This window comes from Scophthalmus maximus, chromosome 3, assembly GCF_022379125.1.
Source record: "Scophthalmus maximus strain ysfricsl-2021 chromosome 3, ASM2237912v1, whole genome shotgun sequence".
NCBI lineage: Eukaryota > Metazoa > Chordata > Actinopteri > Pleuronectiformes > Scophthalmidae > Scophthalmus > Scophthalmus maximus.
In genome coordinates, this window is record NC_061517.1 from 7,420,875 (window position 1) to 7,492,572 (window position 71,698).

The following is a 71,698-nucleotide window of genomic DNA, read 5'->3' on the forward strand; positions in this document are numbered from 1 at the left end:
TGAGTCGGTGGTTTGATCAGCTGCTGTCCACATGTCAAAGACGTGTGTGTGTGTGTGTGTGTGTCTAAATGCAGCCGTTTACCAAAGTAAAAGTCAGACTAGGCTGGAGAATAAACAATAGAGAGTCAACAGAATAGTTTACAAAATAATGAACAAAATACAACATATGACAGAACAGAAACGATCTTCAGTTTCCATCAATGACGTTTCGGGAGGAAAGCAGAGAAGTCAAAGAGAAGACGAAGACGCAGAGGAGGGAGGGTCAGAGGAAAGGCTTTTTGTGGACGTATCGATCGTAAGAGGAGACAAATTCTGACTCTGTGTGTGTGTGTGTGTCCTCATTTATAATTCAGTGGCCCGATGCAGTGAGGGGGATGAGGGGTGGTGGGGAGGACAGAAAATTTTAAAACGGGAGAAAGACGAAGGAGACGAACACACACACACACACACACACAAACAATTCCCGTGTGTGTGTGTGTGTGTGTGGTGTCTATATATAGGCAGCAGTGCTGAGTGGACTGACATTTCCCAGACAAAACAGGGAACTCCCAGACGTCCTCAGAGTTCACCGAGTCAGAGGCTGGAAGCGACCGACCCACAGGTTCAACTGTGAGGGCGAAATCACCAAAAAACAAAATCACTTTTCTAAACCTTCACTCTCTCACACACTCTTACATGTTCAGGTTTGGAGGTGGAGGTGTTCATATAAGTGACCGGGACTTAATAACACAATATATGAGAAGAGTTGCGAGGAGGTTTCGTTCCGGCCGGGAGCTCTGACGAACAGACGACCGCTGAACTCGTCGGAGCAGCCTCCTCCACCTTCAAACTGCTCTGACCTCCCTCACCGAGTCCCTGCCGTCGGGTCACGACTCATCCAAAACCTCGTCCCTCCGTCCCTGTCCTTCCTGGAGCAGTCCCTCGGAGCTGCGGCGCCTGAACATGCTCACCCGGGGACGTCCTGAAGAACCAGACGCAGTCCCCGTGCTGCTATGACTGCTGTCGTTGGCCAAACTTAAATAATTGATGATCGTGGTGTTGCGTTAATGACCTGCGTCTTTCAAAATGCCCTCGTGTTCAATGTGTTACAGTCATGCTGACGTCCGTTAGATTATCAGTTGATCCATGCAGGATTTTTTTTAAAGGACAGCAGAATTTTTTTGCACTAAAATAGTTTTTCAATTAAGTTTTTTTCACCATGTTTAAAAAACTGTTTTTTTTTAAATTTTAACTGTCACAGAAAAAGACAATCTTGCCTACGTCACAGTGATTTACACTGTATGGCACTATTCCCACTGTACATCCAACTCACCTCCTGTTTTCACCCCTGTCCTCTTGTTTGTATGTGTGATTGTCAGCAGGATTGTGCAAGAAGCACTGAACAGATTTCCATGGGACAAGAAAGAACCCATTCAATCTTGGCATGGATCTGGACAAAGGGGAAGATTTTCTTTTTGTTTGTTTTTGGGGGGTTTTTTTACGGGAAAAAATTCATGGATCTTGGTGAAAAAAGAAGAATCTGATCTCGAATCTGATGAGTAACTTTGATACAACTTGATAGAAGTCAAGGGGACTGCTGCTCCTTCGTGGAGGTATGAGATCTACTGCGTTCTTTCAGCAGTAAGGACACATACAGGAGAGCAAAGTGCATCTGTCATGGTGATTTGTCTGTTGTCCACATGTCTCAGTAATTCTCAAGTGGTTGTCATTCAACGTCTTTCGTTGTGTGTGTTCGTGTTCCACCCCAAAGTCCTCCAACTCATACGACAAACTGTCTCGCATATGTTTCATGCTCAAATCGACGTTTCTTAAATCAGCGTCTCTACCGGTGACGCAAATACTTCTCGCCTCAGAGCACTGTGGGGTTTCTTTGATTTACCGATAGTTTGTAAGGGTGAGGGTCGTGCTTAGGGTGACATGGCAGAGAATCAGCAGGATTACGTTACAGGGTCTAAGCAAATCCATTGAAATACACAAACTTGACGGACTTACCAGGTCCACGGTACGTCTACGAATGAATTCATTTTTGTAAGAAGCGTCACTTTTATGGGCTGTTGCTGCTGCGACCGGCATTATTAGTCTGGTGTAGAACTCTGCTTCATGCTGCTGCAGCGTCCCCTCATTGCAAAACTGTAAACTGCAGTTCACACGTGTCGACATGAATTTGGAATTTTGTAGGGAGACTAATGTTTGGTGTTCTCCTCGAACCTCCTGCTCAGGTTTCCTCCAACATAGACCAGTCCCTCCCCGTCATCAGTCATAAGTTCAAAACTCATCTCATCAGCAAACACTCCGCGGCGCCGCCCCGTCGTCCCTGTTGAATCACAATCCCTAATATTGTCCTCGCCGACTCGGTCCGATAGTCTGGACTAAAGTCTCCGGAGAGAAAAACTCATAAACTCACCGACGGTGTTGATGTGTATAATGTAATGATGATGTATGAAGTGAAGCCTGTTTCACCCAGGACATTAAAAAGCAGCAGTGACTACGAAAACATCGCCACTAACACACTTATCAAAACCCACCAACATTATTTTCCTCTTTTTCAGCTCGCTCCGTCCTTTGTGCATCCGACAGGACAGAGAACTGAAATCAGTCAGATGGATCAGTTCTCTCTTTAGTCAGATATTACAGCCTGCGGTGGCTCCGTGCGTCTCTGCAGTGGAGCCGAACACTGGCTTCAACGTAGCACGTCGCCAGCGGCTAAGTGTTTGTTTCATGTATAATTCACAAGCGTTCCCATCTCGATGAATGATTCATGCCGAGGTGTAAATAGTCGTGCAGAGGTTAGCCCTGGATTAGCGTGGCGGTGCCGGGCCACACCTGAGTGCCAGGTGTCGAGCGGCCGGCGCTGCTTCACATTCAGGGGAACCAGGTTGTACAACCAACACAACCCCGTGTTCAAGGGCAAATGCATCTTTCTACATTTACTTAACTTGTTTCATGTGTTGTTATGTTTCAGCGTGATGCTTAAATCCATCCATCCATCAATCGTCTCCCACTTCATCCATTTAAGGGGGGGGGGGGGGCTGGAGCCAATCCCAGCTAACATTGGGCGAGAGGCGGGGTTCACCCTGGACAGGTCGCCAGCCTATCGCAGGGCCACATACAGAGACAGACAACCATTCACTCTCACATTCACACCTACAGTCAATTTAGAGTCTTCAATTTACCTAACCCCATTCTGCTAACCCCATTATGCTAAAATCAAACCAATTAATTTCCCCGTCATCACTCTACACTCAACATCCCATAGTGACAGAACAAAAACAGACAGTTTGAAATGTTTGGCCAATTTAAATGAAAGGGAAAAACTGGAAATTACTTCAAATTGACAGAAGTTTTCCAAAACTTGGATGGTTCCATTGAAACTTATCTCCGTCCAAACTGAGCAGCGAGGGGAGAAGGGCCTTGGTCACGGGGGCGAGCATGAGCCTGATGGTCACCGTGTCTGAGCTCCGGAGATCCAGGGTAGAGACGGGGACAACCGTCACTGCGGCGCTCCACCAATCTGGACTTTAGTGTCGGGACTGACACCTGTCCTCAGAGAAAGACTCATGAAACAAACCTAAAGGACTCTGAGCCTGAGAAGGAAACCAGAGTCTGTGGTCTAATGGACAAAAGATTTAAAGGAGTCAGCGATGCTGGAGAAAGATTTTTGATATTGGAACCCAACAGACAAACAGTGGTTCTTCAGAGGCTCCGCCCCCCCAATTCATGGACGCGCATTGCCAAGGCGACGGACGACCCTGGACTAGTATCTGACTGAAAGATGGCAGAATCCACAGCAAACCCATTTCAACTCGTGAACTCGAGAGTAACAACGTCACAAACACCAGCATGCCGGGGTTCATGTGGTTTCTTCTTCTGAACCCTGTGAACACGACCCCAGCGGGAGGCAAAAGAACCGGGCTACGCACAGGCTACATTCTCCAGGCAGTAGATACATACAGCAGGTTCTCGGAGAAACACAATCATCCAGACAGAACGAATTTTAGTTCACCGAGTCAGCACGAAACACAAGGTCTTACAGGGTGATGAGGTGAATCCAGAGGGGAGCAGGCAGAAATCCAACATCCACAGAGAATCGGTCCAAAAGTCTGAACACGTATTCACAGACGAGAAGAATCCGACGTTCGGTAACTGACAAAACGTCCTGGAAACTGAGATCCACTGAGGACTGACTGACTGACTGACTGACTGACTGCGAGACACAGGCGCAACAGAAAACTGGCGGGAAAAGCTAGCAAAGACAGGAACACACAGGTACGGTGCTTTCAAAATAAAATAGGAAGTAATCGCACAAGACACACAGGTACAGTGCTTTCAAAATAAAACAGGAATTAAAAAAGTAGCTACAATGTGACAGGATTCATTCTGCAGGATTTACTGTAGAAACACTTTCACTGGCACAGATCAGTGGAACTAACTTTATATTCATTTTTGAAAGGAACATGGCGTACGTGTATTATTGTATTCAGGATACAGAATCATGAGGCATATTTACCACTGAATATCATGGAGGTGCACAACATCAGGTCTCATTAAGTGAAATCAGATTCACTGTTTTATGCTGATGCTAGTTTTGTTTGTTTTTCCTAAACTTTTAAGCGTGGATATTATCACAAGCAAAAGCTATTGATTAAGGCACAGGCTTGTTTTAATATACAGGAAGAAGACAGAAAGATTCAGTTACTCCAGTTCCCAACGGACTTGTCATTCATCCCACTCGAGGCCCGGTCCCCAATATATTTCAGATTCAATGGGAGTGTACAATGGGAGGAAGTGGAGAACGCGTCGTCCATCTTCATACAGTCATAGAGTCCGCGGTACAAGATGAAAAATATACCAGCTGTTTTGGACTTGTGCGACTCTGTAGGATGATTCTGTTTCAAATAAATGATAAGAACCCCGGCCCTCCATAACGGAGACCAGCAGCTTCATGACATAACTTACAGCAGAGCTGCAGGGCGACACGAAACTCTGCGGCAGGATAGATGGAGGGCGAACAACTTCAGTGTGTTCCCCCGATAACATTGAGACCTGATATCCATCCACTGTTAACTCTCTCTCTCTCTCTCTCTTTCTGGGTCTGCCTGTGTCTCTCTCTCAGAGGCAGACGATGTTAGCTGAGGGTGGAGCAGTGACCCAGAGTTTATAATTTAACACTCATGCATGATAGATGAGACACTCACAGAATGAGCCAAATTCAGGCAGAAAGTTCTGCATTTTAAGGCTGAAAGAGGGAGTGGAGAGGGAGGGGGGAGAGAAGGGGGGGAGGAGGGAGGTAAAAAGATATGGACTAAGAGAGGGAGAAAAGAGAGAGAGAGTATATTGACTGAGAGAAGCAGAAAAACACAGTAAGTGGAAAAGGAGGAGGAGGTAGAGGAGTTTTACTATGCACAGGTCTATATTTATGTATTTAAAAGCAGGAGGAAGAGAAGGAGAGAGGGAGAGAGGGAGAGAGGAAGGAAGAGGAGGATTTGTAGAATGGAGGAATCAGGAGAGATGCAGACGATGAAGTGGGAGGAAGATGGAGAAGGACGGGAGGAAGTGAGCGTCCGAGGGAGGAAGGGAAGAGAAGGAGGAAAGGCCTGGATCGATGGAGGGAAGGAGGGAATCAAAAAGAGGGAGAGAAGATAGGAGGAGGTTCAGTCCAGGAGAAACAGGAAGTGAGGAGGGAAGGGAACGACGGAGGAGTCCTCTGAGGCAGACACTAAAGGCTACTAAAATTCAACTGTTGGGAGTCTGGAAGTCTCCACCCCTCTGGGACAGACAGGCTGCAGACAGCAAACACACCCAGAAAACAAAAACCCTGTCAGCGCAGAGAGGAGGCGAGTGGAGGGAGAAGGATGAAGACATGATGCTGTTAAAGCAACACAAAGTCATTATGATGGTACAAACTTATAACGGGGAGATTGGCGTCTCTGTCATTGCCAAGGCGCCCCCTGGAAAGCTCATATTGCACGAACATGTACCTCTGGTGAAGCGTGCAGGAACACCTTTAGGACATGTTTCACGACAAACGTCCTGCGTTCACTGTAAGAGAAGGCGAGCTCGGCATTCTCGGGACATCATGGCAGAGCCGGCAAAGAAACCGAAGCGGAAAAGAGAAAGTGGCCGAGTAAGAAACCAGACAAGAGGGGAATATGTGGATTTTACTATTTGGCAAGAACTAAAAGCAAAGTGACAACCATTGGTTTGAGCACTGCTGTTTTGAAGCATTTTAATGAGCGCCATATTGTTTTTTTGAAAACAGAAGTATCCATATTTGGTGGAGCGGCAGGTGGGGCTGACTGAGAGCAGGTGGAGGCATGTCAACCTCCACCTGTGACCTGCTCCCATTGGACAGTACAAGCTGTCAATCACGCTGTATCCACGCCCTTTGCTAGTCATTCCAGAAAGTTCCACGTTGGTTTCACTTTCCTGACCCACTGTCAACGTCCATTTTAATATACATTTTATGGTTGCCTTCAATTTACAGTACTTAAATCAACTCATGCAGGTAAACAGATGCACAACCTCACACACTTGCTGACATGCAACTGCACCTAAACACACACATACACACACACACACACACACAAACACATACACGCAGAAGGTCTGCGGGTGGTCGAGTTAAATGAGAAAGAGCGAGTAGGCATTTGCTTCTCACGCAATCCTGCAACATACACACACACACACACACACACAAACACTCCTTGTGCTGCACTGTCTCTAACACACACTCATTCATATTCACTCATCACTCATTCATTCAGGCTCTGTCTCCTCAGGGAGACACACGCCCCATTCACACCTGGTGTTCACAGGTCAGGTGATCTGATCTGAGTTCAGGTTTGAACACATTGAGGACTCAACTCATCAACTGAGGTCCGATCGCTCCGGTCCAGACCGGTCTGAGAGCTGGTCTGGGACATGCGTCCACATTCTTTTATCAGTGTGAAGGTCCTCTGACCTGCTACGGCTTAATCACGGACGGACACACGCAATTTGGAGCCAGAGTCTGTGCAGTAGTGATACATACATAACACAAACAGAACATAAAGACTTGAACATACTTCAGTGTGATAAGAACTACCTCAAATGACAGAAACCATATTTGGAAACATATTTTTAACGTGTACTTTGATGTTTTTAGTTTGGTCCATGGCCCATCTGCTAACATGGAGGGGGCGGGGTTTATGACTTATACTGCAGCCGGCCACCAGGGGGCGATCGAGCTGATTTGGCTTCACTTTTGGGAGCTGTCCTATTGTCCATCTTTATTTTAGTTCGGCATGGTGGGCTGATGATGACTCAGCCCACCATTTTGATTGTGTTGCATCGTGCGACTCTGTCCAGTCTGTCACTGCTGCATGGTCCAGCTCCAGGTGATGAAATCAAACAGTTCAGTTAGAAGATTGAAAAATGTTCCATGTTCCTCTACATGACTGAAGCTCTTGTGTCGAGCCGTTTACAAGACGCATGACAGATGATGTGAGGAACGTCTCTGTGATTTCAAGTCTTTACTGAGGAGCCATTTCACTTAAAGATTTGATTTGATATATTTAGCCCAAATCCATCCTTCAGCCGTCCCCTCCGACATGTTACAAAAAGGGCGAGGTGTTGTGTGATTGTGTGTGTGTGTGTGTGTGTGTGTGTGTTACTCTTACTACAGGATATAATTGGGTGGATTTTTTTCCAGAAGGAAACCGTTTTTCCACCGCAGGCAAATAGAAAAACTATGGCACCAGGCAGAGAAGGTGAAAGTACATAGTTCTTTGCAACAACTGTGGGAGTCAGTGGAAGCCAACAATAAAACCAATAGTCAAATAAAAGAAAAAATCCTGAAGACAGAGATCAGTTGTGCCAAAGTCACCTACAGAGGGGAAATAAATAGGTAAGGTCTGAGGAAGAAAAACAGAGACGACTGCAGTCGCGTCCTACAGTTTCCTAATGACAATACAGCTCAGGCTGTGGTGTGTCAGAGGTCACAACACTATCAGGTTTAGAAACAAAGTCAATATCGGAACATCAGGATCTAGGGTTCACACACACACACACAAACACACACACACACACACACACACACACACACACAGAGGGAGGCAGATATAATCTTGATCATGTTTGTTCTATAATTAAACTGTCGTCCTCAGGATCAGACCGCAGCTGCATGAGACGCACAACCGCTTCCTTCCTGTCTGAGCAGCTACTGTCACGCGCACACACACACACACACACACACACACACACAGACACACACACATTGAGGGAAAAGCATGAAATTAAAAGATGGATGTAAAATATGCAATGACATCCTCTGTAACAACCAATTAGATGATGGGATGTGACAGTCTGTGCTGTTTAATTCAGATGTTGTTTTGTTTCTTTAAATAGAGAAAATGAATCAAATCAGGTCAGTGATCTTTAACAGGAAGTTTCTTACTACTACAATGTCTTTGCTGTGAGTGGAATAGTTAAGAAATATAAGAAAAAAAGATTATACTATTTACGTTTTTACTGAACAATAAACAACATATAATTCGGGCTATAATATCTAACTGGGATTTTTTTCTGTACAGCATTGTGATTTAAATTAAGATTTTTAAAGCAGTTTCAAGTTTATTCAAATGGCGGCAGGAAGTCGCCACTTTCTCCCAGTCACAGTGAATTAATCCTCACGTTCAACAGCCATGTCGTCCGGTAACCATTTAACTTTCTGCTAACAGCTAACTGCTGTTGTCTGACCAATAGAAAATAAATAAAGGTGGACCAAAACTAAATAAAACTACGTGTTGAATAAATGTTACCAAAGATGTATATGTATATTTTGAGATTAAAAGTCTCTTTCTGGTTCTAGTTTCTGAAGTGTCTCAGATATTCTTTTGCTTTTACTAAATCATCTTATTGTTGATAAAGCAAATCTGAAAAAGTCACTTTCAGTTCTATGATTGTTATAATGGATTATTTTAAAGATTGAGTTCTTGTAGTCTTCTCACAAAGACATGAAGTTTCACAGCAGAGTAGAGAGCCGCTGGTTTTCATCTGGGTTTGTGCTGCTGTTGAATTTCACTGTGTTGCCCTGAGAGGTGTCGGTGTCGCACGTGTTCAAACAGAGGGAAAGGGTGAGGACGCCGGGGCCCGTCTGTCTGTCGTTCCCGTCGTCCTCTCAGTCTGTCGCCCTGTTTGTGGAAACTTAACTGGCCTGTTGAAACCCGACGCTGCCGGCAGTTCCACCTGTCTGCCCTCCTGATCCTCCCTTTGTATCAGACTGTCACACACCACAGCAACATGATCACACGTGCGTGTGTGTGTTTGTGCGTGTGTGTGTGTGTGTGTGTTTGTGTGTGTGTGTGTGCGTGTGTGTGTGTGTGTGTTAGCCTCACCTGTCCATCTGTCCTCCCCTCACTATCTACCTGTTCATCTACCTGTTCAGGCCAACTGTTTGTTCCTGATCACACATGATCCCGTTGGTCTTTTGTTTTAACGAGTAGATCTGAGATCAGAATTTTCTCCCTTGATTATTAGGGACTAATCAATTCAAATGGAAATGAACTTTCTGCTGCAGTAACTGAGTAACTTAAGGCGTATAATCCATCCTGAACAACATTTAACACATAACGTTACATTATATTTATACCCAAATAGTCATGTGACATAAGGAGTGTTGTAAATGTAAAACTTGATAGGTGATGAAACATAAAGTTAAGATTTGGAGAATAATGTATACTGTTTTTTAAAATCTTTTTTAGTAACATTTTATAGTATTGTCCAGGTGTTGTTGCCGGTATGGAGCGACGGCCTGCTCTGCTGACTTCAGTTAGTTTTACTTCAATTACTGCTCATTAATTGAGTCATCACTCTGTGTGACCACTCGTCTTGTTTCAGCCGTGGATCTGTCGGCGAGGCGTTCAGGGCCAGCGTTTCATTATGGTCAGTGTGCATCTGTCAGTCGACCTGTCGTCCTTATCTACCTGTGGATCGGTCAGTGTCTCCGAGTCTTGGCCTCGTCCCCAGAGTCGTGTCTGTCGGCTCTACGCTCACGGCGTTTTGTTTTACTAAATGTTTTCCGGCTTCGGCGTAAACCAGGGCCTCCTGCTGCGGAGACGAGCGGGCCGACGATCAATTCATCCGTCAAATCTCTTTTGGATTGATCGTGGAAAGACAGAAGTGACAGCGTGAGTGTGTGAAAGAAAAATGTCTTACGAGTCTGACCTTATTATCAAAGGTCAGTGTAGAAGACCTTCAGGTTTATTGGCCTTTAATACATCAGGTGTCTGTATATCAGTATCAGATCAGACCATAGACTGAAACGATGACCCAACGAAAACCTTTTCTTTCGATCACGTCATCCCGTTTTTTTTGGGGGGGGGGTTTTTTGAGTGTGTGCCAGCAGGAGAGAAATGAGTTAAATCAGAGGAACCTGATCCTGCTACAATAATGAGGCCTCATTAGAACCAATCAGATCACATAGCCAGGACAAAGGGAGGGAGGGAGGGAGGGGTGAGAGAGGTAGACAGAGAACAGAGTTATGTGACCTGGTCGTCAGGTCAGTCTGGCTCTGACGTCTGAACACACAACAAAAGAGATGACAAAACACACACACACACACACACACACACACACACACACACACACACACTACAATACAAACTCTTGCTTTTCAAGTATTAACCCAAATTAACAACGTCATTCAACCTATACGATGAACTCTGTCGTATGTGGTAAAAAAAATGACCTTTTCCTTGACCACCTTCCTTTTTGTCAGTGGTTCCCAGAGTAGAGGTTAGAACCCCCAGAGGGGGTCGCCAGATTGTTTTCCACAAGTCAAATCACATTTAAAAAGGAACAGAAATGAAATATTTTAGCCATAATTGTTAATTAAAAAAATCAGGAATCAGGTCCAGCAAGTTCAAGAATAAATCTGAACTGTAGATAAGTAAAAAAGATCTAGACGTAATTTTTAAAAACAGTTCCTCTGGTATACTGAGCTGGGAAACTTTTACAGTAAAATGTCAAGAATTATAAATAGAGTTCTGGTGTGTTTGTTAAACACGAGGAAGATTCTCCATTCAGCCATATTTCAGGCCAATGGTGCAACGACGCAGTCAATGCTCCGCTCAACAGATTGTTGGGTTTCCTTTTTTTTTCGGTACATGAAATTCCATATGACCACTCCGACTCAGTACCTGTGCCTGCGGGGGGAGAGGTAACACAGTGTTGTTTTGAATAAATAAATCCCAAGCATGAATGAGCGTGATCAACTCTGCAGCAGAGCTGCGCTCCAACATTATTCATGAAGCCAAAAGACGTCAGTAAATATTCTATACGCCGCATTTGCCCACACGCAGGGTCACGACTCCAGCAGCACATGTGGATCTGACAGCTGATGAATAATAGAGCAGAGGGATAACACGCACAAAACCTGCTCCTCTACAGTTTCACATCTTCTCCTGGTTTCATTTATTTATCATCTTACCTCAGTTTGATTATAAACAGGCTGTAAACTCAGTTTACGACCACTGAGTCGCAGACGTCTCAGGGAAATTTCAGCCTACGTGCTGCCATTGAGTGTAAATCATCTGGATCGCCCCCTAGTGGCTGGTGACTGTAATGGGTCATAAACCCCGCCCCCTCCATGTAAGCAGATGGGACATGGACCATGCTAAAAAAAATCTATTGATATGTTAAATAAATGTCTCCAAACATCAAATAGAAATGAGCTGAGGCGTCATGAGTGGCAGCTGAGACTGACTCATGATTGGCCGAGCGCATGTATAGGCGGGACCTCAACACCAAAAGAGCAGGATGGCGATGCCCCTATCTGAGATATTTTAGCCTAATTTTTGTACAATGGGAGGAAGTGGATACACAATGATGGTGAGAGTTTCGGACTCGCTTCCGCAACAGAGTCACATCATGATGAACAGCCGAGTTGATCTGCAGCAGATGCATAATTCATAATAATGTCTAAAGTCTACGTCCTACACTGCTTCACAGTTCTTTGCGGAGAAAGTGTTGGAGCGACTGAACAACAACAACAACAACAACATGAAAAGAGACTGAATAACAATGAGAAGAGAGAGAATCTAGTTAAAAGAAATAAGGGAACAAGCTGATGGAGTCAAGACAGAAAAAGAAGCGGCAGAAAGAAAGGAAGACAGAGACATAAAGGAGTGGAGGTGTAATCAGACCCCAGGCTGTTCCTTCTCAATTACAGCCTCCTACGCCGCTCAGTGTGTCTATATAAAGACATGTACATCTCTCACTCGACACGTGTGTGAGGAAGAATGTTTGTGTTGTTGTTCGTGTGTGTGTGTGTGTGTGTGTGTTGGTGTGTGTGTCTTGCCGCAGTGCCACATCTCTCTCCTCCCACTCTGAAGCTAAAAGCAAATGCAGCGGCTCTCATTACACACACTGAGAGTCCAATCAATACTCTGAGGCCTCTGGGGCCCACGCGGCTCTGTGTGTGTGTGTGTGTGTGTGTGTGTGTGTGGTGTGAATGAACACTCAGCTATAACTTAAGTCTGCTTAAGGCAGCGAGTGCGGAGTTTGGCTTCAGTGAAACAAACAGAAAACAACAAAACAAAACAACACAGCGATGCGTTTACTGTCCCCAGTGAAAGAATACGATCCGTCCTCACCTGGGATGCATCTACAGTTCTCTCTGTTGATGTGCTCACTGTAGTATTTAGAAGTGTGTTCACTGTTTGCACTTGAATTTTTCTTTAAATTATGCCTTTGCACCACGATGTGTTTACTGTCTCTTCAGAAGTCCGTCTACTCTAGTCTTCTCAGTGTGATACGTTCACTGACCTCTCTGGTGAGGCCTTGACCGTCAATTCAGTTATGTGTCAACTGTCTTCTCCCTGCTGTGTTTTATGTCTTCCCAGATTTTCGTCTGTGCCCTTTCTGGTGATGCCTTCACTGTCTTCTTTGGTGAGGCCTTTACTGCGGTCCTCCCCCGTGCAGCAGTTTGCAGTCCTATGATGCATTCACTGTCCTACTTGTTGATGTGTTTAATGCTCTCGCTGGTGTTGTCAGACATGTCATTGGTTTCTGTTGTGAAGACAAAGTGACGTGTCTGTCATCTCTCACGCACGCACGCATACACACATACACACATACACACACTCAGTCTATATTTAGTCGACTGCTGCAGAAGAAAACTCGTGAATTTTTCAAACTCTGTAACTCGACTTCCACCTCTTCTCTCTCTCTCCTTCTCTGTCAGGGAGTTGGGATTGCCTTGGTAACCCTCTGGTTTCCCGGGCGATTGGAGAGCCCCCCGCTACATCATCATCGTCTCCTGGCACATGTATCTGTACTTCTGTTCTTGTGAGGACGCTCATTGACGCGTCCATAATCTTAATATCTATACCTGTAATGTGTAAATGAACAGGAAGTGAAGGTCACTCGTCCTGAAAACATTTTCAAATTCATTAAATATGAAAGAGCTTTTTGTTCCATTATGTTTTAATTTTGGGAAACGCTGCAGATAAATCCGACAACACGATAACAGTGAACATAGAGGAGATTGAGATCAGAACAAAGACGTGTAACGAGATATTTCAAAATATATGAATCACTAAACTTAAAGGGAAAAGGATTTTAGGAGTTGTTTAACAGGCTGAAATAAAACACTGGGCTACTCCACCAATCAGGCATCTTCAGTGCTGCAAGCCCCGCCCCAAAGGTTCCTGTTTCCGAAGTTCCCGGGGTGGAAATGCAGCTTCTGTACATCATGTAAGTTAGCCCTCAGAGGTCACACGCGCTCACTGTGTTAACAATGTATGAAGGTCGAAGCAGAAGACGACATCGTCGCTGACCCCTCTCTCTCTCTCTCTCTCTCTCTCAGACGTCTTCACAGAGCGAACAGGACCACATCATGTGAGGACAAATTTTTACTAAGGTCATGGGGACAAAAGTTTACTGCACATGGATACGGAAACAAATTGAAAAAACCCAGAATGCTCAACTTGAAGAACCTCACGCGTTCCTCGATCTGTCTCTCTCTCTGTGTCTGTCTGTCTGTCTCTCTGTGTCTGTCTGTCTCTCTCTGTGTCTGTCTGTCTGTCTCTCTCTCTGTGTCTGTCTGTCTCTCTCTCTGTGTCTGTCTGTCTGTCTCTCTGTGTCTGTCTGTCTCTCTCTGTGTCTGTCTGTCTGTCTCTCTCTGTGTCTGTCTGTCTCTCTCTCTGTGTCTGTCTGTCTGTCTCTCTGTGTCTCTCTCTCTGTGTCTGTCTCTTTCGGTCTGTCTCTCTCTGTGTCTGTCTGTCTGTCTGTCTGTCTCTCTCTGTGTCTGTTTGTCTCTCTGTCTCTCTCTGTGTCTGTCCCTCTGTGTCTCTCTCTGTGTCTGTCTGTCTCTCTCTGTGTCTGTCTGTCTCTCTCTGTGTCTGTCTGTCTCTCTCTGTGTTTGTCTGTCTGTCTCTCTCTGTGTCTGTCTGTCTCTCTCTGTGTCTGTCTGTCTGTCTCTCTGTGTGTCTGTCTCTCTCTCCTCGTTTGTCAGTGAGTTTTAATCACAGTAACTAAACTACAGTAGCAGTTTCACACGAGGTTAAAGTAACAAAATAAAAATGTGAATTTGGAATTAACCCTCTGATCGGTTCTTTGACGTCTCTGATTCTCTGCCCTCCTCGTCCCCCCAGCATCACCTCTTTCTGCTCCTCCTGTCTGCTACAGTTACAACGCCTCTCTTCTCATTTCAATTCTTCCCTTCCTTCCTTTCACCCCCCCACCCCCCTGTCTCGATTCACCTTCTCCTCTCCTCTGCCCTTTAACCTCCCCTCATCCTTTTCTTTTCCTCCTCTCGATTGTCTCTCAACCCTCCTTTACTCCTCTCGTCTTCTGCCCCCTCTTTTTGACCCCTCCTTTTATTTCTCTGCTCCCCTCTGTCCCCTTTCTCCTTTCCCTCCTCTCACATTTCGTCTTTGTCATCAACACTTTGTTCTTTTCATTCTGAATCACTTGATGATCAAAGTTAGATTTTTCCATCTCTGATTAATTTCAAATAGGCAGGCAGACAGATAGACAGACAGACGGACAGACAGACAGACAGACAGGCAGGCAGACAGGCAGACAGACAGGCAGACAGGTAGACAGCCTCTCTCCCTCTGCGACCCTTTTTAATTAAAAGCAAATTCCCAAAAACTCATCTCTTGCTTCCCTTCAATTAACCCTCGGCCCGGCCAATCAGATGCTATCTCGTTAAGGCGGACCCCGTCAGCAGAGTGTGGTCACCTCTCTAATCTGTCTTCCTCTATGGGACAGGAAGTACCGAACAGCTAATTAGTGCGAGGTGGCGTCTCCCCCGCTGACAGCCCCAAACTCGACCTCCATCGACAGACTTTTCTGCGAGTTTTGTAACAGTGAGGTAACAGAGAGGATTGTGGGACGGATGGAAGAGGTGGAGTCCGTCTTCTTCATGAGAAACAGAGGATGAGTTTCACCGAGCTGAAGTATCGTCGCCTGCAGAGTTCAAAACCAGAAACAAACTTCATTCAACTTTTAGCAGATTTAAAATGGAATATTTTAAATTGGTTATTAAGATTATTTTCCCTTGTCTTCCAACGTGCCCGGAACGAAGACCAATCATCAGAGGAAAAGTGAACAAAGATCTTATTTTTTCCCTCTGCACCATTTGGTGTCCTGCTGTTAAGTGAATTCGAATGTTGACAACATGGAAATTTAGGGATAAAGGTTTTTGTTCAGAGATGAAAAACAGACCAAAAGAACCAAACTAAATTCAACTTTTAGCAGATCGTCTGAATCCGCTGCAACGTTTGAACATCACTGAAAGTGTGTGACCACACTTTAAAGTTTCTCCTCTCTCGTTCAAGAACATTATCCAGGATTTAGACTGAGAGCGTTGGAGAAAGGCTAAGAAAAAGGATTAACTGAGTTACAGCTGAGGTCAAAACTTTCTCCTCTGCGCCATTTGGTGTCCCTGGTTAAATGAACACAAATTCGACAAACAACGCACCAGAGTATTAAAAAAATCTTGTGTGAGACATATCTGTTATAGTTCATTTAATCCAGGGCGGAGATATAAATGAGGGACATCTTAAAAGCTTTATTAAATTTTTGGGGGGGAATATTTTCACCTTCAGAGAAAATAAAAATGACCATGATGAAGAACCAAAGTTCATGCAGCTTTTAGCAAATGATATGACTGAATCTCCTGGTTGTACACACGGACACACGCACAGTTCTTCAGGACGCAGCTCATTCCCAACGAGGAAAATATCTGATTATTTGAAAATCATTATACAAACGTGATGGATGGAACAAGACAGGACGAATACAAGGAATTGGAACACAAAAACAGAATTAGAGAACAAAATGAAGTGGCTAATTTATCTTTTCGAGTTTAAACGTTAAGTGAATTATTTTTTCAAGTAGTTTTATATAATTAAGAGCAGCAAAGTTTGTTTCGTCATCACAGCTGCAGATTACACTTTATAACACTTTAAATGATCAACAATAGCAAAGAGACTGAATTATTATTTAATCTCATTATCTTCATATACAAATAATTAGCTGATGTAATTAAGGTGAAAAAAACAGACACGTTAACTTCTCAGACGATATTTTATGGTTTTTCCTTGTTGTTAGAATAATTAGCGTTGTCATCGTCACAAGTCTCATAAATAGCTCAGCTGATTCTTCATACAGTTAGAATGTGACAGCGTGTACAGTATATACAGATTTAAACAGTTACAAACAAAACAACTGGCCGAGTCACTGCCCAGAACAAAGACCATTCACACCAAGTCAAAGCTGTGAAGACTCGGACCCAGAGAGAACGAAAACGATTCAGTGTTTTCAGTGCAGCTCAACCAGTTTCTGATACTACATCAAATATTAAAATCAAACATATTCACTGTCCAATTTAAAAAAATAATATTTCCAGTTCATTTCCATGAATCAAACCTATAATAATGTGTGTGAAGTTTGGTCTCAACATAAAGTGATTGCTTCTTCCGAACGAGTGGAGCTGCACTGTGAACGAGTCGTTTTCAGAACGAGTCTCCATCTGACTGAAGATGAGCTCTCCTGCAGAGACGCACAGGTCATAATGCTACGACACATCACAACGCCCAGGACATAGTCTGACGTAGTCAAATGCCATGCAGCAAACATAAAAACAAAACAAAAAAGAAAAACAGAAGAAAAGCAGACGGAAAGTGTTTGTCACTTTCAAAGTTCAGTTTGGTGTTGTTTTTTTTAACAAAATCACAGAAAGCTGACGTAGATTTAAAGATAGAGTCAAAATGACAAGTTATTTCAAGCAGAAAGTAGACCTAGCCGACGGGGGACTAACTTTCACTTTTTTTTTTAACTGCACCATTTGGTGTCCCCGGTTGAGGATGGAAATAGTCACAAAAAGTTACCAGTGCAAGATAGATTACAGGTCATGTAATTCAAGGCATAAGACACGACCCTGGAGATAAAAGGCTGAGCATTAAAAAAAAAAAAATAATACAATAAACCAAAAACCAAAGAAAAGCAGAGACACAGAGATCATTACGTTTTCATGAAGCCATTTTGCATCACGGACACAAGCCACAAAGAAAAACTGAACAATACCGCTCACCATCTTCTTTATTTTTATAGCAGCATCTTTGAAGCTGAATGATCCTCTTTTGGTTCTGTTCCCACATTCAAAGTATGACATGATTTTATCTCACTTTTTAAGATCCAACTTTTATAAATTTCTTCCAATTTTGATATTTAAAAAAAAAAGTTTCATCTAATTTAATCGGTTAATTCATAAAACCGTCTTTGAATAAAAATCCCTCATCATACAAGAGATAGGAAACAATTCATGAGCCATTTTGCATCCCAGAGTGTGTGAAGAGTAAAAAAAAAAGAGCCTGACACAAACATAAAAAAACAGTTAACATAAGAGGTCAGTGTGGTTGTGCTCCATGACATAGCCATGGCCTATTAACACACACACCATCTCTCATGGACGTCCCTCTGTTGATGTTTTTCATGGATGGAGCTCCCTAATTATGGAAGTCCATAGACAAATATACATAGACTGTTAATATTTCCTCAGCCCTACATACACGGCAATATACGCATCTATGGAGAAGACTAATCTCTGAATCCTGCCGACAGGCTCTGATTGGCTCGGATGTTCCTCCACGTGGGGAATCACACATGCACCGCTTGAATCTGAGACGTGGGCGGATATTCAGACGTCCAACACCAGACTGATTTTTTTTTTTTTTAGCTTATTGATGTGTCGACTCAGCTGCTGATGACCACAGCTGAAGCTTCACACTGAGGACGATCCAGGATCTGTCTCGGAAACAAGTGTGTGTAAATGTCAAACGGTTCATTAACGACAGAATGGCCTTCAGTGTTTGAAGTCAGAGAATAATATTTTATCGACACCTCGAGATACAGCAACCTTGAGCGACGGCCGTGTGTGTGTGTGTGTGTGTGTGTGTGTGTGTAACGCTGGGTGCTTTGCTGTAGCCCAGGGCATAGTCACATGTAAACCAACAGACAAACAGCTGAACCATATAGAGTCCATGAAAAAAGCTCCTGTTACTCTCAGCCTCATCTCATGTTCTTCAGCAGCAGCTGCCCTTTGCTCTGTTGAGCGTCACCTGACCCGAACATGAAACATCAGTCGCGTTGATAAAACTAATCAGTCTCCATCACATCTAAGCAAAAAACGCATCTGCTGTTGAAGCTAAGGAGGAGATACATTAGAAAGCTCAGAAAAACAACAAAGAGCGACGCCCTTTGCATGTCAAACTGCTGTTTCTGAGATGAAGGACAAAACTTAAGCTACAGTTCCAGTTTCAGACACTCCAAAACATAGCCAGACCCCAGTGTTGTTGACAGGAAGCCCCAGTATATAGCCAGATTACGAGAGAGTTACTGCACATAGAAACCAATAAAGTAATTCAATCAGTTGAGACACCAGGCTGGTGTATTTTCCAGGACATAGGCAGGACCCAACAGACATCAGACAGAAACCAAGATTTACAGTCAGGGACAATGTGGTTTCCAAGTTATAGCCAGGACTTGACAGAGTGGTGCAGTCTAATTACAGTACATTCAACAGCAACATAAAAGAGCAGAGCCCAAAGTTTCATGTTTCCATTCCCTCAGTTTCTTTAGTTTCTTACTGTTTCCTCATGTCTTTGGAATACAATACAATGCATTTAGTCATAACCCAGCAGGCAGACTGAAGTGTTGACATCCGAATAGATCCAGACAGTAGTCCAAGCCCACAGCAGGTCTTAGGCTCCCAAAAGGGAAAGAAAGAAATGCCGGTTCCAGGTTTAAGTCTGAGCCAAGAGTAGGAGTAGTGAGAGGGAAGGAAACGGACGGGTTGGACTCAGGTGATACTCTCATCCCGACCCAGCTGCACCGCCTCCAGGACCGTTATCTTTACTGAGACGGACTAATTCCTGGGACAAAACCTCCAGGTCCTGCAGAGACACACAGGGGTTTTTTAATCACAGAGTTTGTTCTGGACTTTTGGAAACATCAACATTTCCAATCTGTTTTTTAGAATGTATATTTGTTTATAGTCCATACCACTACAGTTCAACAGTTGTTTTATCAGTCAAATCACTCGATGTTCACGGTTTACGGAATATTTTTAGTCTAAAACATGTCAGAAAAACAGAAAATTTTTAATTTTAATGATTTCATTCCCAGAATCTAAAAACGCCCCTAATATTTGGTTAGTTACATAAAATAATCAGTGAAAAAAACCTTAATATTTAAATATTAAACTCATATAATCGTGTTAGAGATCAGAGCATACTGGAAATCTTTGTTTTTTTTGATAAATCACAAAAATATTGGGAAAACTCATCACATTTTCTTGGTTGAATGTATTCGTTTGGTTTGAACAATGAGCCACAATCCTCCGTTTAAACACCTGAGATGTGATTATTTGGCCAGAACCAGGACGAACATGTCTAAGTTTTAATATTCAGACCTTGTATAACTTCATATAACATGATGGATGATTACAATAATGACCGTGGTGTCGGTTGTGAGCGTGCGTTACCTTCTGCATGTGCATGTTCTTCGTCAGCTGCTCCTCCAACATGTTCTGCAGCTTCTTGTTCATCTCCCTCAGATTCTCGTCTCCTGGCTTCACCAGGTCCCTGAGGACGGAGCCCAGACCACCTCTGTCTCCCTGAAAGCCTCCGTGACCTGCGAAGGCACCGCCCGACACGTCTGAGGGGGACGAGGAAACAAAGAGTTAGTGACAAACCGCAGCTCCGCCAGAATCAATCGAAGGCCTTCTCAGCCCTGTGACAGTAAAGCTGCAGCTGATTCTCTTTAACACCCTTTATGGTTGTTTTTAAAGCCGCTCGGAGACTTTTTAAAGACTCTTCACACCGTTAACGCTGCACAACAAACACACAAAACATTTACAAAGTGCTGCGCGGACGCGACAAAAAAGCAACACGGTGCGGTGGGAGGGAAGAAGGAGAAAAACACCAATCGGCCTCTTTATCGTCCTCGTGGGCTCATGTCGTTTACAGCCACACGTCAGTTCAACTGACAAACAGCCTTTAACCGAGTGAGACGTCCGATTACAACTGTTCAGCTCCGAGTGCGGGTCACACCGGATTTAAAAATGGGTCTCCACACGTGCAGCTTCTACAGTGAAATAAGTAAAACAACTAGAATGTCTCTCAGTAAAGCTCATAACCCTCCACCTTGAATTCAATCAAGCCTTATGTAGCTCAGCCAAGAAATCAATGCAGATCATGAAGAAGAATGAGGGGTTGATCGAGGACAAAGCAACTGAAACCACTTGATCTCAGCTACATTAGTGGAAATGTCATGTTTGTGTTTGTACAGCGACTGAAAAAGACCTAACCCCGTATGAAGCCACATTTAAATCCACTAGATATAAAAAAAATTGGGGGGGGGGGTTAACATTAAATCTCACACACTCAGACACCAGCCACCTAAAATGTTTTCATCAAGACCCATGAATTATTTCCTGGCAAATCTGTGAAAATATATATCTTTTTTTTTAAACGCCCTGTCTCTTGATGCTAAAGAAAGTGATTAAAAAACTTTCCTGGATCTGCCCCTTTGTCCAGATCCACACCAACAATTAATGTTTTCTTTCTTGGCCCATGTCCCATCCTTCCACCAAGTTTCATGGAAATCTGATCTGTAGTTTTTGCGTAATCCTGCTGATATGCAAACAAATGGAGAAGGAAAATATAACCTCCTTCTAATAAAGTGATCAAATAATTAATCAATAATGAAACACTCATCCGTCGTTGCCCTGAGATAAAGAGTCTGAGACACAAATGTGCACTGGTTTGTGTTGAATGATCCACGTTCGAGCAGCAGAGTTAATGTTCTGCTCTTAATGATTTCGACGTGAGAAAATATTTGTTATTAACCAGTGAGACTTCACCAAGATGATGAATCGGATGTTCGCTGTCCGCTGACAGTAAACGGTGTCTGCTGGTGAACAGTGATGCTGAACGTGAAGTCTGCTGAAACAGCAGAGAGGATTTAATTTATCTGCTTCATATCTAGAGGGAGGATTGTTCAGGCTTTTGCACCAGAGAGCGAGGAAGACAAGATTTTTTAACAAAGAGGAGGAGTAAGAGAAAACAATGACGAATACAACTGATGAGGTGCTGAGGTGCCCTGAAGCAAGGCACCAACACTCCAACTGCTCCACAGACAGTGTTGCCTGGCAACCCCACAGCAGGTTGCAATGACTGTCACACACGAGTCCGAACTACATGTCAGTGAACACTTGATGTACTGTGTGTAAGAGTGTGTATATCTGAGCCTCGCACGCACGCACGCACCCACGCACGCACGCACGCACGCACGCACACACAGAGTCAAGTCTGCAGCGGCTCTCAGTTTTACTGCCCATTAGATTTACCATTATTACAGTGTTAATGGGAGAGCGAGAGAGAGCGAGAGAGAGTTAAACCAGTCAAACATGAAATTGAAAACAGCAGGAGAAAAAAAAACAGGACAGAGAGGATGAGGGAGGAGGAGAGGAGAGAGAAGGGATGGAGGAGAGAGGAGAAGAGAGAGGAGGTGAGAAAGGAGAGAGGAGAGGAGAGGAGGGAAAGAGGAGATGAGGCGGGATGGAGGAGAGGGATGGTGAGGAGGGATGGAGGAGGAGGAAGAGAGAAGGTGAGAAGGGATGGGGGAGAGAGGAGGAATGGAGGAGAGACGAGGGTTGGAGGAGAGAAGAGAGAGGAGGTGAGGCGGGATGGAGGAGAGGGGAGGTGAGGAGGGATGGAGGAGGAGGGAGAGAGGAGGTGAGAAGGGATGGGGGAGGGAGGAAAGGAGGCGAGGAGGAATGGAGGAGAGATGAGGGTTGGAGGAGAGAAGAGAGAGGAGGTGAGGAGGGATGGAGGAGGAGGGAGAGAGGAGGTGAGGCGGGATGGAGGAGAGGGGAGGTGAGGAGGGATGGAGGAGGAGGGAGAGAGGAGGTGAGGCGGGATGGAGGAGGAGCGAGAGAGGAGGTGAGAAGGGATGGAGAACTGTTTGTTTGTTCAATCGACGACAGGAAGTCATTGGTTTGTCACAGTGAATAAATCCTCAAAACGCTAATTGCTAACAGCTAACTATCGTTGTCCCACAACCGCTTTATCCATTAAGGGTCGCCGGGAGGCTGGAGCCGATCCCAGCTGACATTGGGCGAGAGGCGGGGGTTCACCCTGGACAGGTCGCCAGCCTATCACAGGGCCAACACACAGAGACAAACTACCTTTCACCCTCACATTCACACCGACGGTTAATTTAGAGTTACCAACTAACATAACCCCAATCTTCATGACTTGGGTCTGTGGGAGGAAACTCCAGACAGAAAGGACCTGTTTGGTTTGAAACCGGGATGCAAACCCATATATATATTGGTGTTCACGTATCATGATAGTATGGATGCAGGAGACGAGCGCCTCGTCCCAGCTGTGGTTTAAATGAAGGTGTGAACCAGAGAAAACAGCAGCAGTTTTTTTAATTTATGAAGTTTACATACATTATGTCGTTTTTTAATGAGGGTGTCTGCCGGGAGGTTATTTACAGAGGAGGAGGAGAAAGTTTAACTGAAGAATAAATACTGATGGTTATTAAAAACAGTAAAGCAGCTAAATATAGCAGCAGTGTGCATGAGAGAGAGAGAAAGAAAGACGCAGAGTTCAAACAGATTAAAGAGAGAGAGAATAAATCTGATTTAAGAACCATTATAACAAAGAAGACATTTCCCACCCTGACGTCCACATTCCACTGTTTCAGTAAAATAACCAACAGTGATAGATTGATCAGTATTGATGTTAAAGTGCTGGTCACGCGGTTTGTTCCTCCCTGTACAGATTAGCCTGTATAGGTAACTGGAGCGGTGGATTAAAGTGGCTGTAAGGAAGTGTCACTGTCAGATGAACGAAGCGCTGAGTCAGCTGACTCACTTTATTTTACCTCAGAACACCGGGGTCCACCGACTCCGCTCACTTCTGAACAAAAACCCTCATATTAATTGTCTTGTCTAAAAAAAAAAAATCCCAAACTATCTTCCTCAGTCTGACGAACAAAGATCATCAGATCAATTTCAACCTGAAAGTGACCGAAGCTTTTTTTTTTTTTTAACTAGAACCACATAACGCGCACTGGCTGCATCCAAAATTCCTTAGCAACGTGCTATTTAGCACACTGACACAGTATGTGAAATTTTTGCCAGAATTCAGGTACCAGCGCTGGCACTATATTTAAACAGTACAAGGACATCTTATCTATGGCAAGCCGAAACAATCTGAGAGCAGCTGAAGTCGCTCTTGAGGTGTCATAGTCGCGGGGAGAGGACGAAAATACTCAAAGCTAAATACACTACAGAGACCGGAGACAGGCAGACTGTCATGGGATGCCAAACACTCTGAACCTGTTGATCTGTGAAGCGAAACCGGAAGTCTCCTCAATATTGAGCTCTTATAATAAATACTTCTGCTTAAGACATCCACGGTTTCCATCTTCCTGATTAAGAATCGACTCCATCAATTATTCCATTTTACAGTTGAACCTTAAAAAAGTGTCAGACGTTATACATGAAGTTTGTTTTCTATATTTTGAAGATAAACACAACACAGGGACACGTCTTTGTCCATACTACTGTGAGTTTGTGTGTGTGTGTGTGTGTGTGTTACCAATGCGGCTGTCCATCACATATGTCTCTATGATGGCGCTCTTCCTGCAGATGTCCTCAGCCATCGAAGAACAGCTCACCTCCAGATGTTTCACCTGAAAATGGAGATTTAAAAAAACAACGTTGTTTTCCAATGACAGAACAATTGATGAGCTCTCGATCAAAATATACAGATCAATTCATTTTTGGATTAACCATCTGTCAATTAAGTCTCTTACATGTAAGAAAAGGTGAAATGCTGATCAGAAGTTTAAAAAGTGAAAGAGCTATTTATTCTTCAAAAGCTGAAAGAACTTCTTCAGTATGAAGAGCTAGTGATCATGGATCCTCTTACCGCCCTGAACTCAGAGTGAAACACTGCAGAGGACAAACTGAACGTCTGCTTGACATTTTGGGCTTTTTAAAAAAAATCGTTTATAAAGGAGTGCAGCCACTCAGGGATGGGTGTCGGTCATGGTAACAGAGGGTTCCCTCACCTTCTCCTCCAGCATCCATTTCTCCTGCTGAACCTCAGCGAGACGCTGGAACAACTCCCCAACCTCGTCGTCGGATAAGTCTGCGGGACGCTGAGACTGGGGACTTCCTCCTCCGGACTGAGAGAGACACAAACAAGAGAGACAATGTCACTGAATATCAACAGACAGACAGACACAGGTTGTTAAACATTGTGTTGTCGTGACACAAGAATTATGACCTCGATACAACAGAAAAGATATGCATTTATGTTTTACATTAAAATTAAAAAAAATCCTTATCAAAATTCTATATATTTGGTTGTATTTGCATTTTGAAAGGGGCTTTAAACGCAGCTCTTTCTCACTCGCACTCATCACTCCCTTCTTGTGTCATGTGATGCTGCCTGTTGCTAATGACGACCGAACCACCAGAGTAAACTGACCAGACGGTGGACTGTGCTTAGTTTCAAGTTTTGACAGTTACATAAACCATCCTGTCAGCTCTATTTACAGTGTCTCTATCAATAGGAAAACACACGTATGCACGCACGCACGCACGCACGCGTCACAGTGATGACACAGTAAAGGATTTAAAATAGCAGCGGAGAAACTTCAAAGACTCTTAAGTGAGAAAATAAATGAATAAAAAAATGTACATTTATTATCTGATACAGTGACAGAGTCAAGCCTATCATCTCCATGTGAGCCAGGGCCGTGTTAACAGCTTGGAGGAGGTAAAGGACGACAGCAGGGATGAGACCCTGTTGACAGCAGTCAAGACTCGGGTTGTAACATTAACAGGAGGCCACACTGTTGCTCTGCGCTGTGTTCAATGACAATTTCAAAACTAGAATCACCTCCTCGTGGCTGCCGATACAAGCGCTCAACTAATCGTGCCTCGTCTGCTTAGACCTGCTGAGTCTGGCTCCAAATGACGTAACTAGTACAAGATGGCGGCAGCCGTGTCTTGAGAAATGTGGGCTTCATTGTTGTACAACTGGAGGAAGTGGGGGTAGATTTCAAATCATTTCTGCACCAAGATAAGCGAAAATAAAGCCCATTTTCAAAAATCATGAGTCATCCTTTAACACAATGCAAAAGACAAGTAAAACATGAAGAGTCTTTCCAGTTCTTTCAGCACTCTGAACTAAGCTCCGGTCTGACTGCGTGTCTCCACCCACCTTGTTCTGATTGGTCGGCTGAGGCTCCTTCATCATGTCTCTATAGGAGAAGGAGGAGACAGAGGATGAGTCTCCGGTCTGCTGAGTCCGACTGGGACTGTTGATCTCCGACAGGACCAGCTCCTCCAGACCTGAGAGACGGAGGATGAAGAGCGTGGTCAATGTTATGGGAAATCATGAAAATACAAACTGTACACACAACTGCTGCTGATGTCATTAATGCCATCTCTGTTGGCTGCTCAATGCTGTGATGTCTCATCCACAGGTTCTGAAGATACAGTATTTTACTGTCTCTAATGTCTTTTTGACATGAGATAATTACTGGTAGAAGTACTCTATCTATAACTAATGATCTATACAATCTCTGGTCTGTCCCATACAACATTAAGTCAGTGAAGTGTCCCTTTAAAACAGTCGGTCCTTTAAGCCAGGTCTGTTAATAACTGTTAACAGTTCTGAACTATACTTTTCAAATGGGTCCTTTAAAATGGGACAGGTCTCAATTGATTGTCTTAAGGGGATGTTTCATTGCCTTAAAGGGATGGTCCTGTCTCTGTCACCCCTTATACTGGATTTACCACATCGTGGTTAATGTTCAGTCCTCTGTACTGAGGCAATTTTGATGGGATTGTCCACAACCTTAGAGGGACGGTCACACAGATATTTTTTGAGGGATGATACGCGATATCAAAAGGAATGTTGCTGTTCTAGATGGTTTGGGACAGTCTATGAGTGGAATGTGTGGCTGTCCCTTTAAGGGTGCGGGCTGTCCCTTTAAGGTTGTGGACTGTCCCTTTTGGGCAGAGAGCTGTCTGTTTATGCTGACAGAGCATCCCATTAAGGCAGCAAATTGTCGACTTAAGATAATGGACTCTCCCTTTAAGCAAGTGGACTGTGGCCATCCCAGTGAGGCGGAGGACCGTCTGTCCCTGTATGTCAATGAATCGTCCCTTAAGGCAGTGAGCCATCCCTTTAAGGCAGGTGCTGGGAGCGGGCAGAGAGATAAGTAGGCTACTTTAAAATGTCTGATTCTCAGGTTTGTGCAGAAAGAGCCTTTCAAACATTAATCACTGCTCATAGATTATACATGATGCTGAGGACTGCCCTGCGCGGAGTGTGTGTGTGTGTTCATAGAAATGAGTAAAACAGCATGTGAAAGACTGTTGAAGATAAGACAAAATAAAGAAAAATAAATTTAACGGAGAAACAGAAAGTGAGTGACTCCAGGTGTGTGTGTGTGTGTGTGTGTGTGTGTGTGTGTGTGTGTGTGTGTGTGTGTGTGTGTGTGTGTGTGTGTGTGTGTGTGTGTGTGTGTGTGTGTGTTGCCAGCAGACGCCAGTGTGTCCACCTCAGCTCTGGGAATCAGAGCACTGCATTAAATATTGAACAGAAGGTTCCGGGCTGAGCCAGAAGCTCCTGACGCAGGGTAAGCAGGCCGCTGATTATCGGATTATCGTTGTGTCAGATTTAAACACTGCCGTTTATTTTCAGAGTCACTTCAGGTTCTGCTTCATTGACAGTGGACACAGATCAATAAGTTGCTGGAAAACACTGTTGTGTCTGTGACAAGACCTAAACATTTGTCATTTGATGTTTTAGAGTCCGGACATCAGGTTTGTTTCAGGTGTGATCAGGTGTATCAGGTGTTTCAGGTGTGATCAGGTTTGTTTCAGGTGTGATCAGGTGTATCAGGTGTGATCAGGTTTGTTTCAGGTGTGATCAGGTGTGATCAGGTGTATCAGGTTTGTTTCAGGTGTGATCAGGTGTGATCAGGTTTGTTTCAGGTTTATCAGGTTTGTTTCAGGTGTGATCAGGCTGGTTTCAGGTGTGATCAGGTGTTTCAGGTTTATCAAGTTTGTTTCAGGTGTGATCAGGTTTGTTTCAGGTGTGATCAAGTTTGTTTCAGATGTGATCAGGTGTTTCAGGTTTATCAGGTTTGTTTCAGGTGTGATCAGGTTGGTTTCAGCTGTGATCAGGTTGGTTTCAGCTGTGATCAGGTTGGTTTCAGGTGTGATCAGGTTGGTTTCAGCTGTGATCAGGTTGGTTTCAGCTGTGATCAGGTTGGTTTCAGCTGTGTTCAGGTGTTTCAGGTGTAATCAGGTTTGTTTCAGGTGTAATCAGGTTTGTTTCAGGTGTGATCAACTGTTTTTTGTACCTGTTCTGGTCTTGCTGTTGGTTAATATCTCCTGGAGTCTCTCCTGCAGTTTGTCTGCTCGCTTCCTCTCCAGCTGCAGCTGCCGCTTCAAGTCCTTCAGCTGCGCACACACACAGACACACACACATACACACAGAAAGAGTCAGGGATTTACATTCTAATTATCATTTTCCATGCATGGCTGCTCTTAAATTACTCTTCACATTATATTCTTTTTTCTCGTCTGTTCAAATCCTCCTGTCTGTTTGTCCATCAGTCCACGCTCAGTCCCTCCATCTGTTTGTCTTTGGTAAGATCAGTCTGATATGTGTTTAACTCACCGCAGCACTTCCCTTCTTCTCTAAGATCCTCTGACCGTCCACAGTGTCCTTGATCTCCTGCAGAGACGAAAACATTAACACTTCACCACGTCTGTAAAATCTATCTATCTGGAATCATTCTATCTGGAACAGATTTCCATGAAACTTGGTGGATATGGACCAAAAATTTTGGTGTTGATCTGGACAAAGTAGCAGATCCAGGAATATTTTTTAGCACTCACTTTAACATTGTGAGATGGGACGTTTTTGCTTTTTTTTAATAGCACATAGCACTTTCTAACAACTGTTAATACAATAAAATATTATTCCAGTTTAAGTCTGAGTTCCATCCGTCCACACAGGATGAAAAAGAATTGTTTTAAATGGGGCTGGAAGAAATAGACAATTCATGACAGAATGAAATTAATGACTTAAGTGTGAGACGCAGTGTGGAAATTAATGGAAACCAATTTAAGCCTGAAGTTAAAAAAAAGGACTTGATGTTTCACAACAAGAACAAACTGGAGGATGTGGTGCATTTGTTGAGGACTATTATCAGCTGCAGATTAATTCACATTTGGTTCTGTAGTGAGCATGTGTGGGGGACGAAGTCTCCATCCACTGTTGCTATGGTTACGCCTGGCGTCCACACTACTCTGAAGTTTTCCAGCCATTAAAACTAAGACTTGTGGAAACGCCACTGGTCCAGTTTTAGTTTAAAAACTCCAGGGTTGTGTTTTAGTCTTACTTTAGTTTATGGTGATGATGGTGACGATGTCACTGATGGAGGTCTACTGCTCAGTCAGAGACGTCAGGACTTTGATACAGTTTGATGAAGAGAAGAAAAAACATCAGCTGTTACCTGTTTGAGTTTTCCAATGGTGTCACCGTGTTCCTCCCTCTGTTTCTCCACCTCCACCAGCTGCTGCTTCAGTCCCTCCATCTCCAACTGCTTCTCCTGCAGGACAGAGACACAGAGACAGAAGGACAGAGACACAGAGAACGTAAAGACGACATGGTGAAACCATGTGTTCATCAGTCTGCAAACTTTTCCTCTATCAATTGCTCTGCTCTCCTGGTGAAGGAAAGTCAACTAAATATTTAAACACGCTCCATCTCAGGCTCCAGTGATAGCCCCTCATCCTTAATCCATCTGACCCGGGGATTAATTTACAAAAAAAACTGCATTTAATTCTCTAATCCTCTGCTGCTAATTAATACGACTAAAAATCTACATTTACACACTCTCAGGCTGCAGCCTCCCTCCTGACCGAGAGGAACACATGTAATCTGAGGCAACGCACACACACAATACAGAGTCAGACAGGTGAGCGGTGGAGCCTAAACCAGAAAAATTCTGTTTTGATAATGAAACTTTTCAGCATCAGTCACGTTTTGTTAAACGTGTTTCTAAATCTAAGGGCTTTTTAATAATAACATAATAGAATTATATCATTATAAATAACTTCAAAGTATGAAGGTTTAATAGAAAACAAGGAGGGTGATATGGCCTAGAAGTATTTATCATAATTTTTATCTTTATATGACATTGTTTTTATATGACAAAATATAACAATAACCCCTAGAGATATAACTGGTTGAATGAATGTGACCTGGATAAGCAGCAGTTGGATGGATATATTAACCAATTAAAAATTATAAATTTATTGAACTAGACTGGTTCATTGTGAACTAATAAGCCTCCTCCTGCAGCTCAGTCCACGACAGTGATGCCACCTTTAGTTTAGAGAAGTGGAACGTCTGCAGCCGCACACAGAAACATTTAGAGACAGCATCACTGCCCACACCAGGAAGAAGACGAGACATTTAGGCGTTTATGAACCAAATGTAAAAACGAAGGTTTTTAAAACCTTCTAAGGCTTTTTGCAGAGCCTCAAGACTTTTTATGACCCGCAGATACACATTTATCTGAGATGTTGTGTTTGATTCGTAAGCGTTCAGTCACAGGAAAACGACATGACTAGTGAAATTCAAACCCATGACAGGCAGTGTGCTTGTGCTAGTGCTTGATCTGCTCGCTAATTAGACTTCTTCCGTCATTAATTAACTTTTCCTATTAAGTTTCCACGGTCTGCCATCAGTACAAGGCTGTTATCAAGCAGATAACACACACAGGAAGAGAAAGAGAGCAATCAGTGATGTCGGTCTCATGGGAAACGGTTTCTCCCTGAAGGATTCCACAGGACCACAAGGGGACGAGTCAGCCTGGTAATCTGATTGGCTGAAAGGACTCGCTACATCCACGCTGACATGTCCCAAGATGCAGAGCAGGTTTGCTTTATAGGCTGTTTTTTACTTTTATATTAAAATAACTTTTATTGGTATTTTTAATGCGTCTCAAAAAACAAAACTTTTTTTACGTTGTCGGTTAACGATTCAAAATGAACAGCCGTACATCAGAGATTGATGTGATTTTCAGTCAGTTGTTGATCAGTCCAACACATGTTCTCAAGTTTAACGAAGCCAGCATAAGAGAAAGAATGTGACGAGAGGAGTAGAGTGATGTCTGTGAAGAATCTCAGCAATGGGAACAACGACCCGACGGTGACGTGAACGCGCGGACAGATTATCCACAGCAGACGGTCAGCGTTAACACGAACCTCCTCCACTCTGATCCGTTCTTAACACCTTAACCTCCCCGTTACCATGGAGAAAACTACACTTTCATTAGACACACATTCAATTAGAGCTGGATCCAATCAACACACACATACCTACATAGACTGCATGTATAAACACTCACACTCATATATTTACAAAGATGATTTCTGAAACATCATACCGTGCGGGTGTGTGCGCGTGTGTGTGTATACCTCCAGCTGAAGTGTGTGTTCTTTCTGCAACCGCTTGATCTCTTCCTGATGTTCCAGTGAGTTCTTCTCTATGTTCTCCTGCTCTCACACACAAACACACACAAACAGGTCAGTGACCAAGAGCTGAACATACACTGTCACATAAACAATTATTTCAACAAGCTAGGAGAACGCATACCTCCGCCAAGGCCCAACAGTCTCCTCATATTCAATCAAGCTGCACCAAATCACACACACTCATAGACATGAGTCCCATAAATATGCCTGATTTTTTTTTTTTTTATCAACACCCATGAATTATTACCTCTGCCACGAAGGTTATGTTTTCACAGCAGGATTACACAAAAACAAAGAAGGATTGCCTTACATTTTCACTAATTTCCCAAGGAATTATTCATAGATCTTGAAGAAAACATTTTAGGCATATCCAGGGGACTGATATCTGAGTGAGTGAGATTTGGTGCAGATCCAAATGAACTCAACTTTTCAAACTAAAACAGGGCCAACAGCGTTTCAACAAATCTCCGTTTTAGGTGCTCGAAGAAACTCCACAGTAGTATGGACAGCAAGTGTAACCATAGCAACAGTGATGGGATTTAAAACTAAAATGTATCAGTGTGGACAGTCCCACGCTGACCTCAGCCTCCTTGAGTCGTCTCTCGAACCATCCTTTGGTACCCTCCATGGACTGAACCTGAGCCTGTAACTCCTCCACCTTTGGCTGAAGACTCTCCAGCTCTTTAGCACGAGCCTGAAAACACACAAAAATACAGTTGTATAATAATCATATGGTAGACACAGTATATGATGAGATATGAGGACTGATTTTGTTATTGTGTCTCCAAATATTCGGATTACTTCAGAACAGTGTTTTTTCCTCCTCCTGCCTCCCTTATTTCCTCCTTCTCTTCCTTCTCTTCTTCCTCCTCTCCTCCCCCACTACATCAGCTTTAGCCACCACTCCCTGGTTCTCTTACTTCACACCCAACCCCATCTTCTCTTCTTGGTCCCACTTTACCTTCTCATCCCTTAGCTGCTGTCTGATCTCCTCCTCAGAGCGATTCTTATCTTCGTGGAGTCCTCTGAGCTCCTTCTCATACCGAGCCCTCACCCCGAGAACCTGAGGGGAGGGGAAGGGACACAAAAAAAACAGTTAAATCATTCACAAAAAGTGATGCTTATTTTATTTACACATATTCTGTGTAGATTAACAAAGCAAGCTGAAAAGATTAACGAAGCAAAGGAACAAACTCAGAGGAATCAGGTCAAATTAAGAAACGTAATTTAAACAGAAGAAACACAGGAAGACAATATAGCGAGAAAAAAACACAATAAAGAAGAGAAAGTAGTCATGAAGGCCTGCAGTCAGAGTAAATAGCCGTAGCGGCTTCGATGGTGTCCCACCTCCTTCTCATGCTGCAGTTTGAGGTCTGACAGCGCCTCCTTGTGGTCGGACTTCTCCTGGGTCAGCTGCACGGCCATGTCATCCAACATGGCCTTCCTCTTCTCTGCCGTCTGTTCTCACACACACACACGATTATTGTGATAATTACTGTGTTTGATCTTAAAGGCTTAATATGTTTGTGTATCATAGTGTGCTTTTGTTTGTAATGTAGATGCTGTAAACAGGGATGTTTATTTGGTTTGTGTGTGCATGTGTGTGTGTGTGTGTGTGTACCTTCTTAGCCTCATCCAGCTCTCTCAGGAGTCTGTCCTTCTCTTGTCCTTCTTCTGTTAACTGCTCTAACAACTTCCTGTTTGCAAAACTTGACTCCTGAAAGAGGAAAAGAGAAACAGACACACGACTGAGTGTTGAAGACACCTCAGATCCCTCACGTCAAACATTTTGTAATTTTGTATTAAAATAATAATGTCCTTGTTTATTTTATTATTCGTGCCGTTATTCACACGCTGTCTAAAAAATGTTTCAACATTTAGACTAATTGTTACCTTCGCCAAGGGGGTTTCGTTATAGCCCCGTTTGTTGGATTGTTCACTGAGTTGTTGGTTGTTGTTTTTTTTTTTAACAGGATTACACAAAAACTACTGAACGGATTTTCATGAAACTTGGTGGAAGGATGGGACATGGGTAATGAAAGAACCCATCCAAATTTGTCATGGATCTGAAATGGGGCGGATCCATTAATTCCAGATCCAATCTGTGAAAGTGATGGAACGTCGGCGTTTGAGCGTTGAAGAACTAGTTTCAGAACTAGTTTCAGTTTCAGAACTACAGGTAAGAAAACATGTATCCGACCTCCACTGTGTGTGTGTGTCTGTGTGTGTGTGTGTGTGTTACCTGCAGCTGGGAGTCCAGGTCGTCTCTCTGAGCTAACAGACTCTCCTGTTCAGCTTGCCTCTGCTGCAGCTCGCTTGTCAGCGCCTCCTGCTGCTCACGCAGCAGATTCATCTCTTGTGTTTTCACCGTCTGGATCTACACACGATTCCATTACTTTATTCATACATCTTCAGTTTTAATTACTGAGGGCTGAGACAGTCAATATGGAACCACAGAGAAATACAAACATGAAAATTACATTCTAAAGAGAAGACATGAGCAGATGTAACACAGCAGAGATCAGGTGACAGTAGAAGACATCAGACACAGCCACAATGGAACGGACGAGTAAAAAGCTGTAAAGTGAGGGAAGATAATGATAGATAACAGTGAGCGAATGAAGAGGCCAGTAGATGACGGATAGTGATCATGATTGGAATCTACTGTACAGTAGATGACAGTAGATTCCTATATGTGCAGTCAACACTTAAGCCCAATATGGACTGATTCCTAAAATCAGGATTGACTGAAGTCGTTGGGAGTCATAAACGACAAGAGGAGTTATCAAATCCCTAAGACAAAGAAATATAATTGATTCTTGATATTTTCTATATAAAACCAAATATATAGAACTTGAATATAATAAAAAAAGGATTAAGGAAAGCTGTTGGGTTCTGGATGAGAGTTCTCGTTGAGGTTATTGCTGAGGAATTAGAAAATCAGCAACTCAGTAATGGGTAGTGACTATAGATGCGGTTTGAGTTCCAGAAATGATTAAACGTTCTGTTAAGAGTCTTTAAATCCAGAACCTGGTTAGGTTGGTTTTATCTGTGTTACATTTTTAAAGCTTGAAAACATTTTGAATGTTTACTGTGGGACTGCAGAACAGAGTTAGTGGTTCTATGAAAAGTTAAGTTCTAGGGAGCTAAATTGGCTTCAGACTATTGATTTAAAGGTAAGGTTCTACATAAGGGTTCTAGACAAAGCCTCGAGATGTAATTACCTGTTCAAGAGCGCAGAGGTTAGTCCTCAGAGCATTGTTCTCCTGTGAGACGGATTATAGTTCCATATTGAGTACAGTACTGAATTAAAGGTCTGCATCATTCTGTCAATGTAAAATGGGTTCTACATAGTGTTTCTCTAAGATGGCATCTGCTCCATCATTGAGTACTCTACATAACACCAATTCTCACCAGTCCTCAGAGCTACGTTCTAATGCACAGTTTAAATCTGTATTTAAATTTTCTAAACTTTGTCCGAGACTCTGTACTGTTCACCCATATGTCCTTTTCAAGTGCTTGAAGGTCCTAGGGGCTGTTCTTGAACAAAACATAGGTCCGATGTCAGGGTTGCGGTTGAGGACAGGTCAATTCTAGGTGTTCTAAATAAGAGGTTCTGTCTCAGGATTCTATGAGAATTTCTACCACAGATGATTATTAGTTTGAACATCAAGGTAAGTCCTCAAAGGATTGTTCTAAGGTTCACGTCCAAATGTTCTTGAACATTTATATTCTTTACGTATTACTGCTTCTAGAACCATGAGGTGAGTCCACAAAGACAGTGTAGTGTTAGGGTTCTCTAGGTTTATTACCTGTTCTAAAGCTAGGTTAGTCCCCTAGGATAACAATAGTGTTAGTCTTCTATTTAACGTTCTCCAGGTTTATCACTCAGTTCTACTGAACACGGTTTGGGTGTAACGCTGCATATGACGATCTCTAGTTTTTTTTTTTACCTGTTCTAGAGCTGCTAGGTTTGTCCTCAGAGCATCGTTCTCTTGCAGGATGTTGTCCACCTGCTCCTGACTGATTGCACTCTGACTGGCTACCTGCAGCACCAGCGAACAACAGGCAGTGAGCAGCAGAGAGAACAGAACAGAGAGAACGGCAAAGACAAAAGTACCGAAAGGAGAACATTTAAAAACAATACATAAGCAAGGGGGGGAAAAGCACAGGAAGAAAAGAAGGATATAAATACACAGACACAAAAAAACAACCAAATAAACATTAAAAAAAGAGACGACAAAAGGAGTGATGAAGAACAGAGGAGGATAAGAGAAGGAAAAAGCAAGTCAGATAAACAACCACCAAGCTTTTCCACTGCCAAAGTGATATTGGAAAACATATTTGTATTTTTTCTGTCATATAAAGAGCTCGGTAAGAAAAATCAATCTGTATCATCGAGCTGCTTCTGCCTCGCTCTACACAAACATCTCTTTCTTCCACAAAGCGTTTCAGCTCTTGGTGAATATGAATCGATTGTTCAAGATTAATTCACTTTGTCAGAGAAAGGTCTTCATTGAAAAGTGACAGAACAGGGCTGAAGTTCCTTCAGTGGGCAGTTTAAGTCACATTCATCCATCAACCCTTCCCTTGTTTTACACATCTCCTTGCTCCCATGTTTGCCGCTCAGTCAGTCTTGAATCAGTGAGACAGAACTGTAGCTCAATCCATGTTTTTTTTGGTGTGACTGGTGTGTGTGTGTGTGTGTGTGTGTGTGTTAGTTACCTGGTCCTTCAAACTGTGCACAGCCAGTTCATGCTCCCTCTCTTTGCTCTGTAGCTGTTCTCTCAGCTCTGCGGACATCTAAACATGAACACAGATTACTCAGTCTGTTGTTAGCAACAGGAGCAGTAACAGTAGCTGTAGTTAACAAATCTTTAAACCCCACAATATCTCATTTTCTGCGGCTACGTGTCTCTCAATCACAACAATAACTAGAATAAACTTTATTGCGACACCCTCAGTACAGGTCAAAGGTCATTTAAAGTCACACTAAGGAACCAAAGCTGCGTGTTGGTCTGACCTGATTGGCTACCATTAGGTCTGAATGCAGCTTCTGGATGCGGATGTTCGTGGTCTTCAGTTCCTCTTCTTTCCTCTGGTTGATCTCATCAATCTTTGTTCTGCAGAGAAAAAACAAAACATAACTGATCAACTGTAGAAGCAGTATTCTGACCACTCTTACCAAATGTCGTTGTACAGTATTAGTAGAAGTAGTAGTAGTAGTAGTATTTCTGACCTGCTGTCGTTGTACAGAGCCTCCTTTTCTCCCTGCAGACGCTGAAAACTGCACAAAGATATGAACAAACCATCCACTAATGTTTGTATTCACACCCTAAATTAAGTTTAGACTGAAACAGGTAAACTGTGAATTAACACTGAGACACTACTGTTTACTGTTCACGTCAACTTTAACAAGTTCTCCCTCTGGTGGTGATGAACTGCAACTGATTGATCAGTGAACGCCAGTGTAACGTTCAATTGAGATCAAACTGAAGGGGTCTCACCTCTCCTGCTTCTTCTTCAACCTGTCAGACAGCTGGAGGAGAGACAGACAGAGACAAAGATACAGGCAGAGAAACAGGATTCAAATCAGAATTTAAATCTGCTTAAATAAATAACATGCCTTCACTTGGCAGCTAATGGCAACACAAACATCAATGAAACTATTCCAGTGGTTCAATAAATAAATTAATTAATCAATCGGTGATCTATTGAGACAATTACCTTTGTGATCTCTTCCTGCAGTTTAGTGATTTCAGCCTGTTTGGACGCCTGCAGACAGACAAGACGGTCAGACCGTTAGTGAAACCTCAGAGGAAAGTGAGGGACAGGCTCAGTGTTCAGTTTGTTAGGTTCAACTGTACAGTCCAATACCACTGTTGATGCTAACATGATGTTTATAAAGTCCAGAGACTTATTTTAAATATAAATATGTCTCGGCAGGGGTGACCTTTGACTCGGGAAAAGAAGCCCACGAAAGAATTCTGCTCGATGAGAATCTAAGGGTTAATATATGACCTTGAGAGATGTCTCGCTATTAAAGAGCCGCTGACATTTCACCGCAGCTCATCTGCTGCTGTTCATGTTCCTGTCATGAATTAATTAGATTGCTCTCACACACACACACACACACACACACACACACACACACACACACACACACACACACACACACACACACACACACACACACACACACACACACACACACACACACACACACACACACACACACACACACACACACACACACACACACACACGACCATTCCATCTGCCACCACTTTTACTTTATGCTCTGTTTCATGGCGACTGAAGCAGCTTCAGCTTCTTCACATACTGATCAGTCCAATGCTGTTTGTCCAAGTACACGTCAAACAAATGTTTCTATAATTTTAGGTAGTTCTTATCACACTGATGTATGTTCAACTGCTCATATTTCTGTCATCATTGTGTACCTGTTCACAGTCCGAGGTGTTTAATCGTTTTAGGAAGTGTCAGAAACCCCCCACAGTCACTTTTCATAACTTCAGTCACTGAACTTTTCATTTCACAGCTATTTAACTTTGAACAATTATACTGTACAGGAAGTAAACACCTCCCTGCCTCAGTTATGATGCTGTAAACCAGTTAAAATATATGCAGCATGCAGCTATGTTCTCCTGCTCAGTGTGTGAGTGATGTGCGTGTTGAAAGGTTGTGTATCAGGTGTGTGTTCATACCTCGAGGTTGTGGATCTGTTCCTTCAGCAGCCTCTTCTCCTCCTGCTCGGTGTTCAGTGCCATCTCCAGCTCTGGTCCAAAGCAGTGAGTTATTGGACAGAGAGCAGCCGACCAGCCTAGCGCTGCCTGCTTAGCTACAATCTTCTCTACGCTCTTCTCTGACAGGCCTAAAGGGGGCGCCGCACACAGCAGGGGGCAGTCTGTTAGGCCAGACACACACTACACAAGCTCCTCTCTCTACATGGTGTCTGACAGGTTCTCTCTGAGGGGGTTTCGTCTGCTGACGGGACGAGATCAGGGATTCTCTGGCCGCGGTGGTGTTGTACAGGTTTATTAGGGTGCATTCACTGACAGAAAGTTTATCTGAGCTCTGCTATAATTTCAGTGGGGTTGTATGAGTTACTTATGCATAGTTAATATGTTATCTTATTCAGATGGTGATCAGCGATGTCATTTAACAGAGTTTGGAGGAGAAGTGGAAGAAGCGAAAGTCTGAGTCCCACTGTTGCAGAGGAGACCACCGAAAAACGTCTCCTTCGCCACATTTTTAAACGTTACCTAAAAAAACCTTTCGTACTTCCACTTTCCTACAAACTCCGTAAAATGACATGGCTAATCACCATCTCCATAATGTTACATATTAACTATGCATAAGCAACTCATACAAGTTTGTTTAGAAAGTGTTTTGGTGACCGCACTGAATGTGGATCAGGACAAGGGGGCAGATCTAGGAATTTTTTCATCACTTTCTCTAACATTGCGAGATGACGTTTTTTGACATTTACAATAATTCGGGTTCCTGTTTAAATTGGCTCACACATGATCAGTGTATGTGAGTTTAAAACACCTTTAAAATGGAAATGTCTTATTGTGGACATAGAATTAGACAGACCGGATCTGTGAAGTTAGAACTGTTGGAAACATCTTTACTCCACCATCCAATTCAACAACAAAAATAAAAATGATAAATAATAATCTTTTGTTTTTGCAGCTTTGCCAGAAAACATCTGACTCATGGACGAGGGTGAACATCCTCGTTACCCGTCGTTGGCTGATGTTCATTGGCCCAGCAGCTTCTGTTGGGTTCAGCTTGTAGTGTGTGTCTGCCCTGAGCCAGCTAGCTGCACTACGCTTGAATCAACACAGGCTGTAGGTTCACCATAAATTCTCATACAAAAACAAAATACTGGCAAACAGGAGGAAAAAAAAAAATGAATTAAAAACATTGAGGAGAAGTACAATCAACTGCAGTGTGAGGCCAACAGGTGAAAGATGAAGAAAGTACACAGAAGCCATGAGTTGAGAATTTATGCTAACAAGCTCCATAAAGGGCCACACTGGTGTGTTCACATGCTTTGTAATTATTCTTAGTAGTAGTATTATTATGAACTTATTTTCAAAAAACATGATTCACTTTTCAAACATCACAAATAGCACCAGACTGATTCTCCTGTTTATAATATAATTCTCTCAAATGCAAACAACAACTATGAAAACTGGTTATATAATTTAATATTAATGTGGATTAGTGATTTAGAATAATTTGAAAAACTCAATAAATAAGCAACAATATTCAGTGTAGCCTTTTAAAATACATCTGAACAATTTGATTAGTGAAGGCTGGAAGAATATAAGTCAAGCAGCAAAGCTCATTGTGAGTAAACACAAGTTTACATTTCATGTGAAATCCAGATGTTTCACTGACCTGAGGCTTTTTCCATGGTTACAGGTTAAATCAATCCAAATATTTTCAGGAAGACAAATTCTAAACTAATGCAAATGTTAATCCTTCCAACTTTTAAATGAGATATAAAGTAAAATAAATTATTTAATTTCCATCAGACCAGAGAATAACTGAACGTCACATGAATTAGCAGTTTTTCTTTGAAAGGGAAATTCTGTCTTATACGTGAAATAAAGAAACTCACCATGCAGCTGTTTCTCTGTCGGATCCGGCTGAGCCTCCGTCTGCAAACAAACGACGAAAGAAGAAAGTTATAATACATACACACACAGATTCTGCTATGCGCGATCCTGGGTGTTACACTCACTTTTTCCCCACAATGAATATTTGTCTTGATAATATCTTAACAACCATATGTGTTGTGGAAATTTTGAAATCTGGTAACACCGTCGATGTTTAGGGAAATATTTAAAACTGATCTCTTTCGCAAAAGTGAACATGAGTAAAACATAAAATATACTTTGACATAATAAATAAAATTCTCTCAGCTGCAGCTGTCAATCACCGGCTCTAGTCTCTCATTGGTTCCCTCTGCCACTGGCTCCTTCCCTCTCCCTGTGACATCAGAGACTCCGTTGGCGCTGGCTGACCCATCGGTCTCCGTGGTAGCGCTCTGGTTTCCCTGGGCGACCACCTGTTTGTCATAGCGCTCCTGGAGGGCTGGAGGGGAATCACATCTCAGTATGACATCATGATGAAACATGACAGAAGTTATTTTTTAAAAAGGCGGAGCTTCCCTCTAAATGCAGGATTTTATTTACCTCAGCTAAGGAGGTTATGTTTTCAACCATGTCCATCTGTTTGTTTGCCAATAGGATTACATAACAACTACGGAACGGATTTCCATGAATCTTGGTGTAAGAATGGGGCAGAAAGTATACATTTAATTTTGTCATGGATCTGGAGAAAGGGACAGATGCAGGAAGCTTTTATCACTGTCTTTAACATTGAAAGACAGGCGGGTTTTTTTGGTCAATGTCTAATCCTTCCACCAGGATTCGTGGAAAACTGTTTGGTAGTTTTTGCATAATCCTGCTGACAAACAAACAAACAAACAAACAAACAAATGGACAGGGGTGAAAACATAACCTCCTTGGCCGAGGAAATAATAACAAACACACACCTTTCATTTTCTTCTGGAGGGTGGAGTTTTCGGCCTGGAGACGGAGCACTTCGCCATCAACAGGAGAGGAGGTGGGGTTGGGCTGGTGAGTGGATGCAGAGGCTCCTCCTCCCTCCTTCAGGCCTTGGTTCTCCTTTTCCAGCTGTTCGATCTGCATACACAGCTGGAGGAAACAAAGATATGGTAAATGGATGGGGTGTACCCACCGACAGAAAAAAAAAGCATTTTTCCCTCTTCTAGAAAAAGGGAGAAACATATCGACCCTCCAATCTTCTTATGATATGTATGTTGTCTCACCTGTGATGCCTCTTCTCACATAATAAATCTATACATCTATATCTATATGCTGTATGACACCCAGTCGGTCAGGTTACCTTGGAGAGTTCAGTCATCAGTGTGCTGTTCTGGAGTCTGAAATCTTCCTCCTGACTGTGAAGTTTTCCTTGAAGCATCTCATTCTCACTCAGCAAAGCTTCCACCTCCTGCAGTGAAACAGCATCAGGTTTTAACCAGAAAACTGTGATATGCTCGTTCTACTTGATTTTATTCATTAACTATAATAGAATTAGACATTTTCTGTTCTATATATTTTTGGGGTGCAAACCATAGACTGTAAACAAAGATGGACGACATGACAGCTCCCCAAAAGATGAAAAACCAGTGATTGTGTATGAATGTGTGCAGAAACCTGAGGTAACCATTGTAACCAGACGAGGAAGACTCACCTGAGCTTTCTTGCTTTTATTCAGAGCCTTAAAAAAACACATGAAAATAAAAAGTGATCAATATGAACATGTGACCTACTGGCTGAAAACTGCTGGTATAAAATTTAATAAAATAGAGTCAAAAATCATATTCAGGGAAAACAAATCTACCTCTGTACCACAGAATTATTCATAAGGATTTAATGCTTTTTACCTTTTGTGCTTTGACAAAATCTCTTTCCAGAACAACATTCTTCTGACGGACGGCATTCAGTTCTGAAACACACATCATCAGCAACATGAGAAAAACCAGGACAATGTTCATTTGAAAATATTTATACAAGGAAACAATCCTGAAAGAGCTTCAAAAATATAAAGTTTGAATCATAAATAAATAAACACAGGCAGGTCTGAACTTCAGACTGTAAACCGTCTGAAAGCTTTACTGTGCAATGTGAACTCTGCCTCTAATCCCTCCCAATAAAATACATTTTTCATATTGAGACGAAACTCTGATAAACCAGTTTAAAACCTTATATCTACACATGCAGGTTGATTCAACTTACGATTTCACATCTTTCTCCAACAGGAACAGAATTCATCATCACTTAACGGATTCTAGTGTAAAATGTTGTACAGCCTCCAACGTGCTGCATTTATGATTATTAAATCTGCGATTTTACTTAAGATAAATTAGAGGAACTGATTTTGCCTTGAATGTATGATATCCTGTTAAGACAGACCCTCGACTATATTGATATATACATCCATACTTAATGAACAGCAAATATGATCAACATTTTAATGTTTTATGTCACATTTTTTTCATGTCTTACCTGCTGAGTTCTTCCTGAGATCATCAGACAGCTGATAGTTCTGAGTCCGCAGCTCCAACAGCTGAGCCTTGGCACACAAACAAACACACACACACAAACACACACACACACACACACACACACACACACACACACATTATTACTTTACATCATTATCATTTGCACCTCCTGTTCAATCTCCCTGCTTTCATTGAGCCTTTGATTCGATTTAAGATCAAGAGTGAAGAGACTCTGCTCAAGTCGCTGGCTCCTTTTAGAATATAAACTGAAAACTTACTTTACAGATGTTTGTCCTAGTACTTGTCTTATATATATATATTACGATTAATAAAGTTTTTTTTTTAAACTGGTGTAAGTGCATGCTGGGTTTCTTTTTTTAACTCCTTATGAATTCACCTTCATATCTTTACATAAGCTCATAACCTCATTTTCCATCCAGATGGCAGAAAAGTGGGGAGGAGATTTCTTTTAAATTTCCATCTGCAGCCTTAACCTGAGAGTAAGAAGCCACAGTAGCTCTTGGCCTCAGGTGTTAACAGAACCATCAGCTGCGGACACCTGTGTGTGAGTGTGCGTGTGTGAGTGTGCGTGTGTGTGTGTGTGTGTGCGTGTGTGTGTGTGCGTGTGTATATATAACATCAGCCATATTGAAAGAACCTCTCAGTGAAACAGCAGCACAACCTGCAGCCTCCATATTGACCACAGAGCTGAAGCAGCATTTTCAAAACAAGCCGAGCATCGTGACCCCCTGCGGGCTCAAGGCTGTGGGACCGAATGTTGACAACCCGAGGCCAGCATCGGTCTGCGGGCCAACAGGTGTCTGCGGCTCCTCCTTTACTTCGCCTCACTGTTAGCGACAGACGACGCCGAGCCTCGCACATGAACACACACCCCGTGACTCTCATCGGTGTCCCGTGGCTGCCAACATATCAGCTAGCACACACCCCATCCACACACACAGAGCGCTAGCGACCGGAAGATTGTGACTGGTGTCTCTGCTGGAGGAGGCGAGGCTAAACTAATCTAAGCTAACTCCTAACTAGCTAGCTGTTGACACTGCGCTAACACACCGTCTGTCACTGAAATTCAGTTTGTCATCACTGTGATTACAGTCGCAGTCCACACGAGCAAAACACCTGTCTAATATTATTACATTAAAACCGTCAGTGCCCCCCCTCTTCTTCTTCCCCTCCTCCTCCTCCTCCTCCTCCACCCCCACGCACCGCTAACGCACCGTTAACTACTCCCAACCTCCGACGGCTAACGGTTAGCAACAGTGAGAGCTAACGCCCCCGACAGGTGTTCCTCGCAGCACTGACATCCACCTGAGCGCGAGCCCACCGACCCGAAATCACAGTTGCCGTGTTTTTCCTCTCACCTGCATCCGATGGAACTCCTCCTCTGACAGAGCCTGCGACATGGCCATGGTTCGCCCGGGCTGCTAGCTGGCAGGCTAAGCTAGCGGAGGAGGAGACGTAGCGGCTAACTCAGAGAGGAGTGCTGCGCAGAGGCGGACACGGAGAGACAGAGCTCTCACTCTGACACTATTTCCGAGTAACGCAAACGAAGTACAGCGTTGTCAGGCGGATGGGGCCGAGACAGATCGTCAGGGTCCGCTGCACTTCAGCTTAATGGGAGGAACGTGTGACGAAGTACGGAAACCACAATCTAAAAATACTTCATTGCAATTAAAAGTACTGCATTGAAAATGCGTAGTCAGGAAAAGTCACATAATGATCATTCATTCATTCATCCATTCAATATCACCATTCGAGGTACTTCACACACTACTGGTTACTGTGATAGTAAATATTTATAAGATCTTAACATGTTTTTGATTCTAGCACAATTCTATTTAAAGCCCCATTGTGTAATTGTTGTACTTTTCTGAAAGCGTCTGGTGGTAAAGTTGCAAACCACAACCAACTAAGCAAACGTCAGGGGACACTTATGTTGGCGCACCGTTAATTCCATTTCCGGTTTCCAACAGCGAAATGGAAATTCATCGCGAATGCGACGCATTGCGGACCGCATTCTAATGCTGTGTTCCATTAAACCACAGAATTCGGACCCCAAAAATTCGGTTTGGTTTTTTTTTCCCGACCTTCCGAGTCTCAGTGGAACCGGGACGCAGCACAACCCGAGCACAACATGACGTAGCAATCAAGGAGACTTACAGGAAGTCGGGTCCCCCTAATGTAACTAAATTTAAAGTTGAACTTCATTCAAAGTTGACGAAAAAACATCGGTTCTTTGTTGCAGGTGATTATACATATATGAACACACAATTATGGACAATGTATTTAATTTCTGTGAATAAGTTCTTCTAAATATTACACATTGTAGCTTTAATACTAGAATAATTCATTCTAGCATTCTAGCTTAATGTGAAAATCAGAAACCAAAACACAAGTTTGTAGGTAGCTGTACCTCAAACTTGTGATCAAGAAGGCTTCAGTACTTGATTAAATATATTTAGTTACATTTAACCACAAAGTCATTGGCCAGTTTCCACCAATTGGTATCTCATCATTTAGACGAGATGTTTTTTTTTCTTCTTCTGGTTGAAAAGTACAGAGCCCAGAGAAACAGAGTAAAAGTATTTTAATGTGGCAAAATAATCAATTCTCACAGGTAATGAATAAGGTAGTTGAAGTTCTCTATTTGGTGATTATGGGGACTAGAGCCAGAGTGATATGTATATTTGGAGGCCGATGGCAATATTAGGAAGAAATAAAAAGATATATTGGCCCATAAAAAAATTGGCAATGATTCTTAAGATGTCATTATCAAACCCGTATGACCAAGAAATGCAATTGGGATTTTACATTGTATAGTTTAACCATAAACTCTATTATTGAATAACTATAAATTAGAAGAAAACACAAATACAAAGAAATATATACAACTTAAATTACCAAAATAAATATAAACATAGTTGTACATCTTTTCTGCATTGTTTATTCGACTTGTCCTAACACTGATTAAAAGTGCCCGGTTTGGATCACTCACTCGTTTCATACACTGAGTAGGGGAACCTCTCTGACGCGCACTAGCACGCCAACATTTAATTATGTAATCAAAATGTCATCCTGAACTTTTTGTTACCTCATTTTAAAGTTTTCTTCACAATCCTTCCAGCATCTGCTTCACACAGAGACAGGGAGAAAAGAGAGCACAAGGTTCGACAGCTGAATTATTAACCAACGGGTCAAATATAGAGACAGACGCAACTGAAACACAGGTAAAGAGAGAACTAAGAGAGGGAGAGAGAACACAGAGAGGGAGGGAGGAGGAGGGGGGCTGGGGTCATTTCAGTTTGAGTCGTGGCCACAGATCTGACAGTCAGTCACGCTGAGGCCTCAGGTGCTGGATGTTATCTGATGCGACATGGAACTGCTGCCCTCCCTGCTGTCCACGCTGAGCGCCCTGGACCCGGACACACTGGATCAGGAGTACAGCGTGAGTGTCCACTTTCACACAGTACGACTGTCTACATGGAAAACCTCCTCTGTGAGGACTTTTCACAGGACTTTTGACACCTGACACTTAATAAAATAGGTGCATATTTCCTTTAAAATGTTTGCATTTGGAATTAAGTTAATCTATTCAGACCGGCCGGCCGTTTGTTTGTTACCTCCTGTTTCCTTCTTGGTGGACAGAATGTCACATCCATACACGTGTTGGTACCTGCTCCTGAACACTTAACTCATGTTGTAGATCCTATGTACCTCGTTCTCACTGACAGAACAACTCACCCATTCAACTAAATTCAAATCAGTTTCCCTTCCATGACACACGGAGTCACAGACTGTTTATCGTGAGCTCATCAGTTATCTTCCCTGCTCCCATAGATGGACGGACAGTGAACCATTGTTTACGCTGAGTCACATGAGTGTGAACTTGTGTACAGACATTCACTTAGAACACAGACTTTATGAAATAGAGGAATGGTTACATACAGGTCATGTGTCCGATATTTTAAACATTTGTCAAGTCGCCAACAACTGTTTTGTTTATGTAAATATATAGAGTGATCGCTGAGTGAGATGCTGTCCCACATTTCATAACTAGGATTTCCTGTTTCATATAATCTGACACGTTTCAAATGATGTAACAAGAATAACACAACAGGTACTTTGTGTAAAAGAAGTATGAGGGTTTTTTTTTTTTTTAAATCTACGTTAATTATCATGGTGGTTAAGAATCTATTTCTTTAAATATATTTGGTTTGGGTCAAATTACACACACACACACGTTCCGTTTTCAGTGTGTTGGTATGTTTTAAGGGTAGTCCACGGTGTGGCGGTTTGTCCCTGAGTGTTCTTAGTCAATAATCCTGCTTCCTCATTCTCAGGTCGGTTCATTGTAAAACCACCAGAGCAGCTTCGTTGTTCCTGAAATGACTCATCCAGTGAAAGTGTTGAGGGTGAAAAACAGATCTGAGCTGCTGGTCGGCCTCAGACTCAGTCCTGCTGGACCTGAATATAACACGACAGCAACTAATGTGGATTGATTCGCCACTAAAAATATTCCCTAGACGAATGCAACATTTCGTGGTGCTTCTCTCCTGCTGGCTGCATTGTCAGCTGCGTTAACAGTGCGTAATACAGGTCGTATCCTCTCCAGCTGTGCATGTTCCCATGGCCCGAACATAATACTGGAGCTGAGAGAGAGTTGGAGCTGCCAATAGGAACCAGTCGAACTCCCAGATGACATAATATTTGAAGGCTTATAGTAATAATAGCTTGGATTTATGACCTATACTGCAGTCAGCCACCAGTGGGCGATCCAGATGATTTGGCTTCACTTTGGGAGCTGTCATGTTGTCCATCTTTATTTACAGTCTATAGGAAATATTAAACAGTGTGGATTATTTTTTTTAAATTGTAAAACCTGGTTCTGACTGTCCAGTTCAGTATTGGCTACATCAGCCAGTTTGTATCTTTCTCTTACAACAACATTTAAACCTTTATCACTGGCGGAACAGAAAATACTTTAACTTCTTCCTCTAATAAAATTTCCTGTTGACTGTTTTCTTCATGTTTTCAGTTCTGTTTGACTTAATGACATTGACAGAAAATCCACATCACTCAGTTTCCCTCCTCTGTCTTTGTGTGTTTGCCTTTTTTTCTAATTATTCCTCTTTTCCACCAACAAGTCTGAAAACTTTTTTGTTGAAAAATGTATCTGTAATTGTGACTGAGATCACTTACCTGTGTGTGTGTGTGTGTGTGTCTGTGTGTGTGTGTGTGTGTGTGTGTGTGTGTGTGTGTGTGTGTGTGTGTGTGTGTGTGTGTGTGTGACAGGCGCTGCGTTCACAGACCTCATTAATGAAGAGAGATCTGGGTTTGACCACTGAGGCTGGAGCTCTGAAGGAGAACATCAAGAAGAACAGATACAAAGACATCCTGCCATGTAGGACCACGCCTCCTTCTCTGTTTCCTAATTTCCTTCCCTTCTTCCTTCTATCCCCTTGTACCCTTCCGTCCAGCCTCGCCTCCTCTCCAGCTTCATCATTTGTGTGAAACAGATCACAGGAACACAGAAAAAACATTCAAATTGAATCCTCCCGAAGATTTATCAACTCTCATTCAGAACCTGGACCAAGTCTGGTACAGAAAGCCTGGAACCAGGAAGTAGAGCGGGAACAAAGAAGACTAAACACAGAAGTCCAGAGTCCGAACAGCGGGTTAAACTAGACCAAAGACACTCGCTAGCCTAGCAACATGAAGGCTACAAACCACCTTTCATGCATCACTCTCTGTTAGTGACTCCTTCAAAAACCACATATTGTCTGATATTGTAAACACAACAACATCTCTTTCTTGTCCTCGAATACGAGACAATCTCCACTTTTTCAAACCTCAATTCCATAAAAAACATATTGTCTCATATTCTGGTCCATATACGAACACTGTTTTGTTCTCCACCACTTTTAATAATAATAATAATAATAATATGATGTGTGTGTGTGTGTGTGTGTGTGTGTGTGTAGATGACCAATCTCGGGTGGTGTTGACTCTGCTGACCACAGACTCAGACTCGGATTACATCAATGCAAGTTTTATCAAGGTAACGACTGCTTCTTTCTTTTCTTGGTTTTGTCGGTTATAGTGACAAAAAACACTCAAATAAACAAGAAGTACAATTTTTTCTTCTTCTTGTGAGTCGAGCCAGACGTTTTTTTTTCTACATGTGAATGTTCAGTTTTTCAATATAAACCCAGCCCCATCCCCAGATATTTTATCGTACACCTCACAGTGACAAAAGTTACACCATGCACTCAACGTTAATTACAATCATCAACATGCGTCAGTCGAGTGGAGGGAAATAGAAATAAAATATAGAAATAGAACCAGAAGAAGAGGGCGGTCATGACATACTTTACGTACAAAGAAAAAATAGACGTATGGTTATTTCTGGGGTCCATCTTTATGCTGCTGTGTGCTGCACCCACAGACATGTCTCAGCTCAGGTTATTACCACAAGGCTTTGTGCTTGTGCATCATGTCCTCTGGAGAAGGTGTCTCATACTTTGAGAACTCAAGACTCTGAGCTGCTGCTGTCATGTGGTTGTAATGTTGTTTTTGATCCTGCAGGGGGCGTCAGCAGACAACAGGTACATCGCCTCACAGGCTCCTCTCAGCTCCACAGTGACGGACTTCTGGAGGATGATCTGGCAGCATGGCGTCAAGGTCTCTCTCACACACACACACACACACACACACACACACACACACACACACACACACAGAAAGCAGACTGAAATCCAATGATCCGCTCAGGAGGATATGACTAATATCTGACCTCTGTGTGCTTGTCTTTCAGGTGATAGTGATGGCCTGCAGAGAGGTAGAGATGGGAAAGGTGAAACAACACAACGCTATACAATTCAACAGACAAAACAACACTAAATAAACTAAGACGATATACACATCGACACAGAACCATACAGAACAAAACAAAAACAACACTTAACAGTACAAAAGAAACGTTTGTTTGTACTAATGTAACATTTATTTATATGTATCTTCTCTTCTTATTGGAGATAGAATTAGTTAGTTTTTTCCCAGTGTTAACTGTGTCTTTATCCACATGAACTCTGGTGCTGCATTGTCGTCTGCAGAGGAAGTGTGAGTGTTACTGGGCTCCGGTTCATCGGTCGACTGAATTCGGACCATTTACCATCAACAATGTATGAAATTTGAACAACATGACTAATATTTCTTATCTTTCTCTACTTTTCATAACCAAATTATAATTAAAATAACGTACTTTTTGTTATTTCGCTAAACTAAAAATATTTTTTTCTTATTGTTGTGGCTGTATGTCTCCAGCAGGGGGAGACATATCCTACTCAAGACGTAGTGGTTCGAGCTCTGACTGTCACATACCAGAAGGTACGAGCTACACACGTTGCATTAGATCAGTTAAATTAAGTTAAATCAAGTTAAGTTAGTTGATGTTGTTTTTATGTTTTTGCAGCTTTAAAAAAAGGCGGTTATGTAAATTTATTGAACTGATAGATGAATATTATATCAGACATTTTGTAATATTTTCACTGGTTAACACAGGCCTCACAGGTCTTAAATAGACTCTCAAAGCACAATTTTTTTTTAAATTAGGCTTCAGTAGACAAATAATTCTGACTTAATTTGAGGAGAATTGATAACTGAAAGGGCTTTTTTGATAATATTTTGAATAATTTCCACAACAAAATGAAATATAGAATAAATCATTGGATGAAGCAAAGTTTGGTATCCGCATCTGTGTGAGCTGAAATAATGAGGAGATTAATCCATTAGTTGATGGAAACTGTTGCACAGTGGGTCAGAAAATACATTTTCAGAAATCCCCTCACTCTGGGAAACTATTTTTCTCTATTATTATATCGCGTTCACTTTATTTTTATGATCATATGGACCAAAGTATCAGAAAAATGATCAGCAGAGAAAATTATCGTGAAAATAACCGTTTGCCCTTCTACTTGTCTCCCAACATGCTGGGGTGTTTCTTCGGTTACTGTGGGAAAACCCAGTGCTAAAAGAATAATCCTCCATTCATCTTCATCCTCCTCCTTCTCCAGGACAGTCGTTCAGTGATTCAGTATCAGTTCCTGTCGTGGCCGGATCACGACGTTCCCTGCGAGGCTGCAGAAGTCCTGGACCTGCTGGAGAGAGTCAGAGACAGTCAGAGAACACACAGCTCACCTCTGCTGATACACTGCAGGTACACACACACACACACACATGCACACATACACACACACGCACCTCTAAACTCTTACTAACTCAACTGTAACTCCACATCACTGCAGCTTGTTTTTGCCAGCAGAACAGATCACAGGTCAGATGGTCATTAACATGCAACAGGCCGTATCACACATATGGCAGCTTATCACACACACGCGCACACACGCACACACACACACACACACACACACACACACACACACACAAACAGGCAGAAAGCAGGAGGCTGTGAATATGCAACAGGTAACACCTGCTAACGATGGCACAGTTAACATGCACGCTGCATCTGTTCCTGTTTGTGTGTGTGTGTGTGTGTGTGTGTGTGTGTGTGTGTGTGTGTGTGATACAGTGCTGGCTGTGGGAGGACAGGAGTCATCTGTGCTCTCGACTACATCTATGACCTGCTGGTTACCAAGGTAACACATGATAACACATAATTTGCATGGACACCTCACACACCAGAAAACTGTGTCTGGACATTTTCTGGAGCCTTTCACATATGACAAATGCAGCAGGAGATTGTCAGACAAGTTTACATCAACACGACAATTTCCGGAACATTCTGTGGCATCTGGGTAGAGCGTGTAGGAGGCAGGACATGATGATCAAGTGGGATAAATGTAGGAAAGCCTTATTGGGATGTGTCTTCCCACCGACCTGCTTCTGTTGTGTCGATCCATCTGCAGCAGATCACAACTGACTTCAGCATCATGAAGATCATCCTGGAGCTCAGGAGGCAGAGACCCTCGACAGTGCAGACTAAAGTAAGTGGTTTTACATCAGCTGAGCGAGGAATGGAAAGTTCACCCTGAAGGGGTCGCCAGTGTATCACAGGGCTGACATAAAGACACAACCAACCATACACACCCTGATCAGCTGTCAAGGGGGCTCCATCTTCTCATTATGGTCATGAATAGCTTACCAGGCACAGGATGAGGTGAAGTGAATTTCAAGCTCAGTTAAAATACGCAAAAAAAACACATGTTCAGCTGAATTGAACTCTACAATGTAACTTTATTTCAAAAATACTTCTCAGAGGTTACATCACAACCTCACACCTGAAGTCTGAAGGATCAAGAATAAAGACCACATCCCCACTATCACTGTGAAGAGGTTTTACATTTCCAGATTCTTTCGATAGTAAAAATTCCCCCTCTCTCTGTTTTCTTCTTTGCAGGAACAGTATCAGTTCATCTTCTGGTCGGTCGTCTGTATGATCGAACGAGTCCTGCAGTCGAGCAGTAGACAGGTCTACGGCAACCTGCCGGAGGTAAAGTACACGAGACACGAGGAGACACAAGGTCACGTTCAAAGACAAAGTGAAGTGAAGAAACAAACTTATAGGTGGAGGAAGTCGATGGAGAGCAGCTGCAAAAAGAGGAAGTGGCTAGTGTAACCAACTTCCTGTATGGTAATCTGCAGGGTGAGAACGTTTGACAGCAGATTGTTGAGAGCGGACAGAGAGAGACGTTACAGCTGCGGAACATTCAACATTTATAGAAACTAAAGTAGAATTCATGGACGACACTCGCTGACAGGTATGTCCACCTTAAAACACTCGTTCAGGGGGGATCACTGCACACAGGCTGAAAGGCAGGTTCTCCTTTCGAGATTCAGTTGATCCTGCGATGAAAGTTGATTTTCTTCTTTATGATTCAGTTCGGTGTATAAACGGTGTACGATCAGTGAAACGCAGATCTCGCGCTCAGTGACAGGATCGTATCATGTGTTACTCAGACACAGAAATGCTGACAACACATCTGAACTCAGTTCTCCTTTACTACTCAAAAAATACTGTTTTTTAATTTAATAAGTATTTTTTATATATATTAATATCCGCTGTCACCTCTTTTTTAATATGTAAAACAAATGTTTTATGTTGTTAAAGCCACAAACTGATTAGATTTTTTTTTCATTTAATTGTTTGTAAACTGTAATTAATGGTTTTGATACAACTATGACATTTAATTCATTCAGGATTTACTAATGCTTTATAGAATAGAAATGATTAATTAATAAATATATTATAATAATTGTTCAAAACCTTCAGATAAACTGAATTAAACATCTCTGTTTTCTTTGTTCACCAGCTGAAGAAACAAGACAAGAAAACGACAGTGATTTCTGCTTCCTGCAACAAGAGGTACATCCATCTATCCATCCATCAATCTGTCACCCCGTATTCATCTGGTGGTAAAATGTGTTTTGTGTAATCAGGTTGCAATCAGACAGAATTTGACCACATGAGGGTTCAGGAGTAAATGCACATTTGCAGATCTGGAGTTGTGCAAGGAGGCACTGTGACCACAGTGAACACAGGTGTAAATGTTGTTGTGTTGTGGATCCACATAACCTACATGTGTGGAAATTATAATGTTGTGTGGCTGTTCTCACATTATTCAAGACATCTATAAACGGAGTGATGATGAGACCAATCGAAAAGAAGAAAGCACAATAACACAGCTTCACTGATGGCTGCAATCACCTTATATTCTTATTCCGCTGTCTTTTTTTGTAGTTATTTTTTTTCTTTACCAAAACGAGAAGAGGATGTAACGTGAGCTGGACAGAGATTAGATCTTAGTGTGGACACTCGAGACAGACAGATAGGATGTCACCGCAGTGGTAAACCATCACACCCTCACCCTCCATCCCGCCATTTCAATATGGTGCCATGTTATCATGGAAAACGAGCAGATTGAGGGCAGAGGAGAGAAGGGGGAGGAGGAGAAGAAAAGAGGGTTTAGAGAAGAGGGGCAAAATATATATAAAAAAAATAGCAGGAAAAATGAAAAGAAGAGTGAAGGACAGAAGACAGTAAAACAAGAGAGGAAACGTGTGAAGATGGGGTTGTAGGACGTGAGAAGATGAGGTGAAGTAACGGATTCATAAAAATATGTAGGAAGACAAAGAAGAAGATAAAAGAGGAGAGGAGAATATGTACAGGGTGAGAAGAAGAGGAGTAAAAAAAATGAATAATGTAGACAATAAAGGAAGGGTGAGATCGAAGGAGGAAGAGGCGGTGAGAAATGAAAGAGGAAAGTGAGAGTTGAGTAAATTGATAAAAATTAAAAACTAATCAGATATCAGTCAGTAATCACACTTGTACTTTGGCTGCACTTCAATACATGACATACTGTACAGAATCCACAGAATCAGAATCAGGTCCTAGGGTCCTTTAGGAGGTTTGAGTGGTTACTAACAATCATGATCATTTGGGATGTTTTAGCAGTACATATGAAGGTTGTAGAGGGTCTTCTTATGTTTAGAATGTTCATGTGGTCACTGAAGAGGTTCTGCTAATGATTTTAGGATGTTTTAGTTAATCGAGAAGGTCGTAAAGGTTCTTGTCGGTCCTTGTTGTAGGGGTCATTGAGGAGGTCAGGTACAGTTTCTGGGGTCTTTTGAAGGTTCTAATGCTCATTGAGGAAGTTCTATGAGGTTTGGGAAGTTTGAATGGTGGATGGTGTTATTAGGTTGTAGTGGCCACTGAGGAGGTTCTGAGGGTCCTCTCTTTTAGGGGTATTTTGTAGGTTCTTATGGTCTATCTATCTATCTATCAATCTATCTACAGATCCCCTAGGCTGATTAACATGAATGATACGTATGCTGTGGTCAACAAGGCAAAAACTCCCCACCCACCTCCAACAAACCCCGCCTGCTCCGAAGTATCCCCGCCCACATCCAGCGGGTAAAGAAACACCTGAAGTTACCCTTTAAATGGCATCCACACTGCAAAAAATGATCCAACGTTTTTTGACTCAAGAACTTATTTCTTACAACAAGGAAATCTCCCAATTACCATGAAAAAACTACCAACAACAAATCACAACGAACACCATCACTGTTGCAATGCAAACACAAATTACGGTGTTGATTCACTGGTGTCAGTGAAATAGATATAATAAAGATCCTGCTGACGGTGTGTGAACACAAACATTTACATTTGACATTTTTACAAAGTTGAAATCATCAAACAAAAGTGAAAAGTTATCTCAAAACGTTTTTATATTACTGAGTTTATAATATATATTTTCATGAAATATTTAGATTTATTAATTTTCCTTTTTTTTATCGTGATACGTTAACCCTGTTTTCCTGCTCCCAGGACGCTTCCCACCTCCCACCACTACGATTACTATCCTGCCAGCGTGTCCGCGGCTCCCGTTTACAGCTGCGTCCGACCCCGAGCTAAACCACACAGCCTGCCGCCCTCTGCCACGCCCATTTATGACACTGCAACGCCAGCCAATCACAGGCCAGCTGAGGGATCACTATCACTGCACAGCAACGGAGCGTACCAACTGGTGCCAGGTAACAAGGAGAGGAAAGGAAGGGCGTGAGAAAGGAGGGGAGGGTTGATGGATGTTGGACTGTTATGATGATCAGTAAGTAAACGCCTCCTCTCTCTTCCAGCCAAACAACTTTCACCAGAAAATGAGGTCTATGAAGAATTCTCCCCCTCAGTCACAAACATGTCCAACATCTGTTCACCTGGTGGCATCGGTTAGTACCTGTACAGTCGGTCCTCATCTTTAAAGGAACAGTCCCTGGTTTTAGGAAGCCCTTATGTTTACTGTTCCTGCTGCTAGTTAGTCTTACTGTCGGTTTGAAAGTAGGTTTGAAATTAAATAGCACTTTTTGTGTCTGCTTCATCTCACGTATCTTCTCCGTAAATCCTACAATCTCCTTTGAAAATAAAATTAGAAACCAAAAGTGTGAACTTTATATTTTATTGTTTTTGGTTTCTTGATGGCGCTTCCTGGTTGGGCAGTAATTTAATTTATGCAGTTAAAGGCCTTAATTGGATTCAGCCAATCAAATGACTATTTATTCAAATTAAACTGAACTGAACCTTGTTCAGGAGAAGAGTCCAAATGGACCCTGCCCTCTTGTGGTTGCACCTCCTCTGAATTTTCTAAAAAAGCTCAAGATTTCATGAGCTGTGACGTTTTCAGAAAGGAAGTCTCAGCACAACACTGTATTTCCTGTTCTATGTTACAGGCCTGCTAGCCTTGCTAACTTGTTAGCCTCTGTGGCTTCTAGACACCGACAGAAACATTAATATTAGTGTCTATGTTGCTGTTGCCTAGCAACAGTGTTCCCACGACCTAATCACTTTAATGTCGAGCACACTGTGCTTCACGACTTCCCACATCGTAACCCACAAACTCATGAGGTCCATGGAGGCATCATAAGCTCGGTGATTGGATGTTCTTGCCAGAATGCACACTGGGAGTCGCTATTAACTTAATCAAAATCTTTTTTTCTTTCTAATAAAAGAACGGTTTCTTTGCTGAAAATAATTGTTAATGATTGGACTGATGATTTTCAATTTGCTGAGAGAGAGAGAGAGCTTTTCCACAAGTGCCAGAGAAAAGAGTAAAATGGCCTGCTATCAACTAAACCCATCTGACTGGAGAATCGATGGGTGTCTAGTCCAGTACTTTGATAGAGCAAGGCTAGCTGTTTCACCCTGCTTCCAGTCAATTATGAGAGACGGAGAACACCAGTATTCCCCTAAATGTTGGACTGTTCCTTTAGCTCTGTGTTTGTGCGTCACTGTGGTGATGAATTATGTATTTGAATGTGTTTGTGTTCTTTGTCAGGGTTTAACTGTCGTATTCAGAAGCCCAGAGGACCCAGAGATCCTCCTGCTGAGTGGAGCCGACTGGAGAGATGAACCGGTTCAACTGGACTAGGTCAAACTAGACAGAGTCATTGTGTGAACGTTAACACAGAGAGACGAAGTTCAGTTGAACTGAAGTAAGACTTGTTGTGCGTGGTTTGATGCGTCTTGTTGTTTTGTGTCGTGTGACCACGTGGTTCTGTCCTGATCCCTGCCTCCAAATATTTTCGACACCTCAGGTCTTCATGTCGTCTCTGTAGTTTATCGAGTTTGATTTTCAGTGTTTGGTACTTTTAAGGTTCAACCTGTAACTTTTCCCCATTAAAATGTCTACAAACAACCAGACCTGTGTTATATACCTTGTTAAGTTGTGTTGTAACATTATACTTTAAAACCTGGAAAAGTGTGTCGTTTTAATCAAGGCAACGTTGTTTCAATTGGTCGCCTGTCAGTAGCTTCATGTGACAGTTTTGTGTTTGTCAGCTAGAAGACAGATCCTGTTTTAAGTCACATTTTTCCTAAACACGTCTTAGATCCTGGTGGTTTTTGACTTTATGTTATCAAATAATGAAATAAAATTACTTTCAGGATTTCTTCTTTGATCTTACACTTCAGTCCAAAATGTGACTTGGAGCAATTTGGCTAAATGTTGACCTAGTGTCAGTGTCAGTGCTGACCTCTAGGGGGCAGCAGAACATCATGAAACACCAGCAGGAGGCCGAGTAAAACAACCTGAAGTTATGACTTTATTTCATAGGACACACACACACACACACACACACACACAAATACACATCTGAGGAGGCACGGGACCACACCTGGATCCTACTGACCCCGACTCTCACATCTGTCTGAAGTCAGCTGCATGCTAACATCACTTTTCATGAGAAAACAAATGGTTTAACCTTAAAATGATGGGGACTTGCTTTTTGTCCTCATAAGGAAGACAACACCCCATAAGGTGGCACAATATGAGTAATATTTAGATCACACACTCCCGCGTGCACACACACACACACACACACACACACTGTCCAGTCAAGCCAAAGGTTTAATTGAAAGCATCTTCTTCCTCCCTGAGCGAGAAAGAAAAAGAGAAAGCGAGACAGAGACTGTGACATCATCAGATTTGAATCAGGTTACGAAAGATAGTGGTGATTCAGCACACACACACACACACACACACACACACACACACAGCTGAGTGAGAGAGTAGCACTTTGTGTTTTTAAAAAAAAATCAGAATGAGTGACACGTGTGTGTGTCTGGTGTGTGTGTGTGTGTGTGTGTGTGTGTACTTAACCCACAGCACACACCACTTATGTGTGAGCACACACACCAGACACACACACACACACACACACACACACGGTTCCTGGGTGTTGGCTCTTTCGATGAACGAAAGACCACAGGCATCCAGAAAGAGAGAAAGATGAACAGAGTGATAGAAATTGAAGGACAGCTTTATGTTTTTTCATGAAAAGCAGGTTTGTGATCATGTCTACAGGTCATGCGGCCGGTGAAGTGATCTCTGTTGGGGCGCCTGACTTTCAGGATGCAGAGACCTGGTCCTGGTCTCTTCTATTAGTTTACATTGAGTTAATTTGTTTTATCAAATTACTTTATTTTATTTTTCATCTGTGTCAAGCAATTAACTCATAAGTCGTATTATTTTATTGTGGGAGAAATTTAAAGAAAATATTTTCATCATCCGTAGGTCGAACATGTTATTCATCTTTCACTGTTCAATGTATAAAATTTCTGAACAAAATAAACAGAGAAAAAAAGTTACAGAGAGAAAGATTCTTTCCTTATTGTCTTTCTGAAAGAGATAGAAAGAGTGATAGAGAGAAACAGGAGTAACTTTAGACAAGTGACGTGGTGAGAAATAAAAGAGGTAGAAAAGTGTAAGTGTGATGATAGAGTGATGGAAGAGAGTGAAGGATGAGAGAGTGAGAGTTAACGGAAAATAGTGACAAAATAGAGAGGGAGAGAGGGGAAGAAATTGAAACAGACTGATGGAGTGATGAAAAAAGATAGTGATTTAAGAGAGAGAAAGGGATGAAACAGAGGGATAAATGAGAGAGACAGAGAGAGAGAGAGAGAGAGAGCGGTGCTGCCATGGAAGCTTGTTGCTAGGCAACTGAGCAGCTCCTCTTTGAAGTTTTTCCTCATTGTTTTTTTCTTCTTTTTGAACAATGAGGTCAGAGTGAGGCTCAGTAGTAACCATGGTAACCACCTCATTGATGGGGGGTGGGGGTGGAGGGGGTGGTTGATAGGCCTCTTTGTCTGGGGCCCCCCTAGAGTCTAGGATCGCCACTGCTCTCAGCACCGGTTCCTTCCTCTCATCGGAGTTCACAGGACTGAATGTGACGACAGGTGAACAATTCAGAGCTTCACCTGGTGACATCGATAATATGAAGCGTTTGATTGGTTGAGCCTGTTAGAAAAAGAGAGGTTCAGGACAGACAAACAAACATCTGTCCATCAACAGAAACAAACATCTGTCCATCAGCAGCAACAAAAATCTGTCCACCAGCAGCAACGAAAATCTGTCCATCAGTACCAACGAACATCTGTCCATCAGCAACATCGAAAATCTGTCCACCAGCAGCAACGAACATCTGTCCATCACCAGCAACAAACATCTGTCCATCGCAAGCAATAAACACCTGTCCATCAGCAGCAACGAACATCTGTCCATCACCAGCAAAAAACATCTGTCCATCGCAAGCAATAAACATCTTTCCATCAGCAGCAGCTTATGTCTGTCCATCTTCAGCAATGAAATCTGACCATCAGCAACAATGAACATCTGTCCATCAGCAGCAACGAACATCTGTCCATCGACAGCAACGGACATCTGTCCATCACCAGCAACAAACATCTGACCATTAACAGCAATGAAATGTGACCATCAGCAGCAATGAACATCTGTCCAACAACAGCAATGAAAATCTGACCATCAGCAACAATGAACATCTGACCATCAGCAACAATGAACATCTGTCCATCGACAGCAACAAACATCTGACCATTAACAGCAATGAAATGTGACCATCAGCAGCAACGAACATCTGTCCATCAACAGCAATGAAAATCTGACCATCAGCAACAATGAACATCTGTCCATCGACAGCAACAAACATCTGTCCATCGTCTGCAAATCACAACTTACTACACCTGAGGAGTTTAATTTTTCACTGAGCTGAAGAAAAAGAAAATGAAAGAGAAAGAGAAAAAGAAAAAGGAAAGGAAAAAGGACATGGTTGTTGTGTTCAACCATGTCTGTTCGGGTTTAGGTAATGAAACTGACACACACACACACACACACACACACACACACACACACTCAGATGTGTTGGATATCAGACGAACCTCAGAGAAGTAAAAATGAATGAAGACAGAGACACAGAAAATTTGTTCTGCTTTGTGGCTTCGACCTCGTAAACTTCACTGAGGATCTAACGAACAGCTGCACACACACACACACACATACACACACGGTCCAGATGTGTTTTGTTATAGTAGCAGGGATTTGAAATAGCAAGCATATAGAAAAGATCCTGAAACCACAGAGATACACACATGTAAACACATGCACACAAACACAGACACAGACACAGACACAGACACACACACACACACACACACACACACACACGCACACACACACACGTAAGTCTATTGTCATGCATGCTGCTGGCTGTTTCACGCCAACTTAAAAGGATTAAGAGGCGATTGGCATCAATTTACACAGAGGAGAGTGGGAGGGGGTGAGGCATGAGTGAGGGTGGACGTGGGGGATGGGAGAGACAAAAACAATAGAGAGAGAGAGTGAGATGTTGTCAAGTGTGAGGAAAGTAAGTCAAACTGATAAATGTCATCAATGACAATCAATGATTTATAACCAGAATCATTTTATCAGTTCATGAGAAGCACCTTTAGAGCCCCCCAACTGGTTGGAGGTCATGAAGGTCAGGTGCGGGGGATACGTTTTGGTCAGGTTCAGGAGGAGATCGTGCTTTACTTTAAGATAAGATTACATTATAGCACGTTCATTGACGTGATTACAATAATACATATCCAATGAAAGAGACAAAAGAAACATCACCTCGCCAAATTCCAACACGCGGATTTTTATGTCACCTCGTCCTCGTCGTCTGCCCCCCAACTCCGTCTCCTAGAGATGAAGGGCTCATGAAACAGTCAAGTTCGAGGAAACATTTGAAAGAATGATTGTCGTTTACTGTGTTTAAAACCTCTTCTCCCTCCTTCATCTTCTCCTTCTCCACCCACCATCCTCTCTCTCTCTCTCTCTCTCTCTTCCACCCTCCTCTTTTTTTAGGCCTAAAGGAAAGGAAAGGAAAGAAAAGGAAAGGAAAGATGAGAAGTGGAAAGAATAAAAAGGCAAAGATTTAAAAAGGAGAGGGATAGACCCCTCAAGTGGCTTCAATTAAGAAAATTACAGAGGGAGAGAGAGAGAGAGAGAGGGGCGAAGCCAGGACTGTCGGAGTTGATTACAGGGTGAACCAGATCCCTGTTGGATCTAACCTCAGTCTAAACCTGAACCTGGACCCAGCCCGATTCCGGTTATTTCAGGCTCAGCTCGGCCTCATTTTGTCACACTCGACTGTTTTTACCACTTGTAATGTGACACCGGCTCCGTCCACACTGATTAGATTTAGTTTTAAAACATCACCGTTGTTACGGTTACGCCTGGTGTCCACTCTACACTTGACCTAGATCCGATTGAAGTCGAAATGAATATGTTACTGGGTTTGAAACACGCATGGATGCGATGCATGTTAAAGTTGTCGAAGGGCAAAAACTATAGTGAACAGATTTCCGTGAGACTTGGCTGACAGATGGGACGCGGGGCAAAGAAGGAAATCAAGATCCGGGAATTTTCTTTAACAGTGTGAGATGGAACTTTTTTTATTCTTTGACATTTTCCCTGGGAGTTCTTCACGGATCTAGAGGAAAAACAATCACATTTAGGGGACTGATATCCACGACTGCGTGCAATTTGGTGCGGGTGCAAATAAAAACCTGGATCTAGATGTGGTTCGTAGGCGGTATGATTTTTTTCAGCCGCTGTACGGTCACAAATAGAAACCTGCAACTACACCACCAATGTGCTGCTGGGATAACATGATGTGGCCTTCAGGCTTCTGGCTTGTTTGAATTGAACGGGAGTGTTGGGCCTTGGTGGAGTATTCGGGGGCTCTGTAGTATATAATATATTGATTGATGAGTCAGCACCAGATCAGTGACACTGCTGGAGTTTTATCTCAGCAACAATGAACCATCTTGAATGTGGACTCATTCGAGTCTTTGTGTTCATTCATCATCTCAGTGTTCCTCTGTGCATCTCTCTCTCTCTCTCTGTCCATCTTTATTGTCATGCATCTCCTCACTCCTCTGTATATGTGTACATGTATTTATACAGCTCCACTGCGTCGCTATATATTTCTCCCTCTCTCTCTCTCTGTCGCCGTGACTCGGGCTCTCTCTCCCGGCCTCTCTCTCCACATCTGGCTTTGAGAGGAGGACAAACAGCAGATTAAGGAGCTGGACTCGACCAAAGGAGGCGGGTCGAAGGTGTGGGGCCGCCGTTGAACACCAAGGGAACACAGCACCGGTGAGAGGCAGCGATCGCATCTGCCAACGGACGAGGAACACAAACCCCGGTGTCACGGCGCGATCCTCTAACGAGCGCAATCTGGGACGTTTCACCGGTTTGGTTCCTCCTGCCCCCCCCCTCTCCCCCCTCCCCGGGCGCACAGTGGTACGGTCCAGATGGGGTGTGGGGGGGGGTCTGGTTGTGGTGGAGCAGGGGCAGACTGAGCCGAGCCAAGCCGAGGCAGGCTGTGTGTGAGTGGGGGGAGACACGCCGAGATCCTTCAGCTCTGGATTATTGTTTCACTTTTTTTTTTCCCCCACGCATGAGACTTTTACGTGTCCGGACTCCTCCCGCCGCCAACACCTGAGCTCGGCTCGGGTTCATGTCGTGCAGAGCAAGAGAAGCAGCAGCAGAAGAAGTGGTGGAAGAAGAAGAAGAAGAAGAAGAAGAAGAAGAAGAAGAAAGGCAGCGGCGGCAGCAGCGCGTGGGACTGTGGATTTAAATCACACTGATCGGACTCTTCTGCGCGCGTCCGTCCAGGTAGGTGCGGAGCTTTGGGTGGGGATGGGTGGGGTGTTGGCTCTCCGGGTCCGGGTGGCAGATCTGGGGGTGGTGGTGGTGGTGGAGGAGGAGGACGGTGTGTGGTGGATGTGTGTGGATGTTTGGGGGGAAAACGCCTCGTCTCTCCGCCGCATCGCCGCCGCTCCTCATCCGCCGACTCTCTCTCTTTACGCGTGGACATTTTTCCCCCATTTTCCGCACTGTTTTTTCCACTCGGGGCACGGGTGGGGGCTGGAGGAGCGGGGCTGTGGGGGTTGATACCCCAGGTAGGGCTGCTTTCACACTCGGGGTGTTTCGGGGGCTGCACCGGCGTGCGGCGGCGAGACGAGGCGCCCCTCGCTCCTGCCGAACAGCGGGGTTCTGTGCGTAAAAGACGCGTTGTGTGCCTGCAAACCTGTGTTTTTCAGTGAGTGGTGGAGGGGGAGAGCGGTGGGGGAGGTGGAGAACGAGGGGGGGAGGAGGGGGGGGTCTGGGAGGTAGAGAGGCTCCAGACGCCGATCCATTAAAGAACAAAAGGGGGAGGCTGCAGGAGAAAACCTTTTAAATCGGCAGCAGAACGCGTCTCCGCGGCCCCGAGACTCGCGCACCGAAGCCGGTCCAGCGGTCTTCCTTCTTTCTTCTTCTGATTTCGCCTCCATCTCCGGTCCATGTGCCGAGGAGCCGCAGCCTCCATCCTCTGAACCAGCTCATCGACCCGCGCCTGCGCTCTCACGTGCGATCGAACCGTTCGGCGGAGTATCGATGGATTCGACTGATAACACGGAGCTGACGGTTGTGGTCGAGCAGAGATCCAGTCAGCTGTTCTGAAACCTTGTTTCTCTGCAAACAAATCACCCGATCGACAATCAGAATGATACCTAATACATTTAGAAAGCTTCAAAAATGATAAACATGAATCACTGAAACACAACAACGACCTGCAGGGTGTTGTTATGGTGATCAATAATAGAAGTAATCACTTGTATGATCAGTTATATAATAAATCATCCAGAGCAGCAAAAACAACCCACACACTGTCTGCAGGTGGACACTCATGTGATCAATAATAATGGAGGAGTGAATGTAAATGATGGAGCAGCAGCAGGTCTCACTGGCATGTGCTCTCCCCAGCAGATGTTCAGATGATCAATGGAGTTATCAATAATCTGATCAATGACGATATGGTTGGCTCGCATCAGATTCAAGTGATCATTAAAAAAAAAATGTAGTTCTGAGAAAACAACAAGATGACGAGTCTGAGTGTTTGAGTCCAGACTGAATTCAGAGCAGCAGCACGTTCAACTGATCAATAATCCCTCGGATCAGTACTGATTACCTGTACTATAAAGAAGAAAAGGGCAGTGGATGCCGGGGACAGAAAAGAAAAACAGATGCAGGTTCACATTGAACTGAAAGAATTAGTCAATGGATTGAAAAGAAATCAGCAGCTTCGAGTTGTGATAATCGATTATGGATCGTCAACACTTCTCTTCGACGATCTGAGTGTTCCCTGCTTTTCTCCGTTGGATGTCACACGTTCAGAAGAGACACAGCACCTCTCCCTGTTTTCCGACCTTTTTACAGTTGATTGATCAATGAAGAAAATGATCATTAGCTGCAGATCTGGCTCAGATCATTTATCTAAAACTTTATTTAAAACCTGCACTGAGGCCGACGAGAGGTTCTGGATCGCATCGTCCAGATTTATAACGACTGAGATTAAATGTGAGAGGAATAATCAGGAGCTGATTAATGTCAGGAGATGAAGGTTGGATCAATAAAGTAACAGAAATTAACGAACCATAAGAAGGAAAAATAAAGAGCAGATTTGCACAGAAAGTAAATACAGATAGATTAAAAATAAAATCCCTCGGAGCGAAACTGATTCCAGTAGTTTAGACACCAGCTCGTCCCCTGTCCACAGAGGATCCGTATAGAAAGTCCAAGAGTCCGAGTCCACTTTCCTCTGAAGTCACGGTTTGTCCAAAATTCTGAGACATTCGGTTCATGATCGTATAAAATGGAGGCGAGCTGAACATCTGAGATGCTGGAACCAGTTATGATCTGCTCAATGTTTAGTTTTCAAACCCATCAGTGTCGCCTGCCGTCCACACTACTCCAGAGTTTTTCAAGCGCGTAAAACAGTGGCGTCTGGAAACGCTGTTGGCGTCCTTTTAGTTCCACAACTCCGGGGTTGTGTTTTAGTCTGGACGGACAGAAACTGAGACGTTTGGAGAACCGTGACGCAGGCGTCCTCAATCTCTTCCTGAGAAGTTCTTATCAGTCCCGACTTGATTACCAGCGGAGAATGAAAAGCGCTGCAAACACGTAATGTCTGTCAGTCACATTTCCACCTCATCGTCGCTCCGAGAACAGAAGTCCCTGCTCTTACTTGAGTAGAACAATCCGCTTCCTGTCTCCACCGGCACGCACGCGACCAGTGCACGTGAGCAGTCACATTATATGTGTTTACAGGTTTGTTAGCGTGGACGGAGAATGTTTCTGTTTCTGATACGGAGCTATAAAAAGGGTCTCTTCCTGATGGAGCTCACCGAGAGTGACTGGTTTGTTTTTTTGGACTGTTGTGTAATGTATGATTATGTGAAGCAGCGTGGCGGAGGACGGATTCTTCTCTTACGCGATCAGGGCGTTTTCAAAATCGTCACAATGAGCTGAGGATGATGCTGGGATGAAGAGCCGATCAGGCCTTCAGCCAGACAAAGTGTGGCCCCAGACCTCCATTGCCCTCGGGTTAGGGTTCGTCAGATTCAAATTTTTTTTACCACTGCAGAAGATCATCAGCTGTAACATGTCCTCCATCCTCTTGTCTGGCTGAAAACATCAGAAAGGTTGTTTCATTCCGTCACAGGAGAACAACCAACGGTTATTTTCATCATCAATTCCTTTAATAATCAGACGATTCGTCTGTGAATGAAATGTTTGGAATAGGTGAAATGCAGCCTCATAATTCCAGTTTGACTGTTCTTGAAAACTCAGAAACCTGTGATGCTTGAAGTCAGTCAGAGTTGGGGCTTCTGATACGCAGCTGAAACACGTGTCTGGACGGATATTGTTGAAAAAGGAAAAAGTGTGAGGGTGTAAACGGAGTCAAAACAACAGTTCAATCTTGTTTTCATTTGTCTTTTGGACATTGTTGAACAACTAAAAGCCGATTCATCGACGCTACCAGCAGCGCCGAGCGCGCCCTCACACGAGTCACCTGTAATTTCTTGCTTGTGTGCTTGGTGGCAGACCTGATGCATTGCACATCACTTCCTGTGTCCACTATGCAGCGCTAGAGAGCACCCACCCAACATGCATTCTGTTGCTGTGTATCGCACTAAGACCAGACGTTTCCTTACAACAACTTCCTTCCATGGACACACCTGAAAACCTTTACATTTAAGTGTCACAAAGGATTCAAATCCGTCTCGGCCTGATACATGAACCTACCCAGTGGGTTACATGTAGGTGAGCCCGGAGCCGCTTCGCTTAGTGTTGTGGGGGAGCGCCATGGAGCCATTCGGCCTCACTCGAACCTGATCCATAAGCTTCGTAAATTTCCTCCAGTCTGACACGTGTGCAAAGTTTAATTCGCACGGCTTGCGCGGCATTTCAAACGTGCTCAAATTGATTTAGCCCCGTCACATGTCGATGCTCGGCCCCAAGTGAGAACGTTTCAGTTGCAACGGAGGAAAATGGAGTGGCTGCAGCGGCAGCCTGCACACGACAATGAATCAGGCCTCGGAGCTCGTGTCACAGACTCGGGCCGATGTTTAGATCTGCACCAGTTCTCAGTAGCTCCGTTTACATTGAGTCTGTTTCACTAATAAACAGAGGGAGAGCAAGATGCTTCATGTGGTCACCAAAGAGTCTGAAAGAGCCGAACAAACGGTTTGAACTGTGGCGATTGTCACGAGCTAATATTCCAATATTGAATGTATTTTACTCCCTAATGTTGGCATCGGTATTGAACCCCCAAAGATCCGAATTGGTGTGGCTCCAGTAGAAACAGTAAAATATATATTTTTATTGTCTTTCAGTTTTTTTAATTGATAAAAAAAATTGTAAAAACATAAATCTACATAAATCTTCTTTTCAAATTGTATTCCTTGTTTTTATAATTAGATTAAAATAAGGACGTAAACAAACTTTTTACTTCATAGTTTTCATTGAACAAAATCTTTGTGATCCAGGTCCAAACATTTCCTGAGAAACTGATTTGAAACTATTTTGAAAAATGTCTGATGTCACACAAAAACCAGACATCAGGACAGATGACATCACCATACCTGTCGGATCTTGTGAGGACTGTGAGCTGCACTTTGTTTGACCTTTTTTTCAGAGTCATGGTTGTGATTAACGGTTACTATGGAAACATGCATGTGAATTGGATCAAAGTATCTTTGTCCTGTTTTTTTTCTCTCGATTGTAAGGCTCGGTGAGAAAATGCCATGATGGAATCCACCATGACCTAATCTCTGTGTGTGTGTGTGCGCGCGTGCGTGCGTGTGCTTTGGTTCATACACACTGCACTGCGTGTGTGGGGTGGGGGAGGAGTCAGCATGGGCCCACATTCAACAGTTACAGTCTCAGATTGTGATAGTGAATTAAATTGTCATGTTATTTATTATGGTCTTTATTTTTATTATTGAGTAATCGTCAGATTCTTTTTTCAAGTCATTGATAAATTGTTAAATCAATAAAATCTAAAAAAAAAGGGGCTCACATACCCTAAAGTAAAGACCTGAAAATTCAATCCCAACAAATATATTTTTTCAGCTTTAAAAGTGACCAAAATTATTAAACCTTCGAAATCTGCAAGAAATGATCCTACAGTTGCTACATTGGTATGTTTTCTTTCTGTGATGTTATTTCCTGGAGAATCTTCAAATGTTTCATATCTCTAAAACGTTGTGTAAATCAATAAACCAGATTAAGTCAAAGTACTGGAATTGTGTTAAGAGTTAAGATAAACACAAGGAACTATACTGCTATTCTATAAACTAAATATTGATCCCAAGATGTACGAAACTACAACGGCCCGTGGGCGGCCCCCAAATGGCCACGTGATTATGTAGTCGAAATGATCCCGTCTGTTTTCAGAGGGTTGATTGGTGAATAAAACAGGCCCTGCTTAATGGGAGAATCACTGCATCACCTTGACGACCACAGTGTTGCTCTAAATAGGGCCAGTTTGTCTGACGAAGTGTGAGTCGTCTCATGATGCTGATGGATTTGAATCTAAATGTGTTGATTTGATCAGCGACCTCTGGTCTCAATGTGTCAGTGAACCAAAGCTTCTGTTGTCAAGTTGTAAATGGAGACTTTAATTTTGCGGCTTCGACATGTTTCCACACTGGGCATCACTTTCCAGATTTAACACACATCACTTTTTCCACTTTTCCGTCTGTGAGTGTGTCTCCAGTTGATCTCCAGAGGGAATTGGACCTTCAACCCTGCAGCCTGTGAACCACACATGACAGAGGCGTGCACGTGTGTGTGTGTGTGTGTGTGTGTGTGTGTGTGTGTGTGTGTGTGTGTGTGTGTGTGTGTGTGTGTGTGTGTGTGTGTGTGTGTGTGTGTGTGTGTGTGTGTGTGGATAATGAGATTTCCTCCTCTTGTCTCCAGAAGGTCCCAGTTCTGCTGCAATTGGCAATCCATCACTGCTGCTTATTATGGAATATTGATCATACTGTATATACGTGTGTGTCTGTGTGTGTTTGACCTTGTGTGTGTGTTCAAATCAGATCAACATGTTACCTGCAGCTGTGTTTATGTGTCTGACACACACACACACACGCATACACACACACACATACAATCAGACATCGTTGTTTGTTAATATACAATTAGACTCAAATATAGACACACACACACGCGCTGAGTCAGTGATGGAGTCAGCGCTGAGTCAGCAGACAGAGAGACGGACTGATATGATATTTTCAGCTTCACCTCGGAGTCTCTGTGAAGACTTGTCCCGCTCCGTCCGTCATCGAATAATAATCAAGTCGTCGCAAAGCAGCGACTCTTCCTCTTCCTCTTCCTCACCCATAACCTGCACTTTTCCAAGAAACGTCTTAAGGGTCAGTGAATCTTAAAACGCCAGCCGGGTGTGTCGAAGTTGAAGCTTGTATCAAACGTCGATGAAGTCCGTGGACCGGTTAATGAGAATCCAGATCCCATGAAAGAGACGCGTGTCTCCTGATTCCAAACTATCTTGAATATTTTAGATTATTGTGATTCAATATTACAGTTAACTGTGATTTTTCTCTTATTTAACACTGGACCATTAATTAGTTAGCAACATATTTTCACAGGTTTCTGAAAGTGTGCATAGAAGAGGGAAATGTAGTGAAATAATATAAACACACACACACACACACACACACACAGAGTACATTACAAACCAAACATATGTCCAGCTGCTCCAGGTCAGGAGGCATCGTGGGAGGAAGTGAAGAGTGTCAGTTGATTGTTTCCTCTCTGTTCCTCAGCTCATCCTGTGTGTGTGTGTGTGTGTGTGTGTGTGTGTGTGTGTGTGTGTGTGTGTGTGTGTGTGTGTGTGTGTGTGTGTGTGTGTGTGTGTGTGTGTGTGTGTGTGTGTGTGTGTGTGTGTGTGTGTGTGTGTGTGTGTGTGTGTGTGTGTGTGTGTGTGTGTGTGGCGCCCTTCGAGAGGCCAGGGTCAAATTCATACATGTGCTCATACATTTGTGTGTACAGACCACCTGTATGTCCTTGGTGTGTGTGAATATGTGTGTATTTTTATACGTTTTCAGGTCTGTTTAAAGAGACAGTCCAGTTATTTAGTGTCTCACTCAGACTGAAACACACAATACAAACTAAAGAACCTCACATGTTTGGATTAATAAAACATTTTATTCAATCAAGCTGCACCATCTTAAACACGCTTGATTTCTTTTTCATCTATATCAAATATTCCCTGGTAATTCATTGAAAATCCCCCAAAATGCTCTAAAAACATTCCCGGATCCGCCCCTTTGTCCTGAACCACAGCAAATGTAATGGTTTCTCTCCTGGCACACGTCCCATCCTTCCACCAAGTTTCATGGAAATCTGTTCAGTAGTTTATGTGTAAATCTGCTGACAAACAAACAAACAGAGGGTGAAAACAAAACCATCTTGGCAGAGGTAATTAAGACCTCTTTTTCCTTTTCTCGTTCATGAGCAGGAGAAACGGGTTCACTCTCTCTGCAGAGGTTTTCTGTTTCTCTGTCCTAAAATCTGAATTTCAAAATGAAACGAAACTGAGCTGAAATGAAAACCACATGTGACGTATGAGCACAGCGAAGTTGGCAGCAGATCTCCAGTCTGTTGCATCTGCTGGGTGATTGTTGGTCGGAGTGTGAAGTCGACACAAGCCGTGGTCACACGCTCTTCATCCAGACTCCAGTCTTCAGGTTCACTGTTTGATTTCATACAGTCTGGTGGAGGCTCGTCGGGCCCCGAGCCAGATTCTGAGCGGTGGAGATTGTTGCGAGGAGCCGTGGTATCCACATCCAGGTCCCGCCCATTCACCCGCCTGACCAATCCCGACTCAGTCTCAGCTGTCAATCATGGCCCTTCTATGGGACGAGCACTGGAAATTAGCCGTCCGCCTCAAAATCTTGTGATGCGTTGGACGATTGCTGTGCAGTTTTCTGTGTAGCTGTCCCTTTCAAATCAACATTAAAATAAGTGGAAGTTGACTCAATTGACTGGAAAAACCTGAGAGCTTTTCAGGAAATGAAACTTCCATTTGACGTTTCTTCACATTGGTCATCAGCTGATATTGGTTCATATATATTTTCCAGTTTACTTCAGGAGAGCCCGAAGAGCCGCGTGTCACCTGCTGGTAAACGTTTGAAATACAAAACTTTTCATTTGAAAGTTGTAATTTACAGTTGAACCAACTCCTGCTTCTCTGAGACTGAACTAAATATGAACCTACACACAGCTGCTTTAACATCCTGCTGAAACCTGTGTGTGTGTGTGTGTGTGTGTGTGTGTGTGTGTGTGTGTGTGTGTGTGTGTGTGTGTGTGTGTGTGTGTGTGTGTGTGTGTGTGTGTGTGTGTGTGTGTGTGTGTGTGTGTGTGTGTGTGTGTGTGTTGCCACTGCAGCTGCTGGGATATAGTAATGCTTTATGAACCTACAGGGACATATAGATTGTGTGTGTATGTGTGTGTGTGTGTGTGTGTGTGTGTGTGTGTGTGTGTTCAGGGTGGAGTTCGACTCACAGCTGGTTTTAGCCTTTAAAGCACCACACCACCACAGGTTTTTTTCGACATGTTTTCTCTCATTAACGACGGCTCTGGTTCGGTTTCGACTGTTTTCCAGAACAAACCATCAGGTCACAGATTGTTGCTTCTGAAATGTGTAAACACACGTTGGCAGAGCCTTGGGACTCTGTGTGTTTTGTTAAGCGCTCGACAGGAATGTAAAGTACATGTGATTTGTAGTAAATGAGTTAAATCGTTGAAAAACAGCAGTTTGCTCCTTTAAATGGAGACGTGGAGGTTTCCTCTCCTCAGCTCCGTTTGCCCCTTTTAAACCATTAAAGACAAAGAGAACCGTGTCACGGTCTGAGCTTTAACTCCAACCTGAGATGTTATCCTGACAAATATTTGGCTTAGCAGCAGTGGAGCTGTCATGGGGGGGGGGGGGGGGGGGGGGGGTGTAGAGCAGGGGAGACTGAACAGACGTCTCCGGTCCACGATGATGAATGTGGATTCTTCTGGGTCAGAACGAGACGACACCAAACCTCATGATTCTTTCAGTCGAAAACCATGACGGCTCCCGACTGTTTATCAAAGTAGAGCTCCTTTCTATAATGTTAATGTTGCTCATTTGATACGGTGGTATGACATGTGGTGATATGGTTCAAAAACTAACTTCAGTTTGTGTTGCAGCACTTGTTGAACATAAACAAAACCACGATGACACTGATAACTGTGATCTGATCTGGTAACAATTTACATTTCCTACACATTGTATTCGCTGTTGTTGTATGAAACCTGGTCCGTTGGAGACGGGGCCGCCCAGACTTTTCACTGCTCCGTCCACTGTGGACGTTCATCACGACTGAACACTGCAGACGATTCGACACCGAGGCTGCTGCAGTGCTGCAGAGACTCTCGGGGAGGGGGGTTCGCACGCCGGAGAGACTGTTTTTTTCGGATCCTGCGAGAAGATTCACCGAGCGTCTCCGTGTGAAGCAGACTGACACATTAACGTCACATTGGTTCCACCTCTGCTTCTGACAGACAACACTGCACGGCTGTTAGAGGTCCTTAAGCGCAGATTGTTCTCAGGCGTTTGAACAAGCAGCCATGTTCATGGTGTTTCCTGGTGCTCGCGGAGCCTGGCGCTCC

General features: G+C 43.2%; 3 protein-coding genes across 10 annotated transcripts in view; 2 read left to right on the plus strand and 1 right to left on the minus strand.

Moving 5' to 3' along the window:
• Positions 1–16,477: 16,477 nt before the first annotated feature.
• gripap1 (GRIP1 associated protein 1) lies at positions 16,478–44,008 on the minus strand. Of its 5 annotated transcripts, none has more exons than XM_035644359.2 (30): positions 43,655–44,008; positions 42,277–42,343; positions 41,655–41,716; positions 41,462–41,488; positions 41,111–41,218; positions 40,737–40,899; positions 40,119–40,273; positions 39,798–39,837; positions 37,870–38,036; positions 36,872–36,919; positions 36,652–36,683; positions 36,384–36,431; positions 36,168–36,267; positions 35,870–35,947; positions 35,098–35,190; positions 34,369–34,410; positions 33,387–33,521; positions 32,766–32,861; positions 32,492–32,602; positions 32,106–32,207; positions 31,725–31,838; positions 31,088–31,165; positions 29,116–29,211; positions 28,275–28,331; positions 27,955–28,054; positions 25,800–25,930; positions 24,640–24,756; positions 24,165–24,258; positions 20,033–20,205; positions 16,478–19,442 (listed from the first exon to the last, which is right to left on the minus strand). In XM_035644359.2, the coding sequence occupies exons 1-30, from the start codon at positions 43,700–43,702 to the stop codon at positions 19,362–19,364; spliced, it is 2,763 nt and encodes a 920-aa protein (XP_035500252.1). In that variant the 5' UTR covers positions 43,703–44,008; the 3' UTR covers positions 16,478–19,361. The 5 variants fall into 5 exon arrangements, with proteins under 5 accessions (XP_035500252.1, XP_035500254.1, XP_035500253.1 ...); XM_035644361.2 differs by having other exon boundaries at positions 37,870–37,940; positions 43,655–44,001; XM_035644360.2 differs by lacking the exon at positions 34,369–34,410 and having other exon boundaries at positions 43,655–44,004.
• A 1,572-nt stretch (positions 44,009–45,580) lies between these two features.
• ptpn18 (protein tyrosine phosphatase non-receptor type 18) lies at positions 45,581–56,503 on the plus strand. Of its 4 annotated transcripts, none has more exons than XM_035644365.2 (16): positions 45,581–45,738; positions 47,586–47,694; positions 48,275–48,351; positions 48,879–48,974; positions 49,108–49,146; positions 49,406–49,474; positions 49,617–49,679; positions 50,366–50,508; positions 50,881–50,947; positions 51,218–51,295; positions 51,709–51,801; positions 52,622–52,674; positions 54,106–54,222; positions 54,640–54,845; positions 54,948–55,037; positions 56,141–56,503. In XM_035644365.2, the coding sequence occupies exons 1-16, from the start codon at positions 45,667–45,669 to the stop codon at positions 56,212–56,214; spliced, it is 1,446 nt and encodes a 481-aa protein (XP_035500258.1). In that variant the 5' UTR covers positions 45,581–45,666; the 3' UTR covers positions 56,215–56,503. The 4 variants fall into 4 exon arrangements, with proteins under 4 accessions (XP_035500258.1, XP_035500260.1, XP_035500259.1 ...); XM_035644367.2 differs by having other exon boundaries at positions 51,221–51,295; XM_035644366.2 differs by having other exon boundaries at positions 49,620–49,679.
• A 5,480-nt stretch (positions 56,504–61,983) lies between these two features.
• plxna3 (plexin A3) overlaps positions 61,984–71,698 on the plus strand; it is an 87,650-nt gene continuing 77,935 nt past the window's right edge. Inside the window, exon 1 of the mRNA XM_035645012.2 lies at positions 61,984–62,326. The gene's annotated coding sequence lies outside the window, so the exon portion shown is untranslated. The remainder of the gene's footprint in view (positions 62,327–71,698) is intronic.

Excerpts from the sequence above, each read along its gene's own strand:
- ptpn18 (XM_035644365.2), top strand. The coding sequence starts at position 45,667 with ATGGAACTGCTGCCCTCCCTGCTGTCCACGCTGAGCGCCCTGGACCCG. Across the intron at positions 48,352-48,878 it reads TCAATGCAAGTTTTATCAAG|GGGGCGTCAGCAGACAACAG; the intron begins GTAACGACTGCT and ends TTGATCCTGCAG. Across the intron at positions 49,680-50,365 it reads TGACTGTCACATACCAGAAG|GACAGTCGTTCAGTGATTCA; the intron begins GTACGAGCTACA and ends CTCCTTCTCCAG.
- gripap1 (XM_035644359.2), bottom strand. The coding sequence starts at position 43,702 with ATGGCCATGTCGCAGGCTCTGTCAGAGGAGGAGTTCCATCGGATGCAG. Across the intron at positions 34,411-35,097 it reads ACCTAGCAGCTCTAGAACAG|GAGAACAATGCTCTGAGGAC; the intron begins GTAAAAAAAAAA and ends TCCGTCTCACAG. Across the intron at positions 24,757-25,799 it reads AGCCGACCAATCAGAACAAG|TCCGGAGGAGGAAGTCCCCA; the intron begins GTGGGTGGAGAC and ends TGTCTCTCTCAG.